At 42.4% G+C, this 68265-nt stretch overlaps 1 protein-coding gene across 2 annotated transcripts; it reads left to right on the top strand.

Annotated features, from left to right (window-relative positions):
• The first annotated feature begins 7592 nt into the window (after window positions 1-7592).
• LOC118787384 (KH domain-containing, RNA-binding, signal transduction-associated protein 1-like) lies at window positions 7593-23516 on the top strand. 2 transcript variants are annotated; one of them, XM_036542928.1, is made up of 9 exons: window positions 7593-7892; window positions 17227-17351; window positions 19680-19796; window positions 19878-20024; window positions 21344-21483; window positions 21615-21897; window positions 22076-22146; window positions 22727-22785; window positions 23331-23516. In XM_036542928.1, exons 1-9 carry the CDS (start codon window positions 7799-7801, stop codon window positions 23432-23434), a joined length of 1140 nt encoding a protein of 379 aa, XP_036398821.1. In that variant the 5' UTR covers window positions 7593-7798; the 3' UTR covers window positions 23435-23516. The 2 variants fall into 2 exon arrangements, with proteins under 2 accessions (XP_036398821.1, XP_036398820.1); XM_036542927.1 differs by having other exon boundaries at window positions 21341-21483.
• The last annotated feature ends 44749 nt before the right edge of the window (window positions 23517-68265 follow it).

Below are 68265 nucleotides of genomic sequence, written 5' to 3'. Positions count from 1 at the left end.
GCTTTTTATTCCTCCTTGGGTCTTCTCTACTCAACCAAGGTCAAACGAGTAGGACTTAGAACATGATCACACAGCTCAAATGCAGCACTTACAGAAACGTCATGCGTTTGTGGAGGCAGAAGACAGAGACCCCTGCTGACTGAACAGGTTTTCTACAGAATATGTAGGTTTGCGGGTTTCCTGTGGAACAGTCAGCTAACCTGCTATGGAGAAGAGTGAAGAGGAAGAGAGGGAACATAGCCAACACAGAGAATTCCCATGTTTGCTATTAAAATGTGTAAGAGGAAAGAGAAAGAGAAAGAGAAAGAGAAAGAGAGAGGGCAAGAGAGAAACAGAAAGAAAGAGAGGCAGTGGGGAAAAGAAGAGAAACAGAGAGAGAAGGAGAGGGAGGTAGACAGAAAGCAGGGAAAGAGGTGTGAGGCACAGAGAGGCAGAGAGAGAAAGAGGTGGAGAAAGAGAGAGAGTGAGAGAGAAAGAGACAGACAGAGAGAGAGAAAGAGAGAGAGAGGCAGTGGGAAAAAAAGGGGGGAGACTTGTGAAACAGCTAGTGAGAGTTGATGTGGATGCTTGTATAACCCAGAGACAGAGACAAACTGAGCCCAATGCAAAAAACCCATCCCTGCAGTCCTGTCCCAGGAGAAGAGGCACACTGAAATTTTTTTCCCAGCAAATTATTTCCTTTCCCTTGTGTCATGGAGCTTGTAAAAACAAACAAAAAAATCTCTCTTAGCAGAATTTTATCTCATGCACTGATTCTTATGAGCGTTCATAAATAAGAATCCGTATGAATTCAAAATGGGTCATGAGGAATCAAGCTCCTGTTTATTAGAGTCCTTTGTGGAATTATTTAAGAACCTCATGATTACATTTGATTAGAAAAGATGATAAAGGACATGCTCCAGAGAGATGTTTCCTTTGTTTTTATTTTCTTTCTCTTTCTAAATTTGTTTTTCTCAAATTCTAATGGCAGAGATCTTCACTTCAGAGTGCATCCTTTACCATTTAACCTTGAGGTATCTATTTGGACTTGCATCCTCCATACATTTTTAGACATTTTCGATCATTTGAGCATTTGTGTTGTATTTTCTGCTGGAATATTTCTGTCATTATTTCAACACTAACTTAATTACAATAAAACAATTGCAAAACTGACTTAAGATAAATTGTGCCATATTTTCGCATTGTAAACAACCTCAAATATCCCTTGGTCTGTAATATGGCACACAAAATATACCCTTCCTCACAAGCCAGGAAGTCAGTGCACATGTCAGGCACACACTGACTGACCCAGGTGATACAACTTCAATTACGAGAGTTTACATGCTGTTCTGTCTGTGTTGAGTTTAACTGTTATCTCACTTCTATAAAATTATGACTTACAGTTATAATACTTAGCACATTCTGTTGAGAGACAGACAGATTATGAAAGCACCTGCTCCAAACACAAAGCAAAAAAAGCCCCAGGTGTGTGTACAGTTTGCATCTGTAATATCAACAAATATTTATCGGCATGATGCTGTATGTTCACAACATAATCAGACACTGGTAAACAGTCACAGCTGGAAGCTCAATGATGGCTCAAAACACATAACCATAAGTACAAACACACTACGGTAAAGTGTTTTCACCCACTTTTCACCCACATTTGGAAATACAGCAAACACACACACACACACAGCCAGAAAAAGCTAAAATAAAACTTGAATAGATGGATACACCTGTAAAGCAACTCGGCAGTTTTTAAAAATGAGATACTAAGGGTTCTCTGTGTTGGCTTTTCTTAATTTTAATTTTCTTAAAGTCCTTTGTCATGACATTTAATTAGCAAACTCTCATTAAAGACAAGCCACACTCCCTCAGTTAGAATGGAACCTGAGACAGGAAACAGCCAGGGAAAACATGAGGACAAGGACGCGCAGCATAGAAATAGAATTACCAGAATGGTTATGCTTATTGAAATTAATGAATCAAGCCAAGCAAGTGCTGGGAAGCAGTAAAAGATGGGGCAAAATGAGGAATGTTTTTCAAATTACATTTTCATAACCACACAAGCTGATGTGTTTCCTGTCATCAGGCGGCTGTACCCACATTTGCACAATGTATTTCCCATAAAAGCAAGGTGCATGCAGGTCAAACAAACTTTGGTCAGTGTAAGTGTCCTATTATATACATGGCATTTAGAACAGCCAACTTGTACATATTCAGTCTGTTTAGTGCACCTTTTGGCCTATGCAAACCACACCGAATGAGGGAGGTTACTGCTCAAACCTAATCTAACCACCAATCCTACACTGAAACTGGTGTAAGAGGTCAGGAACTGCTCATTCATACAGGAAAAAATATGTGATGACCAGGAAATGGTTCATGTTCGTAAAACATGTCTGGAACATTGTTACAGCTCCCCCTGAAAGAAATGTTCTTCACAGTCTGCTTACTCCCTTGTTGAAGATAAATAATTGGTTTCAGATTCCAATGAATCAATTGATTACCCAGTGTCTTCCACATTCTTTATATGTAATTCTTCCAGGGACAGTCTAACTACAGTATATCATCTCTGCCTGGGGGACTGTGTGCCCACACTCTGTAATTACTTATGGGGGCTGCTGCAGTGATCAAAAATTATGTTTGGTTATTATTAGCAGCTGCTTTTTTCCTTATGCATCAGAGGCTGCAAATCCTCTCTTATTATGTCTTGAGCCCCTGCTTTGCAAAATTACATTGAAGCTTGTGCCCTTGAAAAAAAAAATTAGAAAGTGGATCGAAATACTTTGTTTCATCAGAATTCATTTCCTAGGCAGAGGAGAACATTTATAGCTTTGCTCCTGAATCAGTCTGAGAAATATTGGTCTGGGACAGTGGTTATGAGGGGAACAAATTGGCCAGCCAGCTGAATTATTGAAGCTGAAGTTTTGTAACCCCATCTGTAGACTTATTAAAGTTTAGATCCAACCCAGGACTTGGGCTAAATCGCAGAGAAGAGTATAAGTAATTGGTCTTTGGAATCAAAGTGACAGACTACTTCCCTTGAAATGGGATACAATAACTTTTAACCCTCCCCCCTTTTGAGAATTCAAAGTAAAAATAATTAAAAGTATTCTTGGTCCTCAAATGTATTTTTTTTCTCTTACCCAGGCCACAGTCAAAGGCTCTGAACATGAGAAATCTCAGGTGCTCAGCTGGGTACACAGACGATTCTAGAATCCTTTGGAAAGCACTTTTCTGGCACTTTTGACAAGCCTCTGATGGCAGAGTGCCGGATTCACCTTCGGAATGCTCTGTTAATGACCTGAGTGGGAGTGACAGCATTGAAACCTTCCATAAGAAAAAAGGTTTCTCAGGCCCTCTAGCAACTCTCACCTCAGAGACAGCACCTGGTGACATTACCTGCCACTCTAAGAGTCTCATCGTGATACTGCCGTGCAGTTCCACCCCCACAGGCATGGAAAAAGGCACATGGAGGCCGCAGAGACAGAGGTGTCCTCTTTGCCAAGAGGAGGACAACACATGTAGCTTGATTCCCTTCAGTGCCTCAAAATCCACCTTACTATGGTTTTGGTTTGTCTGTTTATGTCAATATCAGATCAGACTTCAGTGTGGATTAGAGGTGACTGTTGAAGTTGCATTGCAATCCGCTGTGACTGTTCCGTGACTCGGTCAGAATCCATAACACCACGCGGTGGGCACAGCACGCCTGGCCACTGCCGGAGAGACCTCGCACTTCAAATGCAGTGGAAGAAACTGAAAGGGTAAATGATCAGAGAGAGGGTAAGACTGTGAGGATAAGAGACTTACTCCTCTGCTTTGCCCCTGAATCCAATTCCCATTTGGACAATGGCTTTCAGTCGCTCTCAGCACCTCCATCGGTTGATAAGTAAAGTCGATCTGTTGTTTTCGAAGCAATGAATTGAATTAGGTCACTGCTTGGAGGATTAACACTGGAGTGCTTTGTGTTCAGCCCTGGGGGGGTGGAGGGGGGCTCAGACGGGCAGACAGAGCCAAGCGAATTACATTGATCACAAGGCTTTTTGAATGCAGCAGGGGAGGGAACACAAAACAATTTGAGTCACATTGTTGGTATTTTTAGATGCACAAATCCTACTTTCTTGGGAATGTCTTGCAATGCTGTCATTGTGCACCCCCCCCAAACCCTCCCCCCTCAAGGGCTAACAACCAGTAACACCACTGCATGGTAATTTTTTGTTTTCAGTATTTAGTACTCTGTACTGTATATCCTGAAAAGGTCCATGGACATTTGTGATCCCTACTCAAAGTGGCCGTATGAATATAAAACAATGTAAGAGCATTTGGCATGTCAGTTACTGATCCAAGACAATTCTTAACAATGTACAACATAAAATATTATTGGCAAACATTTTAAATCAGTGACCCCTCATTGGTGAAACATTTCATTAAACTTAACTTTACTTCTATCCACATAAAACTAAATAGAAATTTAACATTTAAAAATTGTGTGATCCTCCCGATTGCAGAACACAAAGTATAATTAGGAGGTAGCTCACACAGGCTGTTGAACTTCACATGCAGACTCAGCAAGTAAGCATGCAGTAGCCCATATATTCTTACCATTTAAAAATAAGAGAGGTTTAAATAGCAACCCACTGCAGTCTTTCTCCACGTGCCAACTGGTCTCTGTTTAATGGGTCGAGTCCTTGACATTGCCTAAGAATTGTTGAGCTCCCCAAAATGTCATGTGGCAGCCTAGGTGATCATGCTGATCATTATTTGTTGAGGATAATGTGACAACATGTTTAGATGGGTAGGCTAGAGCGCTTCTTCCATTTTGCAGCTGGTTAATTGAATAAGAGATTAAGATGAATGAGATGTTTAAAAAGGCAGCAAGGGTATCGTTTATCAAAGAAACTTGTGACAATTTGTTAAGAAAATTAATCACAAAGCCCCACACAAAATTAAGTGCCAATGACTGCATACATTCATAATATTTTAGGTATTGAGAGTTCTGAAGTGTTGTTTTTTTTCCCTTTAAATTGAATAATTATCCTTTCTAAATGTTTATAGGTGTGTGGCTGAGTTATATTTTATTTTTAATATGTTAGTGAACCCAATTACCCATTTGTTAGTAACTCTGTAATTTATATAGTTCCTCTTTAAATCATAGCATCCTGTTGTTGTTGGGGCGCAATTAAAACTTACACTTTAACGAAAGCACATGTCACGATTACCCAGTAATCCTTCAGTTGCACTAATGCTGAGGTGAAGGTTAGATGTAGTTTTTTTGCTCTCCAATTAAATAATTGGAACTTACTGTTTCTGAGTATTTTGATAGGTTGTCGTTTCTGTATATATGAGTGTTGTAACAATCCTCTTTCAAATGGAGTTAACGTCAAGTTAACTGTCAAGTTAATTAATATGTCTTTTTACAAGTTAGCAATTAGCAGTTGACCACAAAATTAGCTTATTAGCTACGTTGTATTGTTTTAACAGGAAAGGAGAGCAGACTCAACATGCATGTGCAGATGATAAACACGATGCCCCATGTCGTATCAGCTATGCTAGCTGTTTTGGAATTATTATATTGGTTAATTAAAAGTGTGATTTGTCTCATTTGTCTGTACAAATTGTCCGCAATCTATGTTGTAATACGAACACGTCTGATAGTCACTTTGATAGATTCCTTTATTGCCATTGCACAGAGTACAACGAAATTGAGTAGCAATCCTGACGGTGCATTCACACATAACAAACAACAATTAAAAATAGAAAAGAGTTCAAGCTAAACCAATTTGACAAAAATGCTAGCTATATAAATAAAATACAAAATGTATACATTTATTGTAACCTATAGAGCAATAAGATATAAAACAATACGATACGACAACTTTTATTATTAGCAGCTGAGATTGCACTTCAGGATATTGCACATTTGCTGAATTGCAGTGGCCCTATGTACAAGTAGTGCAATTAGGAATATATTCATACAAAGGTGCAGTTGAAATGTAAAAATGTTGCAGTGTTCTATAAATGTAACTGCAAGTATTATAATACAGTGTCAGTGTTTGGCAGTGTTCGGTTCTCGTATGGCTCTGGGGTAGGAGCTGTTCTTAAGTCTGTTTGTCCGTGATATGGACCTGAAGCGTCTACAAGACGGCAGCAGGTCAGACAGATGATGTCCACGGTGGAATGGGTCTTTCAGTATGTTGGCTGCTCTACTGAGTCACGACAGTTCTTTGCAACTGTAAAATGCCTGTATACGATCACGAAATACATTCCATACTTTGCTATAACAAGTGAGATTTATATTGCAAGTTTATAATCTTATATTACTATTATTATAATGAACAGTATTATGAATTATTGCTATGCCGCTATGCTAGGATGTATCGCTATATCGCTAGGCTGAATTATTGCTAAATCCTAGAACATTGCTGTATTAGTGCAGTCGCACTAATGCTGAAGTGGAGGAAATGAGAGCAGATTCATCAAATGCATGTGCAGATGATAAGCATGATGCCCCATGTTGTATAAGATTAAATCTGGCAGATGAGCATCCCGCATGGTGTGAGGTGTTTCTTTACAACACCGCAAGCACAGCTCATCGAGGCATACGAGGTCTGCTACAGGTGCAGGGTAGCGTCTTCCATCAACACGCATGGAATGAAAGCTAGCCTTTGTGCTTTTGTGTGAGAAAGGTGGGAACAGCTCGAAATAGCAGCTCTTGGCTTCTATTCAGAAATATTAAGTAACAGCAACCAGGGCAGATGTGGGGGCTGGCATGGGTGGGATGGGGTTGTAGAGCTTGGCTGCAAAGCTGTAATTTTGACCCTCTTGGCTGACCTCTTCACAACACTACACTGTGAGACTATAGCCTGGCAGAAGAAGAAAGCAAAATACAACTTTCATAAAGGGTTAGCTGACAAGGGGCGAAAATGTTTTGTTGACTCTTTTAAAAAAATAGAATGCATATATATTTTCATAATAATTTCACTTTTATCTTAAAGCAGTTCACAATTTCATCTTTAAAAAATCTGTTATGCAACTCTGCTGTAACACAACATTTTCTTTCCATGCATACTATTTCAACCCAAGAAATGAGAATACTTTTATATTCATTTCAAAATGTACACGCTATGCCATTTAAACATCTTCCCTAACTACTGTAGATTTTACCCTACAACATCCTTCAGGCTGAGTTCATTCGAACCCATCATTTACAGATCCAAGGTCCAGTGCACTAACCAGGCAGGCACGAACATAAACGTCGTCATGTTTGGATAATTATCTACGTAGATAGCGTGAGTAGCGACCTGGCAAATATAATCCTTAAACAGCAGCCTGAAACACAACCACTGACTTTACCTTCGGCGAAGAATATTTTTAAATCAATTACTTACTTCAAATTAGCATAAAAGGCGAACAGACAGTTCAAAATGTTACTGTCTGCTTAATATATCCATGCATCTCCGGGGAATTCTGTCGCTTTAAAAGTTTCAAGGCGTAAAGAAGGCGGGCCTCGAAATATTTTGAATGCATAACTTCGGTGACCTCACTTCCGTTCGGCGAATTCTTTTTCCTTGGTAGCAAACGCTTTTTGTTCTCAATCGGTTTCCATTTCCAGCCTGCAAGGGAGACGGGAGCCATTACAGCAACGGCAGAAGTTGCAAGCTTGCCTGGTCGAATTACAACTTCTTGTGTCGCATGAGAAAACACGCTGGATCCCTTGTAAAGAGGATATCCCTTGTATATATAACCAGACAGAACAAGGCTCCGTTTAATCTGAAAGAAATAACTGAAGAACGCGAAATAGAGCTTAAAACACAACATGGAGAATGAAAGCAAATATCTCCCCGAACTACTGGCAGAAAAGGACAGCCTGGATTCGTCGTTCACTCACGCAATGAAACTTTTGTCTGCAGGTAAATTGCACAGTTACGAAGTAGTGATCTAGCTGGTTGGCTAACTAATTACTTTTGTCACAGAAGGCTTTTTCTGTGTATAAACTGAGTGTAGCTGGGAAGGTGGGCATATGCGTTGGCTAGCTAAACTAGAGCACTAGAGCTATCTAACGTGGCTAGCTTGAATAACGTTATCTGCGCTGTTGAGGAACTATGAGAAAGGTTTCCGCGGGAAGAGCCAACACGGGTCTGTTAGGCAGAACAATCTCGATCAAGGGCTTTGTGGACATGTTTCAAAATGTTTAACAGTGGTTCTGTCACCACAGTTTAAGTTGTACCCAAGTTATTGCATTGCGTTACCGACCGGTGATTAAATTACCGTGACGAACAACTATGCTGCGATTTCAGATGTTTGGAAATGACTAGAGCGAATCACGGAGTTATCTATGAAGAAATCAACTAGCTAGAGAACTTAGCTAGTTCCCAGGAAATAAAGTTGTAGCTAGGGGGGTTATCTTAATTAACGTTGTCCACATGCCGTTGCGATTTTAACGAAACGTTATGGTATGATATAACTAGCCAGCGAAATTTCAATCAAACTGACCGCACCAGCCGAGCTGATTTAGTTAGTTGGCAAGTGCCGAGGTCCAAGTGCTGCGTCCGCTTGCTGGCTATCCACCTAGTCAACCAAGTAAGCCACTTCAAGGCAGCCAGACTTTGCAGGATATGGTTGCAGTATGGTTTTTGAGTTTCCTAAGTTGCACGCCTGCCTGGTGAGCGAACCAAATCATTTGAGTTTTTTTCTGGTCTCTGTACTAACCTCAGTAACCGATAACATTACAGTGTTTTGTAGATCTAGCTAGTTGGCTTTCTGGAGCAGTGGGGTAACCCTAAATATTTAGCCTAACTGTACATTACATTTTTTCAGTCCTGCTAACAAACAGGAGTTGGGCGTTATCACTGGGTTGGTTTACCTTGCTAGCCAGTAGTTTTCGCCGCGACCCAGCCCAGTAGCCAGTTTAGTTAACGGTATCGTTTTTCTTTTCCTCACATACAGATTATCAAAAATGTGTGCCGACAATCTAGTTAGCTATCCCACTTTGTAATCTCGTGGTAGATAAAAAGAATATTTCCAAAAACGACATTGCTGCCCCCTTTGTAGATTGGCATCCCGTGGTGTAACGCGAACGGGCAGGGATACTGTTATTTGAACCGTTACTTTCCACAGTGCGATCGAATGAACTCGCTCATGTAGCTGATATTAGTGTTACAACTAAGTGGCTAGACAATTTCGTGATTGAGCCACAATTATAAAAGTAACGTTATTAAAATTGCCATGACGCATATCCGAGAAGTGAGTTTCGTGGCACCGTTAGCTAACTCAGTTATCCAACTAGCCGTCATATGTTTTGCCAGCTAAATAAGTTAGCATTAGCAATATGATCTCATTACAATAGTTAACGGTAGCTGACGTTAATTCTTCCATCTGACTTTTTTCACTGGTTATTTAGCAATCGTCAGGTAACAAATTTAACAATTAAGTCGAGACAAGTCGAAATGTCTAGAGTAGACTAACAGCGGTGCAGCTGAGTTTGTTGGCTACCTACTACCCCAAGGACGTTTCCATCAAGTTGTGCATTGTGTAATGTTGTCGTTCAGTGTATGAGCTGGCTGGACATTACTTTGTCAGCAGTGGAAAAGCTGTCAGAATGGTTGTAATTTTATTAACCTTAATGAGGCAGTTCGTTACTCTCCCAAGACCGACGTCAACGCTTTTAACCACTTTGGCTAGCTATAACGGACTACCCCTAAAGAGGCAGTAGTGGCTACGTTAGTTCCCCTGTTGTCTGCCAAGCCAAACACTAGTTCATCTGGAGTACTAACAAGTCAGCACTTCGGAAGTCGTTCTGGGTAACAACGTCTGTTAAATCACAAAATGCAAATGTAGCCGATTTACATCAGATTAAACGTTTATCTACGTAGCGACACGTTCTTCATTGGCGTTTTGGAACGTAATTCCTTAACTACCTGCAAGTGGACTTCAAGAAAGTCTGAACAGGGATCGATTAAGCACGGGGAGCCACCGTATAGCAGCAAATATGCATGTTCTTTCAAGGCATCTCATATGAGCATATGTTTGGCAATAAGTATTTGAAAAGTAATGTAATGTTTTTTTTTTTTTTCGGTTATTGCAAACCATGTGTGACTGACATGGGGTTGCGTAAGCTATTTCTGATCCATTTTACTTTTGGCAGTTTTACACAGGGCTCTTTATTACCCAGGCGCGAGTACGTTTGTTGCAAGGACACTTTTATTAGCGTGGTGGTCACTCAGTTACTTTCATTGTAGACACTTTGAAATGCATTGCTCATGTAGAGAGATTTTTCCAAGTATTGTAAACGTGGCACAACTGTATACCTCTGGGGCTCCATAAAGAGCTTGTGTTGCCTGCAGTTGGCTGAGGATTGGAATAAAGACTGGGTGTTCAGCCACATTATCTCAGACAGGAAATCTTTTCATTATGTGTGCTCCTCTTCGCCAAAATGTCATAAATCACAGTCTTTGAGCAGCCAAGTTGAGGAGATGATCAGTACTATATTTCAGGTGCGCCTCCACGCATTCATGCATGGATGCACACACACCCACAACCACCCCTTTGGTTTGAGAGTTTAGCACAAACAGGAAGGTTCACTGTGATATTTTAAGGCTGAGGGCCACATCTTTCCATAGGCTGTACTCTCTGTGGTTGCAGTCCAAAATTGAAGTTGAGTCATGGCCAGCCCCTCATATGGATCCTATTAGATGAACATGGTCTTCATTGTAAAAATGTCAGAGCCGCTTGTAAACTATTCCTGTTGGAGGCAGCAGTTGCATGTGAGTGACGGGCAAAGTCCTAGCCCTGTTATATTTTTCCTCAGTTGTCCACTGCTTGCATGTTTGAATTATTAATGATCCTGTGTAAATGGATCATGTTGACACAAGTCAGTCGATTAGAGCAGCATGGCAGTGTCTTAATTGCTCGTGTCTCATTTAATACATCAATGGCCTTGTTCTGTGAGAGATTCCCGCTTGTCTTGATGCTGGCATTAATAAACACATTCAAATGAGCCATTTACATGGAACATCCAAATGACCAGAATGGCTGGGCAAGAGTCACTCAACTCTCACAGTCATACGTAAACCAGTTTTATCTGACCCCTGTCTTGCCCAGTCCTCATATTTTAAGGCTAAAATGCATCAGCCACATCAGTATATCCCGCACAGCATTTACAGTGCAGTGCAGCACGGGATTTGATTTAAGCAGCAGCTTTCATTTCAGTGTGGTACATTGGAAGCGGTGGCAACATCTTGTGTTAGTTGTTTCAAACATGAAATCTATTAATGGCATTGTTGAGCGCGGGTTCCTAGCGTAGAGTTTGCAGATTAATGAGAATTTGGAATGTCTTAACAGTTGTTTTAACTGCTGTAAGGAAGCGGCGCTGAACAATGCAACAGTGACTCCTGCTGATCGTAAAGTGTGGGTGGCGCTGTCGTAGGCCACGCAGAAGCCAGCGCCGTTTTTTTTCTTCCCAGCTGGGGAAGAACTCAGCCATGTTAATGTTTGTAAACGTTTTCAGGAGGTGCGAGTTGAGAACCATTTAAATAGCTGTTTGAAGTCATTAGGGGAAAAAAAGTCAGTTGGCAAAACGGTTGCTTGCTACAACAAAAAGTGGATAAACATAAATCAAAATAAATAGATTAAATATCAGAGATAAATGGATTCATGACCTTGCCTTCATACAAAAACATGAGTTATGATGAAGTGCTCATGAACTCTTGTAGAAAACTAATACTAATATTTCTGCTAAAACATGTTCAACAGTTCTTAACCATTCACATACCCCTTGAATAGTGCCGGTATGACAGTTATGTCACTAGCAAGCAGATCTGGAACACATTTACCATACTAATTCTGAAATTACTCGCAGTTGTCTCTCTCCTCCTCAATCCAGCCTCCTGTCATAAATCCAGATTTTGTCACTAAACAATGATGCCATTTTAATGAGTGTCTTAAGTGTGTGCCGTCTTAAACCAGATTGTTGTAAAATGTGGACTGCTGGTACAGTGAAGCCACACACATTGATCATCTAATCATATTCTCCTTGGCACAAACATTGTATAATTTTTAGGGTGTTGATGGACATAATTTGCATTCAGTCTGGAAAGCTGCAGTATTGTATTGTTTTGCATTCTGTGTTGCTGTACGTTGCTGCTGTGCCTGCTGCTTTGCATATCTGGGATCACATGGAATCCTGTGGGGGGGATTACTGTAACTGAGGTGGAGGTAATGAACAAGCAGATTTTTGAAGTATGTTTTACTGTCTTTTGAGAGGGTAGGTGCAACATGAGCAGTGAGAGTGAAGGACAGAATCCATTTTATAGTATCCGCGTGTCACACCTAACTCCCACTTTCTGTGACATTAGAAATTATGAACTATTACAGTGGTTTGGACCAACAGTGTTGCATAGATTTTTTTATGGCTCATTTTCTATATTATGAGAAGTAGATTATAAGAGTCTATATTTCACTCTGCAGATTTGATAAAATTCCTGCCTATGATAAAAAGGAAACAAGAAAGTCAATTACGAGAAATCTGTAAAAGGGTAGGTCAGCAAAATTTGAAAGTTTGCTGTCACGCTATGTCCTAGGTTATTGTGAAATTACCAAAAACTGTTCCTGACTTTGTATGCTATTTTGTTTTTTCGCATCTAATGCCAGAATCAAATGAATCTTTGTGAGAGTTAAGGTGTTTTTTTTTGCAGTGTCTTTGGGTCATTTACTTTAGAAATTGGGCCCACTAGTAGGAGAGGGTGTGTTTGTTTGCAGACTGGCTTTGGGAAGAATGAATCCTATGATTCTGTCCTCGTTGGTGAGGAAACACGCTTTTTTTCCCCCACCGCTGTCCTGTTATTTTGGGTTTACTTTTTCCCTAGGTCAAATGGGAGCTGCCTGTGAAACTCTGGCCCCAAAACCCATCTGACAGTGCACTTGGTGATCTGTATGACCAGTCAGTCAGTCACAAAGCTGTAGGCAGGAAGGATGTTGATAGTCGTGGTGGCTTATGTTGCATTATATTTAGCTATCGAAAAACGATGTACTATTTCTGATGTAACAGAATGTTTTTGTGTTTTCTGCTCTTGTGATATAGGTGTGTGCCAATCATAAATGTAATAATTGTGTAACTTGTTTGCTGCAGAAAGCATAGGTCTCTGTGGTTGCATCGCTTCTCAGATTAATAAGATGTAGCCTTTTCCCACAGCTAGGCTAGTAGCTTGTGTGTACTGGAAAAGTGTTGAACTTGGTCTTCCACTTTAATCCACGTAATACAAATATAAATTCCCAGTATGACCTGTCACAATTCCCACAGGGCTCAGCTTGTTGCAGTTCTGTCTGAAAAAGGTGCAAACACAGACTCTGAACACAGCTGACGGAGTGTTAACTTCACAATCATTTAATGTGTGTTGCCTTAATCATTTTGTGTTTAATTTGGTGTGGACAGATGCTTTTAAGTGATTTGGCTGTCAGTGTGTGACAGACTTTTCAGACAGGTTATTTTGGGTCAAGTGTTTTTTTTTGTGTGTGTGTGCGTGTGTGTGTGTGTGTGTGCGTGTGCGTGTGCGTGTGTGTGTGCGTGTGCGTGTGCGTGTGCGCGTGCGCGTGCGCGCGCGCTGTTTTGACGGGCGGAATGGGTGCCCGAGCCCACTTGGGAATGCATATATTTAGTGTCAGCAGATGCTCTTTGTGTTTCAAGTTCAGGGAGAAGCGTTGCTTGTCCTTGGATGATGAGAGGTGGCCTGTATGCTTTGAGGAGCGCGGAGACCGAATCCACTTGGCCTGTTTTGTTATCTGATAAGTGTCAGTTGTATTTATAGATGTGCAGGATCCCAGAAGCTGTGTCTTTATAATTGGAGAGATGCCTTAGGGGGTGTTCGCTGGCGTTAAAAAGCTGGCTTTACCCTCGCTTCACCCTGCACTCCACAGGCTGCTGCTGTCTGAACGGAGGCAAATTGCTGGTGTTTGGCATCTTTCACATTGCACAAGGTGAAACCACCATCGGATACCACCACTAGGGCAGCAGCGTGTTGTAGTGGCAAGGAGCAGGACGTTTTACCGAAAGGTTGCCAGTTCGAATCCCTGCTGGGGCACTGCTGTTGTACCCTTGGGCAATGTACTTAACCCAGAACTGCCTCAGTAAAATATCCAGCTGTATACATCGGGAATATGTGAAAAATTGTAACCAATGTAAATCACTCTGCATAAGTGTGTGCTAAATGTGAATAATATAAAAACATAATATCGATATCTTCTGCGCAGTGTACACGTTTATGTAGTCTTATTTCAAATCTTATATCCTCTCTAGTTTTTTGCCTACATCATTGCTGCCATGTGAAGATATCTGAAGGTTTGCTTTCAGTGTCTGTCCCTTCTTTTTTTGCTAATATGAGCATTTTCCTACCCCGTGATTCAGAGGCAGCTTTAAATCTATGAAAATTACACGTATTCAGTTTGCAAGGCAAAACCAAAATTGGCCACTTTGTGACATTGTCAAGCAAAAGAGGGTAAAATGTAAGAGGATTTCCTTGATGTTTTTACATAACGCGCTGGAGAAGGCTTACTGTAACATTTTGTGTGCAGTGTATCAGCTTGCTACAACACCAAGAGTTGATCATACATTTACATTTACATTTTACATTTATTCATTTGGCAGACGCTTTTATCCAAAAAAAGTGTGCCCAAGGGTACAGCAGCAGTGTCCCAGCGGGGATTGAACCGGCAACCTTTCGGTTACGAGTCCTGCTCCTTAACCACTATGCTACACTGCCGCTCATACATGCTGGAAACGGGTGTTAGAGTTGAGGAGGATTAAGAGGCTCTGTGTTTTTAACCAGACAAACATTAAGTACTGGTAACTGAAGAAGTATGGAGAAGATTTTTAGCTGTGTGATAATTGGATGTGATGGATTATACAAACCTATTCAGCTCTCTTCACCTTGCACTGTTAAGGACTCAGTCAGCAATAAACCCTCTTGGGGGTAGCGTGAAATCTGTTTTCCATATGCTATTTTCTTATTCCCAGGAATAGAAATAGTATGGTAGATGGTAGAAATAGAAATAGCTGGTAATTTACAATATGGGGATTGGTTCAGTGAATTTATTGACACTGAATCAGATAATTATTATATGGAATGTGTATGGAAAATAAATTGAGACTTGTTTTTTTGTTTGCATCTAATGGCATTCTGGTAGAAAATCGGTGGTCTGGTAGAGAAGAATCTAGTTAAAATCTCTTTGCTTTGACTAGTAAAACCTAGTCTATTTAATATCACAAACCCCTTAAAATATTTTTTTTTTCCCAAAGCTGCTTGCCACTCAGCATTGCCTTCAGTAGTGAATGGACTTTTACTCAGAAATCCATTGATAATTGCCTTCAAGAATGGACAGTTTTTTGCTTTTTTGCACTTTAGGTATAGGTGGTGTTGAGGGATATTACCTGTTAAACTAACACTTACAATCTAGCAAAGTTGTCATAACTTCCTTTAACTGAACGGTCAACAGTGCACATCTTTTTATATTAAGGTCGACCTTCAGCCAGCATACACTGGCTTTTCAGGATATCTTGGGTAGGATCAGCTGTTTCAAGTTACCACCAGCTGGATATATGCTGTAGCTAACATTGGGCTACCGCTCTTCCTGCTGCATGGCTTCCTGTGTCAGCAATGGTAGAGTCAAGACTCAAGTCCGAAGGGAAATTCGGTGCGAGAAACTCAGTGCAACCCGGTGTGGTTTGCTTTTAACTCGGAGCTTCAGCTGCTTAAATTCTCCCAAAAGAAGTGTGTTGAATGTGTGCTTATGTGACTGATTCTTTCAGTTGTCTTTAAAAAGTTTTAATGTTGTACCCTAATTGGAAAAGTATTTAGCCACCTACTTGGTTTTATTTGTGCCTTCAGGCCCACCGTAGCCACAGTGTTGCCTCTGTTGTACAATGACAGAGATCTGTTGGTACCTATCTTTGTAATAAACGTACAGTATTGTTGTATATGCTTCTCATTTATTTGACCGATTCGCTAGTTTGAGAAATTGTTTTGATCTGTGGTGTAGTGGCTGACATGTTCTCAAAGTACCATGCTGTATATTAAAAATTGATTATGCAACAGTTCAGAGGGGTAAAAGGATAAAACTAACTAACTTTTTAACTGTAAATCACATGAATAACTCAGTTACAATAGTGACGTATGTTTGCATCTATTTGTGCAAAGAGCAATTTTAAATGGTCATACTATGCTTTGATATGTGCTCTATAAAATTTAATTCTAATTTTAAGTCTTTTTGGACAATTGCTTGAAGAATGAGGAGTATTATGAATGCTTCAGACAGCTTGTTACAACTCAGAACCCATTAATTGAAAGGATCCAGGCAGAATAGAGCTTAGTTATTTAATTGTAGGTTGATTTGAGAAGAATAAGCCACAGGTACAGTATCCCTCTGTGAATAGTTTTATAGGAGGAAGCGGCAAAAATGACAGCCAAAACCTTACACTGAATTTGGCAGTGGTGTGCTTGGGGAAAGTAGCAGGATACTATGTTTCTGTTACCCAGTTTAGAACAAGCCGTGCACTAAATGAGCACGCAAGTAATTTTCCCTGTGGTGAGCAGAAATTGAAAATGCAGTGTTCAAATGGAAAATGTGAACAGTGTATTTAGACTTTATGATGAGGAAACTGTATTTGCCAGTCTAAAAATCAGAGCTGGCATCCATATGAAGTCCATAAAGGTGGACCAATGAGGTGTCTTCAGCTGCCTACGAACAAGCGTTTGTGCTTTGCCATCCAGGGGCCTTTGTCTGGAGAGAGGAGGAAAAGCATGCAGCCGTGCAAAGTAATGCACAGCTTTACATAGTAGTTCCCTTTTCCCCAGAAATAAGCGCTCAGCATCTGTTCCTGAAATGCAGTTTTAATCTGTTTTGAGCTTAGACTGGGATCATTAGGAGGGAGGGCAGTGGGAGTGAACCACGAGAACGCAGTGTAACATCTGCATGGAGTTGAAGGGGCAAGGGATGGTGGTGGTGAGGCTCATTCATTTATGATTAAGGGAAGACTTGCTTAGGGCTGAAGGCTTTCGGCCGGGGTTGCCGTTGAGGCTGTATTATGTTGAGGTCAGTCCAGTGCACCAGATTGGAGCTGAAAGTGTCTGAAACCTTGTCTGACTCGGCTTTAGTGGGAAGATGCCGATTGTCTGCAGGATAGGATACACCTGTCCTACATAAAGGTGTTATGTGCTCAATGCTTTTTTTCTCCCCTGCTTTTCCACTTCTCAGAGATTGAGAGGATTCAGAAAGGAGAGACAAAGAAGGAAGAAGAGGACACCTACCTTGACCTGTTCGCCACCAAGAACATCAAAGTGAAGGAGAGGGTGCTCATTCCTGTCAAGCAGTACCCAAAGGTGAGTGCTGACACAGACAGAGGGGCTGCTACATGCCTTCAGCACCACCTGGCCATTATCTCTGTGTGTTAAAGGAATTTGCATCATCCATAATCTTGATTTCATTCAGACTTTGATTTGCCCCTTTTTTTGCCCAGTGCAGTGTGGTTTCTGTTTACCAGATGAGGAATCCCTCAGTAGCCTACCCTAACAGGACACTGCAACAGATATTCAGACTGGGTTCTTCAAATAAAGCATGTCAAATGCCATATCTCCAGTTTGGAGATTTCATTGAGAATGAGTAGATTTTACTGTGTCAGAACATATGTGGGCATATCTATCAGGTTTATGTGTGCTTGTGATGATTATGAGCGATACAAACAAATCATTATGTAGCTTTGGGGAAAATACATTCCACGCATTAATGGCAGTCTGATATTTAATTGGCAAATGCTCTCACACAAGGCTGACCTGATAAGATGAGTGTAGTGCTGTATAATAACTGCAAGAACATGAACACTGGAACACATCCAGCAAAAATGAGAGCAAGCATCAAACCGATTAGACACAAATGCACGCATTTGGAAATGATCACAAGTAAAGCTTTTGCTAACTTGATAGTTAAAGCCCATTTACGTAGACATTGGCCAACATTGCTTAGCGGGTGCCCTTACCCCAGGCAATTTATATTGTGGCCATTTTGCTGTCAGTCGTATTATTTACTGAAGCAGTTCTGATTAACTACCGTTTAGGTTAATCAGTTCAGGTTTGGTCGGAGTCCCATATGTATATACTATTTGTTGGCAGCAATTGCCTGAACTTGTAACTGTCTTTTAATATTAAGGATTAACCATTAAACACAATCTTTATCTTCCCCTAATTTTAAAAGTAGACAATACACTGATTATTTTTTATTCAGTTTTTGCAAATGGCAAGCATTTGTCTTTAAGCACAACGATGGAAGGCAGTTTAGGCAGCCAAAAAGATTTTTTCCATTTGAGGTCATTTTACAGCTAGCTGCCTAGGAAGAGAATCTGACCAGTGTAGAATTCTGAAGGATACAAATGTGATATTGCCATAGCAACAAGACCCAATTAGGTCATTCAGATCCCATTTTTGTGCAGTCCAGGCAAGTTTTGTAACCTGGGCCGGTCTTGGGACAACAGTACTTTTTTGTTTTCCCAACTGGCCGGCTACGGCGGTGCTTTTGGAAGCCGTTCTCGGCTCAGTGTGAAATGTAATAAAATCAGCGCTGTGATTCACTCTGGCTGCGGGCACCTTGTGAGCACAGCCGGGAGAGGGAGGGAGGTAGGAATCCATCACTGGAAGTTCCCGGGTGCATTGTGACTTTTCCAGGCAGTGCCAGAGTCTCCCCTTGTCCTGAATGTCCACCCCTGTAGGTTTAGAGATTCCTCGTGACCTGCAGCTGATAAACACTTGTAATAGCAGGCGATTAAAGTGCCCAGTTGTCGTCCCTGCTGGGTACTTACCAGGTCCTGAGGTATGGAAGCTTGGGGATCCCAGTCGGTCAGCTCTGCTGCACAGAGCTTTTCCCTGATTGAAGAGAAGGGCGTTAATGTTTTGGTGTGGTGTGTCACGATAAGCAGCTACGGGTGTCGGAGGTGGTTTCGGTGTCACTGGCATCCCTTTGGAACACGTCCTAACCCCCGATAACGAGGAGTTTTAAATAGGAGTGTGAGAGTGCAGCGCCGTGCACTTCTCTGCCCCACGCCAGCCCCTCCAGTGGGATGTCTCATTTATGTGTTGATGGGAACCTCATCTGCACCCTGGCACAGATACGAGAAGGACCCCCGCTGGCGTCCGCCCAGCTGCCTGCTGACGTGGCAGTGTGTGTCTAAGTCTGGGGCAGCAGGTGAGGAGGGAGTGCGCCCGGGGCGCGTGCGGGCTCAGATAGAAGGGCAGAGAAGCGGAATGCAGAGGAAGAGCACGGGGTCGTAGCCGCGGTGACAGCACCGCCAACGCTCAGCCCCCCCCCCCCCTTCTCACTTATCGCCGCCCCGCGGAATGCAGTTTAGTCATGGATTCAATGGGGCTGGCGACAGCTGACACGCCTGACTGAACTCCCCCCGCGCCTCACAAACAGCTGAGGGTGCTGAAATGGCACGTGTTAAATGTCAGTCACGGCGACCCTGTCCAGCCTCTCCAGTTAACACCCCCCTTCATCCCCATTCTGTTGAAGGCAGCGCACTCTGATGCACTGGGAATTTTGAGGTGCTGGGTGTTGGAAAGGGGGAGCGCTGGTGTTTGTGCTAAGCATTACACTGAGATGTTAGTATTATTTGATGGAAAGCATATAAGCTGATTTTATACCCTCCTTCTGTCTCTCAGTTCAACTTTGTGGGAAAAATTCTCGGACCTCAAGGAAACACGATCAAACGGCTACAGGAGGAGACTGGAGCGAAGATCTCAGTCCTGGGGAAAGGGTCGATGAGGGACAAGGCTAAGGTGAGTTTGACTGAAGCATACAGTGGCCCCGATTGCCTGCGTGGTATCTGTTGTGACATACGTTGCCCCTTTTTTCTTAAGGAGGAAGAGCTGCGAAAAGGTGGCGAGCCCAAATATGCCCACCTGTCCATGGAGCTGCACGTCTTCATCGAGGTGTTCGCCCCCGTCCCAGAGGCCTACCTCCGCATGGCTCACGCCATGGAGGAAGTCAAGAAGTTCCTTATTCCTGTGAGTATGCCTGCCTCAACACCCAGAATGCCCTGCTCTGAGGGCCAGACCTAAGCTGTTGAATTACTGGCTCTGCTACAGCCTCCTTTTGTTTGTTTGAGGTCTCGGATAACCTTGTTCGTGTTTTGGTGAATTTTTGATGTGGTGGTTTGATTCCTTGTCATGTAGTTCATTCACTTGTATTTGAACTGTCTAGTTGAAAGAACTGAAAAAAGTGTGTAAAATCAATAGATGTAGAGGGCTATGTGAAATCCATTTTTCACTTTTAGGGTTTTTATTCCAAAAGTTTGGTTTAAAACAATTGTTTGCAAAGTTGAATTGAAATGAGCGCCTTTACCTTTGTCTTCAGTTGCAAATCCAAAACAAAACTGGAATATAAGCCAATTGGATGTCAGAATTGACGATGCATTTTAGTTGGGAACTGTCATTGGTTCACTGAGGTGCCACATGAAAGGCCGCTCAATGAGCCAACGACAGTTTCCCTAATCAGTGACAGTGTCTGGTGGTGTCCACTCCCCATATTTCCAGCCACTCCCTCCCTGTGTCTTTGGAATGCTACAGGATTTTTCCCCATAGCATTTTGAATCAAATCTGCTAACCTCCTGTAGCTGTGCTAAAATTTAAAATTGATGTTCTAGGCAATTAGATGAACAAATCTGTCTGATGTACAGTGGCCAAGAAGCAGCAAATTAGTTTACAGCTTGTGCCATCTTGACAGTGTGTCTTTAATATGTTTCGAATTTGAATCAAAGGAAAGCATATGGTCCTGGTATAATGTGAGGATGGAAGAGACTGGGCTGGAATGACAAGGTGCCTCGCGGTGCACTTTGTGCCTATGTGTTTTCATGTATTAAAATACCAGCAAATGCTTTCGTACCTGACTGCCTTACCAATTTTTGCACTAAGTCTTACCATTAAATTGACAGATGAATAGAAGTGAGAAAAGGTGAAGAGAATAAAGATACTGTTTGGGGATTGGGGGGTGCAGTGGTGGTCAGTAAACATCTGCTTTTGTCTGCTGCCTCCCCTCTGAAACTTCCCCTTGATTTGGATAGCTGCTTTTACATCAGTGGTGTTCATCTTATTCCTTTTGCTCTTCTCTGTCTGCCGTATGTCTTCAGTTCTGTTCTGGCGTGTTCCTGATGGATTTTTGTGTGATGTGCCCCCTCTCAGTTTCATCGTGTTTTGTGATGTAAACTTAATGCAGGAAATAGGAAAATTCACCCCATCCCCTGGAGGCTACAGGTCAGGGAGCAAGAAAAGGGTTATTAGACTGAATTTAATGCCCCCTCCCTGTCTCTGTCCTGACTTCTAAGCAGGACATGATGGATGACATCTGCCAGGAACAGTTCATGGAGATGAGCTACCTGAATGGGGGCCAGGAGGCAGGGGCCAGAGGTAGAGGAGGCCCCCCAGTCCGAGGGCGTGGGGTGCCCCCACCACCTTCTCCGGGAGCCAGGTAAAATGACATTCCAGCATCCTCAGCAATCTCCTAGCGCGGTTGTAAACCACTGTCTGTCAACAGTGTCAGAGTAAATTGTATAAAATCTGCCCCACCAGTGCACTGACGTTCTTTTTCCCTTCCCCCAGGGGCCGAGGAATGCCGCCCCGTGGAGGGGCCCCTCGGGGTGGCCCGGCGAGAGGTGGGGCGACGAGGGGCGGTCCCGCAGGCCGGGGCGGACCGCCCGCCCAGCCCACCAGAGGTGGAGCAGCAACCCGGGCCAGACCGCCTGCGCCTGGGGCACAGAGAATGCTGCCACCCCCAGCCCACTCGCACCAGCACCAGCACCAGCATCAACACCAACACCAACAGCAGCACCAACACCAGCACCATCAACATCACCCCCCTGCACCAGAGCCCTATGAGGAATATGTAAGTGGTGCAGGGCTCAGTACTCCTGCATACTTTAGTTGCCCCTTTGTGACTGCAGTGGCCTAGCTCCACTGTTATTGATGTTGTGCATTTTGTTCTGTGTTGGACTGTATTCATCATGTATGGATCTGAAGTGGCCATAATGTTTCTCGCCTCTGGCTTCACTCCTTCCTCACAGGCCTATGATGAGAGCTATGCAGAGCCAGCATACGAAAGTTACGACAACTATTACAGCCAACCCCCACAAGCGTAAGTCTTGCCATCCGTGTTCACGTATGCCTTTCAGAAACTATTTCGCATTTTGAGCAGTAGGAAGACTCACTATTCACTGAAGAGTAGCGTGACTTAGATCATTAATTTTGCAATTTTGCAGTATGTAAGTCCTTATTTTACATTGGTCTAATTTTCAGTGGATTTAAAACCAGGAATAAAAATAGCTGGTTTATATATGGTCAGAAGATGACACCTATTCCAGGTTTTTTTTTTTTTTTTTTTTTGCAATAAATAGGGGTCTTGTAAATACAGCAAAATGTCATTTAATCTGGCACAGTCATCTGTTCAACAGGACAGCTTATTTATAATAATTGCAGAACAGGTGGAAGGCTTAGTTTGACCTGATGTTTAGTGGTCTAAAATTCTCTATTCGAATGGGGAAATGTTCCATGGAGTTACAGATTAAGGCCTGTTTTGGGCTGTAGACATTTTATTTTCCACCAGTTCACATCATTTTTAATGTTGGATATACATGTATGAAGAATGAAGGCCTTGCCTGGTTGTGGTAGGAACTAATGGTAGTGGGGAACTAATGTGTACTTTTCCTGTTTCTCAGGGAAACGGAATACTATGACTATGGACACGGGGAAGCGCAGGAGGCATATGAGCCTTATGGTAAGCCTGCTTTGATTTACGTTGCCTTCTAGGATAGAGGCACCCAACCAGTTGTTCCCTCCTGAGTGCTTGTGGCAGGTCATGTCAGAGTTCAGGGGGTAAGGAAGTGATGGGAGGGGCTGATGGATAGGACAGTGGAACCGTTTTATAAAAGGGAAATTTTGATGTACATGGTTGGCCACTAAATGTAAAGAATTGTGGCCATTCAAGATGTTTTATTGCATGGGATCAGGTGCTGTGTAGGATCACGTGGGTTTCTGCTTTGCACAAAAGCCTCATTATATTTTTGCAGACCTTTGCTCGAAATGTGCTGGTTCTGACCTAGACCATATGTTCTCATGTGGTTGTCATATGTCTGGCTGGTCTGCTGACCTTAAATTAAAAAGTAGACCTATTTTTTAATATCTAATATTGAGATCATGGAAAATCTTTACTTTTTTGAGCTGTACCTGTACACCAGTAGTGTGCTACAGAACAAACTTTAATGATACTTTGAGCTGTTGACCTTGCCTGGGACTTGTGTGTCCCCTCTCTCCCCCCCGTAGCTCAGGATGACTGGAATGGCACACGGGTGGCCGGCGGTGGGAAGGCTCCCCCAGCCAGGCCAGCTAAGGGACCCTACAGGGAACATCCGTATGGAAGATACTGAAACAAGCGCAAAATGGGCTGTACCATTGAGCTTGTTGCCCTGGCAACTGTCAGTCTCCCACGGCAGCTCTCGCTTTTAACAACCAGACAAAAGTAATTGTCCATTTGTTTTGTGTTTTGTTTGTTTTTCTACTCTGTGGACTTAATTATTTGAAAATTGGCGTTCTGTATGCATTGAGACCATATGATTATAATTATTTCAGCCAATTTAGGCAACACACAATTTGTTTACATGCTTTTTATTTAATTTTTTTTTAATATTTCCTCCCCCTCCGCTTTATCGCACTGTTGACAGTTTGTTAAAACTTTATTTTTAAATGGTTGGTTTAAAATAAAAAACACATCCGGTTTCAAAATGTTGAGAAAAATCCTTGATAGACTGTATAGTTTAACATCCTGTTAGTTTTGAAAGTTAATTTGTGTTGCTTTAAAAAAGAAATGATTCCGTTAAGTGGCAGTTGCAGATTCCCATTTAGGCTACATTTCAAAATTCTGTTCAGTATTTACAAAATTAAAACAATTTTTTAATTAATTTCCTTTATGTAATATAGGCCACAAGACTTAAATATAATGAATGGGGGAAAACATTTTAAAAATTGTCAGCACCTTTCTGTATAAAATTAACTAGTCTTAAAAGTTGTTCATTTTTAAAGTTTTCATAATATTTTTGATTGACTTTAGAGTTTTGAAATATAGCCCAACTAGACACTGTCGAGATTGTCCTTAAAGATCCTTTGGTATCATATTCAGGTTTATTTGGCCTGATTGCACCTTGTTGGCCTGTAGGATTACTGTGGACTTTGTTCACGTCTTTGATGCTTATTTGTGATTAATGAACCATTTATCATCACGCTACAGACACCTGGAAAGGATTGGGACAAAATCTCTACAGGGTCTTTTTGTAAAAAAGGGACGCTGCAGCCAAACCGGTACTTTGTACATACTTAAAAACTTCAAATAACTGTATATTGCCATTTAAAGCTGTACCTTCTCCATAAAAATTGCTAGTGCAACCTGTGTACGCTTGCCTAAATAGGTAACTAAATATCTGTCCAAAAAATGTTTTGCAGCAGTTTGTCAATAAAGCCTAGTTTTTTTCTATCAAACTAAACTTGGTATATGTTTTGTTTCTGTTATCCATTAAAATAATGAAATACTGCCATTTTAAATAACTTTTAAATAACTTTCAAAGTCAGAGGTTCTTCAAGATCTTCAAAGCAGTTAAATCATAATGATTGCATGTAGTTTGAATACTTAAAAAAGTGAATAAAGGAAGATGTTGAGTTTGCTCTGAATCATAAGAGCACAACTTATTCTTTATCTCTCTCTTTTTGATTAAAAAAGGACCTAGAGGTAAGACCTTCTATGTCACCTTTAAAATAAACCTGATAGCTTCCTTTTTTAACCAAGGTAATGGGTTTCCAAATACGTAAAGATTTCAGAATGCCTTAATGCTTTGGTTTGTATTTTGTTCCTTCAAAAATACGTTAAATGATTGTGATCTTATATAATGCAATGTATTGTTAGTCTCTGAAATAACTGAACTTCAACAACCATTCAAGTTAAACTTGCAGGGCTCTTACTTGACATTGTGATGTAAAGTCACGCTGGCTTGTTTTATTAAAGAAAATTATCGCAGTGCAGACGAGAGGATGGTTAAACCTAGAGCACGCCACAAAAAGGTAACACTAACCCTAAATCTGTAATTTAATAGTATTCTATATATAAATTGCTAGTACCTGCGTGTACGTTTTTAAAAGCTTCATAGTCATTAAAAAACGCAGAATTTTAAAATATTATGCAGTAATAAGCTGTTTCCAAAATAAATTAACTGTGTACTAACATTAATATATACCCCAGAACAGAATGTAATGCAACTCTTGCTAAAAAATAGTCTTAAATATCAAATCTAGACCAATATCTATAGACCAGTTAACCTGCTGCTACTTTTCTTTTTACATACTTTTACAGTAAAGTTTAAATGTTTCCCAATGTAATTAAAATACATATTTGTATTTCTCAGTAATCTCAGCAAATAATCTTAAGCTTGAGTTGCATGACTTTTTGCTGTGTAATGTAAGACTTGCATGCCATTGTTTATTTTATATTTTATATTGGGTGAAATTAAGTTAAATCCTGTTTTGCATAGTCAATTGTTTTATTGTATTTTCCCCTTAGGCAGTAAGTCATTAATAGTCTGACAATCTCTGGGACCGGATAAGGAGTCGTGGAGCATAAGTTGAGCAGTGCTTCCTTTTCTCAGGTAAGTTCTCAGGTTCGCAGGACTACAAACTTTACCACAATTCGTAACATGAAAAAGACCTGAAAATGTCTCTGCCATATGCACTGATCTATTTAGCTGTGGGGGTATGATGAGGAGAGAAACATTTGGTATTTTATGAAACTATTTATTAATATGTGCACACAGGCTGCTGCAATAGCTGTCTGATTAAGGGGGAAAAATCCACTGAGTGGATTTGCATGAAGGAGTTGCATAGTGTGTGATGTCTAAGTTCAGGCCCCCCAAGACTTGGAGTCATGCTGGTTGTGAGAGAGTGTTGGATCCTACCCTGCATCTCGTTTGGGGGCTGCTCTGTGCTTTTGCAAGCTGAGCAGCAGGCAGGGGATGTTGTCATGGAAAGGGGGTGAGGGCGCAGGCGAATGAAATGGGAGAGAAAATTTGAAATTTAACATCACATTTGAAATGTGAAAGTAAGCCTTTGATCCCCGAAATATTTAGTTCACTCAGGCAGTTCCTCCAAAGTCAGTACCTATTTTTAAAGGGAACGCTGATACAACAACGAAACACTTCTTGTCTACCAACTAAGAGACCTTGTAGTCCCCATGGACTCTGGGCCCACAAAGCTGTAACAAGCAGAAATTAGCAGACTTGCCTAAATTGATCCTGTCCCCACCAACCCCCTTCCTTCCTCAACCCCCACAGCTGTGGTGGGCACTGTTATGTATAAAGGAAGGATGAGTTGATCACTGCTCGTGCTCTGGAGCGGCTGGGTTCGGACTCTGTTGATTTTTTTCCTCTCAGGTAGAGAAGAGGCCCAGAGAAGCCGCAGGGACCGGTGCGAGGCAGTGAGCAGTGCAGTGGACTGAAGCACACACGGCATGCCAGCGTGTCCCTCAGGCTGGGAGGCAGGGCGTGGCACCCAGAGCCGGCAGCAGCGGAGCGCTGCAGGGAAAAAGCACTGTGTGCCACATGCTGAATGTAAGCCTAACGGTGTATGGGAACCGAAAGTGTGGCACCCACAGGGGTCCTGGCTTGCAGGGATTGTCAGTGAAGGTAGAAACTAACAGGGCAGTGGGTGGAAAGATTTAGTTAACCAGGCAAACTGGCAGCTTCATCTGGTGTGTGATTGGCAAACGATCGCCCCCCTCTTTGGTGCTGCCCTCCACCACTGCCTACCAGAGGGTGGGCCCTCCTGGTCTCGGAGCTGAACTCGTGTTTTTATGGGTCTCCCAGTATGGTACCGAGCACCTTCAGCATGTCTCTACTCCCATTCATTTATCTGTTTATCTGTTTGCGTAATTAAGAGCATTGGCTGTAACACCACAAGTAATAACTCTGTAAGGGTTGCCTGGCCAAACGGGTACAAGGCAGAAAAGCATTGTAGTCGATAATTGCTTCGGTGAGATTCTTGTGTGACAGGGAAGCGGAATCACCTGGGATTGTAACTATCACTACTTCAATGGCTCAGCTGCCTCTAAAGCCAGACTCTGCCCACACCTCTGCATTGTAAAGCTTGGGTCTGTCTATAAGCCTGTCTGTTGGCCTGTGGCCCAAGGAGGGTGTTAGTACAGTGGAGCCACCCTTCCCAAGTTCCTCCATTCTGTGCTTCCTCTGACTCATATATGCAGTGGTCCCTGTCAAAAAATAGTGTTTTTGTGTAGTAAGCACAGATAATGTAATATTGCAACTTTAAATTCTGTCCACGTCCCTTTCCCCTCTTGTTTTCTCGTTTAGTTTTTAAATTAATAGCTGTGGTGATTTTTTTTGTGGAGAGGAAGTGGAAGGGTGGTGATTTGTTTTGGAAGCTCCAAGGTACCTTTTCATTAAACACTGCTGTTTCTCAGCAGCGGATCACAGCGCTCCTGTAAAAATGTGTCACCGTCTGGTTACAGGGCAGTGGAAAAATGGTACATTTATGTTATCAAAACATCTGGCTACTGTGTGTGCGTCTGGCTTTCTGCAGCTGGGATTCACGTGAACCATTCCTGCCAGCTCCTCTCCCCTTTCACCCCAGCCCTCGAGGCAACATCGGTAGTGGTGTCTGGAATGGTACTACACAATTATTATATTCAGTACGATTCATGCATCCATTAGCCGCTGGCCTGAGCTGCGGCTGGCGATTACTAATCAGGCGGTGGGTGTGATCTGGAATAGGTGGAAATGTAACGGGGGTGGAGGGAGGCAGCTCAACACAGGAAATGAGGAAATTCCATTAGAATTTTGTTCTGTTATTAAGGAGATGATTGAGGGGGGTGGTGCTCACTGCCACTGTGACGTCATCAACCATCCTGCAGGGCTGCATAAGTACACTTTATACAGAGGGCCTGATTTTATTTTTAGCTGTGTAAACATGTCATACTGAAGATGCAGTGTTACAGAATGACGCTGCAGAGGGGGTTACGGTAGGCTGCCTCTGGCTTTGCTGGTCACAGCCAGTGGCCTTTGCGCTGCCCTTGTCTCGATAATTGAATGGTGAAAGGGGGTGGCAGTTTCTTACGAGCTCCAGATAAGGCTGAGCTCTAAATCGTCCTGCCCCGTCTGCCACCCGCAGTAGCCCGGAACACGCCGCCTCTTGGCGCTGACGTGGTTGTGTCCATGGAAGGGGGGGGGGGGGGGGTGGCGTTTCAGTTTTCTGTGCTTGGCCGCTGTGAGCTCAGGGGCGCCGCGTTTCAGATGCAGCTCCCTCCAGGATTCCGCAGCACCGCCTCACAGTGCTGTTGCCCGGCGACGGCTTCCGTGGCCGCCCGTGTCTGCGTTCCTGTCCAAACACCGCCGCCCGCAAAGGATGGAGCGCCGTTTCCGGGGATCTGACTGGATGTATTGACTGTTACTGTTTCTTGATGTGGGGGAGGAGAAACACGAATGCGTGGTCACAATCAGATCCACCGTCACTAACATGAATGCCTTTGACTATCACTAGCGCAGATTATGTTGTTTTCTTTCAGACATTTCATACTTTTATAAACATGCCAAATAAAGGTTAATTAATGCAATAATTATGCTGCTTTGCCTTTTGTGTGCTTGAAAATTTCTCTCCATGGCTCTCACTGCAGTGTTCTTTACAGAGCCGGTGTCTAAAAATGTCTGTTGCAGAATGCCGCTGCTGCTGTAGAAGTGAGAGGGTGATGAATAGGAAGTTTAAGGCAAAAGGGCTTACTGGATAATGGAAGATGTGCTAAATGAAGGACTAAGAATAATGTGATTAAAGTCGGCCATCGCTACAACCTTTGCAATAATCCATCTTTGAATCCAGGCTGTACCTCGTGGCGCTCATGCTGAAAATAAAACCGAAGCAGATTGGAGCAATTGTGCAAACTTCAAAGATGCTCACTGATCTCACTGCTGTGCTTTTAAATGGGGATGTGTGCAGTGAGGCCGACATGAATGTGAGGTAAACCATTATGTACTGACAATGACTGATCAGACCAATCAAAATGTGTTTCCTATGCAAAAGCACTTTTGCAGATCGTTGGTTGTACATGGGGCCCAGTGTGTGAACAGGTATGTAGAGTCCCTCATCTCTTGCACCTAACAATGAAATACAGTAATCTTTCTTTGCTTTCCTTTTGACTTCCTTACATTCGAATATGTAGCCAGATATCATTTTTGTATGTACAGTAATTGATATTCTGTACAGGGGTTTGTTTTTGCTCTCTTGGCTGCAGACGGGAATCGATAGCGATGTGTGGACCTGTTTTCCAGTGAATGTATGAGAGCGTGAGATGTGGATGGGATCGGGTTATCAAGGTGAAAGAAATACAAGCCTGCAAGATAATGGTGTTGCTCAACTTTCCACTGTGGACACACTTTTCTTTTGTTAGATTTTAAAACAAAGAACCTTTTGTCACTTTGCTGAAGACACACAAAGGAGAAAAGCTTCTTCTGGTTGTAGCTTTTAGAACAGTTTGCAGTCTGCTGCAGAGTTGCTGGGAGCACATTGTGTATATGCATACGTGTTCCGTAAAAACCATTGCAGGAAGTAATTTGGCCATCGTATGTTCGGTGTGATGCCACTACCTGCAGAACTTGAAAATTTGATCGGTGATAAAAAAAAAAGCATAATCAAAAGCAAGGCAGTGATGAAAACTGTTCACGTGGATTTGAGTGCGTCTTTCATCTGTTATCGCCTGAAGCAGGTTCAGACCTTCAAAGCATTCAATTTGCAAAGGAAAGGCGTCTTTGAAATGGGGATTCCTTTCAAACCTGTTCACTTTAGAAGTCAAACCTTCTAAACAGTGGGAAACCTGTGTGTCACTTGACCCAGAGTGTGGAGAATTTTGGTCAGGGGATGTTGGTATATGGAATTGAAGGGCCGGTGCTTCCAGGAGAAGAGAGAATGTGTCCCCTGTCTGGAGCTGTTCCTGGTGCTTTTTTGCTTTTCTACAGTGCCACGCCCAGTTACATACAATGTACCCCAGTCACAGATTACATACTTTACACAAATTACTTTTCATAATCTGTCAATGGCAAACAAGTACTTATTTCCAGCCATATTGGATTTAAGATGTCTTTCAAATAATCACATTTTTGTTTGATCTAGCAGGGAATTTCAGTGAATTCTTTTCATCAGGGGTGTCTTGCATGGGTAGCAGCTACTATACGACCTTAGGGAGCCTGTTGCTCCTCTGCTGTGTGAAAGTATTGAGCTTGTCTGCATCAGGGGTCTGCAGGTCATGGAGTCCTGGGTTTTTGCAATCCAGCTGCAACTCTAATAATGCTTAATGGTAGTCACTTCAGCATTGAAAGCAACGGTCAAATGAACACATCGGTTATAGACTGTTGGTTCCCTGCCTGTCTCACTGTGAAAATGCCAGATTTATCTAGTAGGTTTAAACTAGATTAATTTGAGTTTCAATGCCTCTGTGGAGTGCTTGTAGGAAATGCTCTTTAACACTCAATTTGCAATGATTGGTTAAAGTGGCTCAGGCAGGGGGAGGAGTTAAGTGCTGCTCGGTCTGGTGGACGGGAAACCCTCACGGGCAGCAGCTCTTCGGGGCTCCGCTTTGGCTGCCTGCTCTAACCCTGTCCCAAGGACACTTAACGGGTTAGCGGTTGCCAAAAGGTAAGCCCAATAAAAGCTGAGACATAAAGGTTGCTCCTCTCTCCCTCTTAGCACGTTAAGATGTCAGCTTCTCGTTAGCGTTACCACTCCAGGCACCTGCTTCCTTGCATGAGTGAGTCCCAGCGCGGTAATTTGAGGCTCTGCGTAAATCAATTTCCATGCTAAGCAGCTGCAGTGGTGTGGGGAGGGGGGATTGGTTCCTTAGCGGCAGACTTCCGCTGGCTCACCTCTCTGACCTGGCCCCTGTGACACAGCACAGCCTGCCGTTAGTTTCGAGGTTCAGGACCCTTCTTGGTGCAGACTCGTCTAGTACAGAATTGGAAAACAGTGGTGCCGGGGAGGTGAGATTACAGCGCAGATGAGGCCACTTTTTGAACAAACTTCTCAGAGTCGATTCATTTCACAACTGAAGCCTAGATGTTCAGACTGGGCTCATGCTATTGTTAATTTGCTTTTAGGCCGAGGACTACAAATTACTACGACCTGCAACAGAATGGTTGTGAAGGTCACAGCCTAAACTTTGTCCGTTCACATGCAAGTAGAGGACTGCCTCACCAATTTGCTTTATTGTTGTTTTATGCATTTCCAGAGCTAATGTGGATTAAGTACAGACATGAGCCTATTGTGCTTTTGTAAAAGTTCAGCCTTTGTTCTGTAGAAAGTATAGATGGGATATTCCCTTCATTTTCAGAAGGGGCTGGTGCTGCTAGCATTATCATTTTGGCTCCGTCCCCTTGAGAATAATTTCAGCCCTGTCACCAGGAGATTTCACGTTAGTCCATTTGAGCCAGTGCAGTGACTGTAAAGTGGTACCCACTGGCAATGTGCTTCACACTCAGGATCGCAGCAATGCACTGGAGTAAAATTAGGGTGAACTGTGACCCCGAGAGCCTCCCAGGCTGAGTGGGCTCGCGTAGCCCAGACGAGTCCGGCTGGAATTGCTGTCGGTGCCTGACTCGGTGCGGTAATCCGGCACAGTCATCCCGCCCCCTCCGTTCGCCCTCGTGGGTCCCGGCTCCACGGGGAGATCTCCGATGAGCATTGTCCTGTCACGCTCGGCCGGATTTCGCTGTCCCTTAATCCGTGTATCTTTTCATTACATCGCGTCTCCTTTTTTTGAGCTTGCGCTTTCCGCTCGGCCTAGGCATTCCCGCAAAAAAAAAAAGTTCCGTTCAGTTGCAGAGCCTGGAATAAACCAATTACGGTAATCAAAACTGCTGGGCCTCTGAGTGTTGAACCCATCCCTATATTTAAAGAGCTTATCTGCACGACACACCCGTAAAAAAGTCGGCGCTGGAATGAGCCTGTGCTGCAACCGTCCAAGTTTCACTTTGCTCCCATGAGCCAAACGGAGCTGGCAGCGTCTATTCAGTAGCTGTGTGTATCTGTATAGCCGAAAGGCTTTGCTTATTTATTTATTTTATTTTATTTAGAATTTGGGGCATGCGGGAAACTCGGCATTTCTAAAGCTTAGCTGCAAAATGGCTTGTACAAAAGAGGGTCTGATGTGAGGGGGGGAAAATTAAAATGTCTCTAAAATAGCACTGTTCCCCTTTGGGAACGTGTAAAGGGATTTATTTTCACATAAAAGGGTTACAAAACCCGATTCTGGTAAAGACGCACAAAATCAAAAGGAAACCCAAATGCAGAGTCGGTGTTATAATAGTGCTCTCATGGCACCACCTGTCTTACGCAAGACTAATGTCTCTCAGTGTCTGAAATTGTAATGTCAGTGCTCCCCCCTCCCATGTTTTTTTTTTTTTTTTTGGTAACTGCTGTTAAAACAAATTTATTCACAGCCTGGTCTCTCTGTCCTCACCTCTTTTGAGGTTGCAGAGACAGCAAATCCCCCAGCTTTTGTTTCAGTCGCTGGCGGGTGCTGTTCGGCAGTGGCCTCTGCATGGCAGGCACACACAAAAACCAGGCAGCAGCCCTACGCTCCCCAGTCTCACACTGTTCCCTCGGCCTACTGCCTGGTTTTTCTGTGTGCCTACCGTGCAGAAACCACTGGGAATGTGAAACAACAGGTTAGCACTTCCCAAAACCAAAAGAAGCTCCTCTGTTCCCTTGTTAGTAGAAGGTGGTAAGGTAAGGGGGGGGTGTAGAGTTGCGAATGACACCAGATGGCCATGTCCATCCAGCCATATCCCATCAACCCTCAGCCACAAGCGGGCGAACGCTAGAGTCGGCCAGGATCCTCCTCTGTCGTTTCATTTTCCTGCTTCAGCTGCTCCGTGATCCAGTATGACAGAAAAATACGTGGGAAGTACCTTCCTGTAAGCTTCAAAGACAAAAGCAAGAAAAAAAGAAATTTACAAATATATCTGTACACCCCAACCACAAAACGGTGGTGTTCAGGGACAGTGTGTGATGCTGCTTTTTCATTTGGCAGATGTTCTGCAGAATGACTCACAAGACCGTCATGACAGGGTACATAGTGCATATCATAAGAGCTGCAAGAACAAAGGCGTAGGTTCATAATCGCAAGTAAGACATCAAGCCAAAAAACAAAACATTAGCAAGGTAATCATATAGCCAGTCTGATACAAGACCTTATGGAGTGCTTTAAAAGGATACGAAGGAACACCATTTCCAATCTCATAGCACACAAAGTACCATAATAAAAAAAATAAAACCGTAAAGCAGCCGTAAGACCAACATGGACGTACATCACACTAGCATGCACATTGTACACCATTTATTAGAGGTACAACATAATTTGTTAGATAATTTCAGTTCTTGTAAGGTAGTTCTTGCTCAGTGATCAACGGTGGTTGTCAAGACTTGATAGATCCTGCCCCTTATTAACCCTTTCCTTTACTGACAGGTAAAGACAATACAGTAATCAGATTCTGGTCCTGAAAGGTGAATAATACTGTTTTATTCAGACACTTTTCGGTGTGGGTTACTGCTCAGCTGACATGTCTTTATTAAACCTTCTTATTTAAATAGCGCCTTAAACTTTTACCGCCTTGAACTAATGTGTGGTTCACATTATCAATGTATAAGTGCAAATCCCTGCTCTGCTCAACTTGAGGGCAAAACCAAGCAGATTTTTTTTTTCTCAAAAGTCGCATAAGAACCCAACGGCAAGGCGAGGGAAGACTGTGGGTGATCCATTCAGTGTTGCCAAGCAACCAAACTGTCACTAAGCCATGATTGGTCGCGTACAGCAAAGCAATGCGGCGGTACGCAAGGCTCTTTTCAACTTTGGCGTCTTCTGTGCACTCCTTCATCGTTGCCGCTGTGACAACGTGCATGGCACTTGACACCTCAAACTTTTCCTCCTCATTTCCTAAAATATCACCCTTCCCTCTTCCTGGGTGTTGTTAGTTTGTTTGAAGGTGATAAACCTGCTGCCCCTTAATCTCTTCCTGAGAGACAGGTTGGGGGGAGATGTAGAAACTCACAAATGGTGAATCTCATTAGGGACTAGACTACCTAGTTGCATTGCATTAATGATGGGCAAATGGGAGCTGATGTAAACCACAGTTAAAAAATTAAAGGTCTTAATGTTAGTAAAGGAATAGCACTGACCACAGATCTGTTTTTCAAAGGCAGGCTGACGCCTCAAGGTTTTCGTAATGATGGGTACCTACAGGATTGATATAGGAAAACCAGAAGAGCCTCAGCTCAGAGAAAAGAATGAAGGGAATGAGTGAAGAGAAGCCTATTTGAGGTGAGTGTCTCCCCCCCTTTTCTCCTGAGTGTGGGCACGTCTCGCAGCTGGCTGGTACGGAGACAGGGCTGCTAGTGTCTACAGCGGAGGTCTGATGGATGAATATGCTAACGTCTTTCCTCCGCGTTCGCACTTGCCAGATGGATGTCACTGTGACAGGCGTGATTTACTGTGGAGGAATCCTTTCATGTGTTTAAGTCTGCAAGGGTGCGCCCTTCACCCGGTTCCGAGCGCAGAGGAGGCGGGTTACCTGCGAACACCGCCGCTGCGTTCTGAGTGTGCCGGCGCACTTGTGCATTCAGAGGTCTTCCTCAAGCACCCTTTGCAGCCCTGTAAGTGCTGCACAGTTAGCACTCGGCAAGGCATGCGGCATACAAGCCCGCATCTCATCAACAAAGAGGAAGGACCATGCCAAGCAGATGAACGCACAGACCATTTAAGCAGCCATCCAAGGGCCATCAATGACAGTACACTTTGTGTTGCATGTCCAACAAATGTGCTCACATAATGCATTATTACAAACATTGTCATAACGGTGCACTGAAGGTGTTAATAGCATGGAGTTCTTTGTCTTCTGTAAACTTTACCAATGTTGTTCCAACTTTTCTGAGGATTTGCCAGGAACCGTTCATTTCTCTGCACATTTAAAAGACAACAAATGAACACCCCTTTATTAATCTTCCTCTTTTCCTTCCTCTGGAAAAAGTCACATATTCATGTATAATTCTGTATCTTAAATGGTAACAATAGGCTGAGCTGTGATCATTTTCCTGAGAATATTTCCTGCTGCCCTTTTAACAGAACATCTTTGTAAAACTGTAAATATTTAATATGGCGTCTCTGGTGTGTGAGCACATGGCTACAACTCTTCTCTCTCTCTCTAAGCATTCTGGTCTCTATCTCCTCTGTTCTCCTTAAATAACATGACACCTCGTGTAACAGGCTCCGACTCCTGAAGACCAGTGTGGACTGCAAATGAAAAAGTCTCTTTTGTTCTACCTCTGGAGTGCAATCTCCTCGAAACAAAGCGCTTCCTTTTCTCTGCCTTTGAAGATGGGGGTTGGTTTGCAGACGAGGAAATGCAAGCCTCCCACCCCCCCCCCCCCCCCACCCCCGGCATTGTTCACCGCTTACAACTACTTGATAGCCTGTGACTCGCCCCTCAGGACTTGACGGAGATAAGAGGCTTAAATGGGAAACTTGGAAATTTTCTCCAATTGGACACACTAATTAAGCTGTGAACGTGATGAATGGCTAAAACTCTCCCTTTTTTGTGAAGCACGGAACTTCATTATACAATATGTTTGGCAGCTTGCAATTGGAGCTGCCAAGGACTGCGAGGAATCCATGGGGTGGGAAGGTGCCATGATCATTGCCTTTGGCAAATTATGTCACAAAGATGTAGCCATGTCCGTGTGACAGCGCGAGTTCTTCTGCTTAGTGCTACTCCTATGCTTTTTAGTGGGGCATTTGCTACAGCGCAATTTGCTGTGCATAAGAGTGGTAGGGACACAAAGGACAATATCCAGATTGATACCAGGTTTTCCTTTAAGACCTCTATCGCTGACGCAGTCTCTCTCATTGTGATGTTCTCTGAGTGACAGTGTACTGGGGTGAACAAACTGGAGATGAGGTTTGGAGTTCTGGGTTGCTGAGGCTAAGATGTCCTCTATGAGAACTGTGCATACAAAGCACAAAAATAAGAGTCTGTATCAGTGGTAGATAGTGGGTCATTATCTTAAATGACATCATCAAGTGCATCAACTTGTAGGCTTCTGTTGGCAAAGACCTGAAGTTATGTGACAGTGTGCTTGGTTAGTACTCTGGTGGAAGATCATACTGGGGCTACGGATGGCATTGTTATGCCACTAGGCCAAACATTCTGGATCAAGGAAGAAACAAACGCCCCAGTCCAGTGCATGGAAACCCTGCTGGCAGAGATGCTGCCTTTTGGATGGGGAGTTAAACCAAGGTGCTGACTCACTCTGGTTATTAAGGATGCCTTGACCCTTGCAAAGAGCAAACCGTTCTCCTGGTGTCCTGGCTGAACCTCCAGTTTGGCTCCATCAGTGTTCATATAATCACCCCCCGTTCCATTGGATAAATGGTTCCTTCCTTTTCCATCTTAGCTCGTCCAGGTAGCTGGTACACATTGGTAGTGTTTGAAATGAGTTACTATATAAATTAAAATATATAAAATATGAAATCATTTCAACTGTCTAAGGGACCTGCTTTCATGTCTGACTATGTCGTCTGACCTCTGACCCTTATAGAAAGGAAAACCAAAAAGTATTGGCAATGGTAGAAGAGGATATTGGTTAAATGTATCTCACAACATGGTTATTTGCAATGATAGCAGAAGGAAAAACATGCAGCATTTCTCCAAGCAGGTAGCGATATTGCATGAATATTCATATAAATGGTGGGCTGAAGGTGTTAATAGCATGCAGTCCTTGGACTTCTCTCCACCCAACAACACTTAATTAATGAGCTGATGTTTTGATTTTCTCCATCCAACATTCCTACAGATTTGCAAGTAAACCATCGCGATAGCATGTTTACATGGTAATTATCAAACATTCTCTTCCCCCCGTCTCCCCCTTCTGCAGTCTTTAGAGATTTTATTAACACAGCATGCATTTTAAATACTTATTTGGTACATGAAGCCCTGTGAAGGGCACGCACAAGGCATAATGCATGTGTTCAGTTATTTTACAGTAATGCTGCTAGTGATCATGTACACCAGCATATTGTAGACTTTGACAAATAGAGGATCAGTATTTGAATGAGGCTTGCACTCAGGATGAGAACACAGGGGCTAATGAAACCAGAGCACACTAGAGATGCTGTGGCAAAATGCTATCTGGACAGGAAGTTCTGTAGTCCACCCTCCTCAGCTAACTCAGTGTCCTGTAATTAGCACTGGCTGCAGGGGCCAGCAGACTCACGCTTACCCACAGATGTGAGAAAGAGTGCATCGGCACTTGCTCATAGGAAATATGTGATTCTCTAAATCCTGCGAGTTGTCTCAAGAGCAGCGAAAGTATAACAGCCGATGTGAAACCAAAGAAATTTCTCTCGCATATCATCAGAGAGGTGACAGATTAGAATTTGAGTACCATTTGTGAATGCCCTCTTAAGAGTTGCCTGTTAAGGTCTGATATACATGCAGAACACTAAGTGACTGCATTTCTTATTCAGATTATGAATTCAATGAGACAGACAAGGTGGAGTGGTAGAATGAAAACTATCCAACCCTGTGGCCCTGAAGGACTGGACTCATCCTTGTCTGCTTTAAATGAGAAACGCTGAAAAAGCAAGACATTTTTTAGCTATTCATACAGCATCTGCAATCTTTCCACTGTGCTCTTTAAAAAAATAAATAAAAAACATTTTTTTCTCCTCCTCTGTGTCTGTCTTGGTGAGTGGCCTGGAGGTGCTGCGAGAGAAAGAGGGACTTAAATTGAATTGATAGTGACAGTTACAATCAGACTGCTGCTGTGAATACTTCATAAACCTCTTTCAACCATTAATATGGGTCGTGGCTTCACTGCTTACAAGTTTCATAGTTACTGGTGTTGCCAGGTCTGTCTGTCTCTCTGCCTGTCAGTCTGTGCATATGTCTGATAGTCAGTGTCTTTGTGTGTGTAGTGTGAAGTGTGCATCAGTCAGGTAATTCATGCTCTCTGTTGTAGTGAGTCAGCCATGTAATCCATGCCCCTTGTGTGTATGTGTGTGTTTATGTGTGAAGAAGGTGTTTCTGGCACCACAGTCCTTAATCCTCATAATCTGCCTAGTGCTGGGAGACAGGTATTTTGGATTCAGTGATCCATGGTGAGAGAAGGGAAGGTTGGCTTTAACTAGGTGATGACCTTGAAGGAATCCAGAAATCCCTCTCCTCCACCACTCAGAGCTAACTCCGTGATGGGGTTATCCCTTTATCAGCACCCCCCAACCCACAAAAAAAGTGGTATTTACAGGAACAGAGTAGAATGTAATTAGTTCTAAGAACTGAGAATGACTGTGAAGGTGCTTTAACTTGATTATTATTTATCTGGATTCTCCTTTTCAGTGGATTTTACAGTGTATACAATATTTTCTCATTGTAAACTAATAGGATTATTTTTGCATCATGGGACTCCACGCTCCCTGGCTTGTGTTGATTGTGTTGTGTGACTCAGGGTATGTTAAGACATTTTGCTTGTCGCAAACTTAAAAACCATTCTGTTATGAGGGATTTACTAACAGCCTGCCATCTGTGACTGCAAATGCTTTTGTTTCACTGGAGAAAGGACTTTCCAGTGGATGCTGTGCTGACATTTTCATGTGTATATTATCACTGCTACCTCAATATGTCACTGCTGTCCACAAGCTGTTCTGAGTTTCACATGAAGGTGCACCATTTCATCAACAGTATTAGTATTAGTACTAATATTTAAAATATTGAATATATTTCCAATATATACAATTACCACGCTGTGAGCACAAACTAAGAATTATATTAAAACCAATTTGCAGTCAAAAGGTATTGAAACAGAGGTGCCATCTTGGTCCAGCCAGTGGATTCAGCACAGATTGAGGCTGGGTGGAAAGCAATGTTCATCAAACCTGTTCCTGGGGACCCTCTGTGTGGGGTGAATTCATTCAGTTTGAGCTCTCAGTAAAGGTTTGACCAAACAGCCCACCAAACATTGATCTGAACATGTAACATCTGTTCTTTCTGACAAATATGGGCTGTTGAAAATGTGTTTATTCTAACAGAAAAATACAAATAGAGGTGTTTAAGTTATTTGTATTCATTTGAAATGAAATATGTGTAGGTATTCAGTTTCATTGAATAAGAATTGTTTAATGGCTACGAGCTCAAGTGATTGAGCAACTATTTCAGATTGACTGAGACAGCTGCACCACGTTGGTTTTAGAGATAGAGATATTCACAAAAACCTGTTAAATATATTTACCATTACCTTTACAATTACACAAATTCACTTCCAAAGGCACATTTTGATAACATATAATATGCAACAAGTTAAGTAAACATCAGTGTTCAGGTTCACACACAGCGTACCCCTGAGGAAACACTTAGCCAACTCAATGAGGCCTCGGGGGGGCCAACAAAGATGGAGACTGCTGTGCCCACTGGGGCAGGTTGCTGCTTCCACCATGAAGGGGAAAAATGAAAAACAAAAGCAAGGGGGAGGAACAGACAGACAGCAGCGGTGGCACACAAGTGTAAGCTGGCCCAGAGGCAGAGTGAACATTCGTAAGGATGGCGGGTTTTAAGGCACAGCATGCCAGTGCCAGGGTTCTGAGGTGGATGAAGACCGCGCATAATTAGGGCGCATTTACATCACATTACATTCAGTCACTTGGCAGATGCTCTCATCCAGAGTGACTGACAAAGCAAAGGTACAAACGTGCATCTAATAAAGTCCCAATGACTGTTGGGCAGGAAAACACCAGACAGCTGGTCATATGTCAAGTTGCTTTAATAACTAATGCCATAAATAAATTTCAGCAACAAGCACAACAATGCTCTACAGTAATGCACAAGGAAAGACTTAAGTTATGATGAAGGAGGGAAGCCAAGATGCAACCTGAAGAGCCAGCTTTCCAGCCCAAATGGCATAAGATATATGAGATAAGTTGAAGTGTTCCTGAAGATGTTCCTGGCTGGAGCAGCCTCTTGGATGTTTTAATGATTAATTGATTGAATTTATTTGATAATCAACACAAAAGGCAGCCTGCCACAGAGTTCCTAATGGGATAAAGGGATCAAAGGTCGGTCAGAGGGAATCTGCAGTGGTTTAAGTGGGACAGCACCTGAGCTTGGGCCTGCATGAGAGGCAGGTAAAAAGTGAGAGTAAAAGAGTAAAGAAGTCAGAATAGTGGAGCTCTGGATGAAAGGATGGGTCCATCCTCTCTGAACGTCTGAAGGTAGTCAGGAAGTGTGTTAGATTAGCCGACAGTCATCATTGCTGTTTTTCCCCCATTGTAGTTCTGCACGTCTTTCGAAACAATCCACACACTTCACTGTGTGCCAATGGAACGTGCATAAAATACTGAAATAAATTTCGGCAGGTCCGTGTGTGTCTGTGTGTGCATATCTGTGTGTGTGTCTCCACAGCTTTGAGATGAACGATGATCACTGAGCAAAACCTAAGTGAGGGGGAAAAAAAATCATGACAGATTTACCATGAAAATGTACTACACAAAGCCATCAGAAAGCAACAAGGCATTTTTAATCCATATCATAATAGGTTATGTCTCCCTCACAACAGACAGAAAAATGGCAAAAACGCAGACGCCACGTAGACAGTGTAATGAGAACTTGGCACAAAGCGACCAGTTACACATGACAAGAAAAAGGCTCACACTGGAATGGAATCCAGTGTGTCTGTGCTTGTGATCTCTCTGGTGCTAAGTGGCTTACATCTATGGCACATGCATTAACCCTGCTTTAAAAAAGAAAGAAGAAAAAGCAGGCAGCCAGGTTTAAACCACCATGCAATCCTTTTTATAAAGATAAATCTTCTTTTGAATTTTACACGCCACGTTGCCTTTATTTTCTCTCAATGTGCAACTCTACCCCAGAGCTTCAGTGCAGAGAGAGCTGGGAGCAAAGCGAGTGGAATTTGGCTCTCTTGATTTTCACACAGGCCTGCATGTGAGGTAAGCTGGTTGTGCTGTTAGTCATCATATACTTGTGAAGTATTTTATCTATTTTATCTATCTATTTGTGTGGTCTTTCATGTGCCATGAGTCATTCCTACAATGACTTCTCTGATAGAAAAAAAGAGTTCTGTATAGTACTATATGATGGACTGTATCAGATTTTTTTATTTCAGTTCATTTAGTTAATTTAGCTGTGTTCTTTCATGGACCTTTATTTATTATTATTTACTGTAAGACTCGTCATGAGTCATGGAAATTTGCCAAAACTTATACTTCTACTAGTAATAATAATAATGATAATCATCATCATCATCATCATAATTGAGTAAATGGAATATCAGTGGAAATGATGGTGATCATTATTAATTAAAATTTATTTTAAATTATTAATCATTGGTTTTTATTTTTTATTATTATCATTATATTGCTTTATTATTTTATTACTTAAACCTTTGATGGTTTACATTAGAAATCCATTGTTGCTTTTTGATAGCTATGTCCTATAAAGTTCTTTTGTGTCTTACTTTGAATTTGCATGGTTGGATGCAGAGAGGAGTGGGCAGCATTCACAGAAATGGACCTCATCTGGATGGGGGCATCCTGGTAGATGTAACGTATAGTCTGTGCTGTTTCAAAAAGGAAAAAAGGGAGGAATAAAGTTGGGAGTGACACTGAATTTCCCCAGGGCCCCCAAGGGTCCCTCTCCATCCCTCCCTCATCTTGACATTCATCCAGAACAAATGTGAAGGCTACAGAAATATCGCATTGTCTTTAGGAGTTTACCATTTTCCCCTATTTTCCTAGAAGTACTGTTTAGAAGATGAGGAGCACCTACCATGCAGGCATTTGATTATAATGGTCATGTTAGAAACATGGACTTGAGGCTTAAACAAAAGCACAATGCAATTGAATGCCACCAGCTAAAAAACAGAACAGAACTGACATAACCACCAGAAACTAGGGGACGGGACAGACCTGGACAGAGCCAAACTATGTAGCATCTCAATTTGAAAAGCGGACAGATCACTCACCTGGTCCATCAAAGTATGCCATATGTATTTTTGAAAAAGCAGTGTGGAAAAACAGACGTTTTTTTTAGAGCAATGATTAACCAGCACTTAACCTGACTGAGTTGATGGTTGAATGTTTGTGCTTGCTTCACAGAAGATTCCATTCTCATCACCCAATTATAAAACCCTGTATTTAACATCATTTCCAAAACGGGTTGCCATTAATGTTTATTCATGATTATGAGTTAATTTTACGAATTTTAATTGATAAAAGTGACACTTTTATCTTTTTCCAAGAATTTTAAAGGAAGAGCACCTCTCTGAAAACAAACCCTCCTGCACAAATTTAATTAACATAACAGAAATCTTTTTTTCTGTAGGTTCCGTACTTAGTATCGAGTGGGTTCGGGGGTCCTGGTTCTTACAAACAGAAAACCTGAAATCTGAAAAAAACATAAATGGGAAAAAGATGAGCAGGGCAACAATCCTGTTCCTTTTCCATCCCCTCGCCCCCCAACCATTTCTTTTCTAAAAAGCCATTTCAGATTTCTAAATGGGGCTTTCAAATGGTTTCTCTGTATAAAGCAGAAGCTCCCCGTGGGCCTCTACGATAATGATTATAAAACATTTACTTCCAGTGGCTTTCAGTGAAAAGAAGTGGTTCGCAGAAGGCTCCCCTTCCCCCACTTTCACTTGGTCCATTTGGTTACTGAAGGGAGTTTCCTGAAAAAAAATTACCGTGTATCATTTCTCACGATACTCCCATGAGCAAAGCAGAGGCACCACCTAAGGAGACTTCACTGGGCGTGGAATCTAACTGTCCAGATGTTCAAACATTAAACAGGAGCAGGATGTGGGAAAAGGACAGACCCAATTTCTTATATTTAATCAGAGTATCATTAAAATCTTGCTGTGAGTGATTTTTGCAAGTCAGCTTTTTATTTTTTATCTTAGAGCTCATAAAAGCAATGGTTTTTGCACTGTTAAGAACTCAAAAGACAATAAAGTCTCTAGTTTCATCACAGTAAAACGGTACATTGCTGTCTGGATTGCTATCTCACAAGACAAGGCACAGGATAAAATAACAGACATGCTCAAATGACAAACATATCTCAATGTGACAGATTCAGCTGAGGATTTGAAAGCTGAGACTATCCACTGGTGCATTCAAGCTTTGACGTGAGGAGTCCTTGTTTGCTGAAACAACCACCATATCACATAGCACTGAAAATATGCCACATGGTCTGACATTTGAAACTGTGGTATAGCCAATCAGCACTTGGTGTGAAGTAGTGACACTGAAGCAGGTGTGTGATAGAAGCTCATATTAACTGAAGACACTAAGAGAGAGAAGCCACAATGAAACCACCTGACAGAGAGAGAGAGAGAGATAGAGAGAAAGGAGGAAAGAAAGAAAGGGAGAGAGAGTTAGAACACTGAAAAAAATGGTCAAGGCTTCAAGGAAATTTGGAATGGAGGATGCTTGTGGGTGTGGGTGGCTGTGAGTGAGAGGGAGAAAGTGAGAATGCGAGAAGGCAGGACAATGATCCAGTGACCACTTCATCATTCGAACTGCACTTTGTTGGGAGTTTATTACCTGCTCTGACATCTCCATCTGGACGGCCTGTCACCTTGACAGAGGCAACGTTAACATGAGCATGACACACGACCAAGGCCCTTGTGTTTGTTTACATTTAAGACTGATTGGTCCCTTGAATGGCCAGGGAATGCAACCTAATTCGTCAGCCCCTTGCCAACTACAGAATAAAAAAAGTGACAGGTATTCCTTTTTGTGTTATGTGCTGCAGCTATTAAAATCACTGTCAGACACAGTGAACAATATTCACATGGTTACTGCAACAGGGAGGAATCGCAGCTGTGAAATAACAGGTACTTGAATGGTTGCCAGCTTACCGAGAGTTTTACCTGCTCTTTGAGATCCAAAGTGCCCAGCTGTGCTGTTGGAGGGCCACAGGCCAGCAGGTTTTCCAGCTGTGTGTAAATGGTCAACAATCACAGGGCAGAGAGAAGTGCTTAAATCGGTTCTGTAAAGGCAGTAAATGGTTTTATTATAGACTTGATTGCTTCAGCTGGAGAAGAAACAATCTTGGCTGTAGCCCATCAGAAGCATGATTGGAGTTGGAGTGAGCCCTGAATGAGTTACTGTACCTGCTCAGGGAGTTCAGTCAGGGCTGCCCTTTTCCCCTAGTATATTAATGTGATGATTAATGATAGTGGCATTCATTGTAACTGCAACAGTACACTACTGAACAGGTACAGTATCTGACAGTATACAGGTGTCTCTTACTATCCAGATAGAGTTTGTTAAACAGGTGTGTCACTGCACAGGAAATGCTCACTAAACATTGACACCTCACTGAGCAGGTTTTGCGTACCAGACAGATAAGTGCCAGCTCCAAAGTCATGGTTCCTGAACAGATATCTCTCCCTGAACTGGGGGCAGTGTGTTGGGGTTACAGCAGACAGTTGCTGTGCATTCACCCAGCCTCCCCTGGGCTAGCGTCTGGGACAATCTGGAGAGAGAAAGAAAAAGAGAGATAGAGTGAGCAAGCAGGAGTTGAGCTGGGAAGCTGATGGCTTCATCGGACATTCAAGGTCTCTGTCATCAGGCAAATATAGGATTATTTCAGGATTAGCGGGAGGTGATGTCTTTTTATTGGAAGGGTTATTCAGATATTGAGGGGAACAGAGGAGGAAAATGTTCACAGGAAGACAAGCTTTATAAGCAGATCTAGGTGTGATTTTTTTGGACTTCATTAATATTCTGTGCATTGGTGTATTCAGACAGTACAGAAGTTACAGGCGACACTGAAGTTTTCTGTTTCATTCTGAGGTATTACATTGAGCTTAGAATCATGACATTCCATGAACATCATAACAATGTTCCACCACTGTTAGGATCTGGCTGTCTTCTTTTTTTTCTACATTCTTCCTATTTCCCCCTCTACAGATCTGCCACACCAGCATGCTGACTCATTGCACAGGAAATGAGGGGAAAGGGTTGTTTTCGGGATGGTAGAAGCAGAGAGCTCACCTTCAGCAGCTGGGCGTTCACTGTTTTAGGAGGTCCGACCCAGTTGGTTGAAGATGCAGCGTAGGGGGTGGTGGGGGGGGGGGGGGGGGGGGATTGATTAGGCTGCAGTGGGGAGTAATTAGGAGTAATTGCTTCAGCTTTGTTTTTGGGATTCAGACTCTGTGAAATTACCAGATGCTCTCTTTTCCATTTCACCTAGCCCTTGCTGGAATGATTTTTCCAATTTACAGACATTCACAAACGGTATTCAGGACTGTGTGCAAACATTTATTTTTCTTCCTGCAATACAGGGCACCCAGTTACAGTTGTAAATTGCCTTCAGTGCAACTGAATTTGCTGAATAACTTGAGAGAGTTAAGAAACACACAAAAGATCACACAAAACCACAGGGGATGACACAGTAAGTTGACAATGTAGTTAAGGAAAGATCATCTGCATGTTATTGTCTGTTTAAAGGTATTGCAAATGAAACCAAAATGTGACCTAACATGAGAAGTCACAATTTAGAAATAACTGACGTTTCTTAATAATCATTAAAGAGTCAGAAGGAAAATGCTGGGTCAGCCTGCCTGGAAGCTGTGCAAGTTATGTTGCTGAAAAGTAAAATATTAAACATAAAAATAAAAGGTAAAATAAAAACATTCATATGTAAGATTATGTGTCATGTTAACCCATTTATCATGGATTATGGTATTATATACCCATAATCATTTCTCTAGCCACTTTTTTGTTAACATACTGTATAATTGTTAGTCTGGGAAAAAATCAACCCAAGTTTGCTGATACAAGATAAAAACAAACTAAACCTCTTATGGAGTGACTGAATTGATCCATTTAGACATCAGCTGCCAAGGAAATTATCACACATGTGCCTAGAGCTGAATGCTACATACTTTCCGTATCTTTCATTCTTCTAACCTGGTAGCTTCAGATGGTATTGAGTTTATAAATTATACAGGACACACTGCAGCCTCACTCCACTGTCATTTCTACTGTTGAAATAGTAACTGCCATTTGTGATGAATTGCAAATGTGTTCAGACGTAGCTCCTGAGAAATGTAACAGCATTGTCTTACCTGAGAGTCAAACCCATCACTTTCTTTCATGTGTATGGAACAGAATAACATCAACCCATAGCAACAGAGTGACAGTTGATTGCCACAGAGCATATGCACTGTAGCCATGGAGCTCCAGTTTCAACCAGAGGGTGGTGAGGCCATTCCTGCTGTATACTCACACTCAAACACTGTATATCAGTATTTTCTTCAAACCTGAATTGATATTATGACTAATATAAACCTGGCATGATTGTTTTTTTAACATGCAGAGAAAGAAATTGCAAAAATGTCAAACTTAATAATCAACCACAGCCACAGTTATAATAATTACAATAAGCAGCTGAGTCTCTGTGCCGTGCATTGGGAGACGGTGCACATTCTCTGCTCCCTACTCTAAACTGGAATGAGATACACAATGAAACTAAACCCTTTGGGAGGCAATCTGCAGGGGTTTGCGGCCAGCCTCACTCTCACTCTGTGTGTGCCCAATGAACAACCAATGTCATTACAATGCTTCAGAGTATTCCCCTCATATAAAGTAACCTGACATTGCACTTTCCCCCCTTACTCCACTTTCAGAAAATACAAATACATGTTTTCTTTATTGGTCATTTATTGTTGTAATGGTTTACCTTCTCATTCAGCAAATCCAGGTGTCACTGAATAAGCCCTCTCATTAATTTGAATTAAAGTTAAATTATTTCCTGTTTGTGGGTGTGTAGAGATTTTAGAGTATTTCCCTAAAAATAAACAGCATTTACATTCAGTTGGGCAAGTCCCTTTCTTCATCCTTTTTCTTTCCTAATGTTAATCTCTTGTTGACCTGAGAGTTTACATTGATAATCTCACTTTTCATTTATTATTCATCTGTCCCTGTTCTTTCTCTGTGTTGTAATTGTTTTTCCCTCTGTTATTTGATGAGTAGCGGGTGCTGTCTTTACCGGTATATTGATTGTGTCCCCAAATCCTCCCTTTCTTTTAGCTGTTTTTGGAAATGGAGATTAGGTAGAATACTGTAGCATGGTAAGAGGTGGATGGCCCTTGAATTATGGAGCTCCTGGACTCTGCCTTTGAAAAATACATGTGCGCAGTAGACCGGAGATGCAATGTTTAATGTGGTGGAACCTCTATAAAAGATGTATTTCATTCAAAGGTGAAAAACAAAGTCTTTGGAGCGGGAAGAGCCACTGAAAAGGGGCTGTCCCCACTGGATGAGTAAGTGCCATAGTTTGTAGTCCACCTGTGATGAGTCAGATCTCACAGGCCTGGATAAAGGTGTAGCAATAGCATAACACTATAGTAATTATCTAAAGAACAAATGTGTAACAATGCATGGTAACTAAGGTGAAACAGAGTTGTGCATTTAAATAAGTGTAATTATGTAAACTAGATGACTGTTACATACTGTGGATACAATATTGTCACAGAGGTGCATCACTTGTGGTCTGCATTCCTTCTTGCTGTCAGTGGCAGCAGAGGTGGCAGTTCTATGGGATGTTTCCTTCATGAATGTATTTAAAAGTTCTCATCTTTGTATACATCACTGTGAACAGATAAAAAACAATCAATGTTAGAATTAGCTGCTTGATTTAGGGGTTGGTGGTGGTGATGGTGGGGGGGGGGTGGCTTGCCATCTATCCATTCATCTGATCATCAGCTGTCCATCAAATGGCCCCATCCCCGGGCTTCGCTGAGCCCTAAGAATTCTTCTGTCTCTTCAGCTTAAACGCTCCCAGGGGGGATTAATGTAGGCCAGTGAAGCCACAGCTCACCAGCGTTTTCTTAACACTACAAAGCCCTGAGGAAATATCACCCCTCATACATTAGTGGGATTTTTCCAAAAACAGCACAGAGATTAGCCCCTCCGGTCACATCTTCCTCAGCACAAAACAAATGTCAGCAGATCTGCAGGGCTGTGTCTGGTCAGGGCTTTGTCTGAAAAAATTTTTAAGGTCTAATGCTGATGTGCTGAAAATGGCATATAATCAAAATGGTTTCAGACCCTTTTTTATGTTTTTTCTTCCAGCTTCTTTATACTTGCGCTCGCTTCCTCATAATCCAACAGAGATTCTAGATTCAATGATTGGAAATCTAGTCAATGCAATTATTTTGATACTTCTAGCACAGATAACTTAGCACACTCACTACATTATTGCATTTCAGTGATATCTCTGGAGCCCTCCAGCTGAACTCTGGGGGTTGTGAGGCCTGACAGGTTCTGGGATGTGCATGCGGTCACATGATGTCCTCTGTCTCGATGAGTTCTCTTCACACTCTGCAAATATGGGGCTTTGGAGTGTGTGTGTGTGTGTTTGTTTGTGTGCATGTGTGCGTGTGTCTGCTATGTATGTGGCTGGGTGTGCTAATGTGTGAGCGCGTCTGCGGGGGCAGGTTTTAGGGAACACCAGCTTTGATTGGATGTGGCTTACTCAGACCCAGAGAGAACAAGGTCATGGGGAGGTGAGCTCTGACAGGCAGGAGGATCGCTCCAGAGAACCTGAAACCCGGCTGTAACCTGCTTCACTCTCTGGCTCGACAGAAGCAGGCAGGAAGCTCCGGGGGCAGGAGAGTGGGACAGAGCAGATGGGGGAGGGTATGCTTTTGTTGGCAGAGGCTTTCAGGGGGCCTAAAAGCAATGGCTGAGTCTCGTCTCTGGCTTTGTTTGCTTTTCATGTTCTCGCTCTCTCTCATTTGCTTTCTTCTCTTTTCTTTGCTCCCACCTCGGTGGATGAAAATCAGTCGTCTCAGCTGCGCAAACTGAAAGGAAAAACATGCTAGCTATCGCCTGGTTTGTCAGGTGACAACAGTGGTAACAGATAATGGGGTGTGATCATTTTTTTTTTGGTGAGGGGGGGCTTATGCATTAAAACCAGTCCCGAGACTAAAGGCGTAACATTACATTTAGAGGACACTCTTATCTGAGCCATTTCAATCCAGCTTTCAAGGGTACAACACTAGTACCCCATGGGAGGATTGAAACATCAAGATTCAGGTTATGGGACCTGCTCCTTACCTCTACACCACGCTGCTGCCCCAGAAAGCTTTTTCTCATTTATTTTGATTAGCGTCACAAATGCTACATGTTAAATTATTGTGACTGCCAATCACTCAAAATAAACAGGTCTGAATGTTTGTCAGTGTGAGCAGTGTAGAGTTTGAGAGCTGTCAGCGCCACAGCTGCTCAGCAGGGACAGAAAGGACCTTGTTTTTTTGTAAATGGTGTTGCTCTGACCTCGGTTTTAATTTCCCAAGGTCTGCTGTCCTCGGCCTCAATATTTTACTGAGGTGTGATCCGGTGCATCTCCGCTGGCCTGGGCACTTCTCACCCAGGTATATCTATGTCTTAAGGATCCAAGAGTCAGCGGCACTGCACATCTCTCAGGAGAGAGGAGGATTCTGGGAGCTCAGATAGAATGAGAAAGAGAAAGAGAAGCCACAACATGTTTCTCATTCTCACCCCTCCATGTGGTGTGGGAATGAGGTGCTGGATGGGAATGTGCTGTGAAAATGCATGTGGTGAGAAGTGTCTGGGGTGTAGGGTGAGCGCATATTGTATTAGACTGGTGCAAAGCCACAAAGTTCTCACAGAAAGTATTTCTTTCCACACCTACTACACACAGACTAAAATGAAATATCAACCAACATGACTTTCCTAATTTTTTGCAGTACTAAACTTGAAATATGTCATTGTTTAGCACTAGTACTTCTACTACTACTACTACTTCTACTGCTGCATTTACCACTATTATTACTAATAGTAATTGATTAAATTCATAAAGCATTATTTGTGAATCTCAATGCCATTTAGAAGGAGGGTGGTGGCACACCTCAACCACTGTAAGTGTAAAGCACTCTCCTGGGTGAAATAGTGCCATGGAGTCTTCATTTACCTTGGTTTCACACCTCATCATAAAGTTTTTTTTTTTCTCTCTAAGACCACAGCCACCAACAGCACATGCCATTTGATAGAGGCAGTGGTTTTCTAATTGCTCCAGAGGGATGTCTGCCCCTACTGGGCCACCAGCATGCCTTCCACTTCAGTTTTCCTAGATGGTCTCCCATCCAAATATTAATCAATCCAAGTTTCACTCAATTTCTGCCACAAGGTGGAACAACCTTAAATAGTGGTGTGTCTCCAAATCGCCAAGCAAGAACAGAATACAACAGGACCTATACAGTGCATGGAGAGCAGGGATAATTCATCCCCACTTTCTCTGTGACACCGCTAGCTGTCTCTCATCTTGCGGTTTGACAGACTGCAGTCATAACATTAACAGTAAAATTTTACCGCCCGCTTAATTGTGTGCAGCTGTGCTGGGTCAGAACCTGGGGAAGGACAGTTGTGGAAGAAGAATCTGGAGCAACAGTCTGGCCTGATAACCCTACCCCCATCCCCAATGTGCACCTACCGCCAACTCAGTCTCTGTCAGCTCCCCCAAATGAGTGATTCATTAACCAATCAAGCCAATTACTGACAATTGGCTGGACAGCTTTCTCCAGCAAATGGGACGTGCGTGGCAACAGCCAGGGGGCTGGAACAACAGCGACCTTTCAGCTAATTGCTCTGCTGTAGACAGTCCAATGCCTGTCCTGCCATCACTGGGGTAACGAACCATCCTGTTTACCAACAATAAAAATGCTCATCTCTCAACAGAGCCTTCAGTGACTTTCTTCTGTTGTGGATGGTGGGAATTTAATATGAAAATGCACATGTAACACAAAGGTAGGCATGCAACACCACCCGTCTATTGCACGCATCAATCTAATACTGTCATACGAAGACAAAAAGTAGTGGGCAATTCCAGTTTTCTGAATATTCCTCACAGAAGTAAACTTACAGCAGGGAGAGGATGGATTTCACCTTAATGCATTCAGAGTTGAAACCAACCATGGCAATGCACTCAAATGGCCAAGGCACTACTCAGATATTTGAAGATTTCAGGGGATTGTCTATGTCAGCCAATATGCTTTGAATGTATTTACCAGCAGTGAATTCGACTTATGTTACCAACCCATAAAAAAGGGAACGAGTACCAGGAACATGAGCAGGACATTTACCCCCCTTCTTTCCTCACATAAAACTCTATTAATAACCCATTTAGCTTCAAGTTTTGGCAGTTAGGCTTGTCATGCTGTTATTCTGCCCTTTAATGATTTTTTTACAGTTATTTAATAAGGGCCACGGGTCATCTTGAGTTTGATATTAATGTATAACTATCACCCGTCTGTGAATCCACACCTTAATCACATGATGATATATCACCAGTGATTTGTTAGGGGCAGTGAATTGTCATGCGGTGATAGAAATATGTGTGATGACGAGGCGATAACTGGTGATCGATGATTAGCGGTTGACATCATTGCTATGGGTGAAATGGGATGGGTCCAGATGGCTGATGAATGGTGCTGAATACGACTGGTGCAAAAGAAAACGGGAGATTTCAGCATTTTTTAAACTGTGGTCTTGAACTGTTTATTACTGATTCACCAAACTGGTAGCATTACTTTAATGCTAATGGGTTGCTGTAGCTGTGATGTTTTAGTGCAGGCAGTTAGGCGTGTAGAAGAAGACAGATAGTGTAGTGGGAGGAGACTGACAATGTGCCAGACAGGTGGCAGACTCTTGTTTTGCTGTCTGAGTACATCTTGCTCTTAATTTGACATGACCGACAAAATTAATTTCTTTACTCCTCCAGTTACTTTCAGCCAACGTTTCTTCATTACTAGCGTGTTCTCTCTCAGTTTTTTTTTCCAGAAAAAGAAAGCAGAGATGAAACTGATGATATTGGACCTGAAATGCCTCTGACAGTGTTGTAGGGTTTTAGACCTGAGGGGTTGCAGGCTTGAGTCCTGCTCTAATTGGGTATGTTATATTCCTGTACTGCCCTCAAGCAGACCATTTATTCTATCTTAATTTCTCTGGTGGAGAGACCATCTGTACAGATTTGGTACAGACGGTGCAACAGGCCTTTCAAGCTGGTTGCAAAGTGAAACCACATATTCTCAGTTCATTCCTGAATTCTCGTTGCAATGACGGAATTATGCCGGCGCATTTTGCATTCCTTAGAAGTGCACTCTCACATAAGAGGACAAAACAGAAGAAAAACAGAAATAGCCTAAAGGAAGTGATGTTGTGATGATAAGAACAGCAAAGGTAGAAAATAGAAAGATGTACTGTTGCATATCTCTAGTGTACAAAGGATGAAAAATATACCTCACACCCTTTATTCTGGCAGTTTTACACTCACTTCAGCTTATTTATTTATTTACCTCAATGGGTAAAAGAAGAACAAATCCAAAGAGTGGCTGATAAATGGGGTTCAAGGCCTGTAAAGATGTCAGAATTTGGCAGCCAGTTGACCCCCACCCCAACTCACACACACACACACACACACACACACACACACACACACACAGAAACACACTGACATGCACATACAGGAAAAAAAACAGACCTACACACGTACACCTTCATCCTCTTCCAAGTGCACCCTTCTTGCACTATCCATGCCTGATTTACAAGCACCCATACAAGTACAATAGCCCAGCCAAGGTTCTGTAGGAAGAGAAAGGCATTGTCTGTAAAACAAAGAGGAAACATAGAGCTGTATGTGTGTGTGTGTGTGTGCGTGTGTGTGCGTGTGTGTGTGTGCGTGTGTGCGCGCGCATGCATCAAATAAGTAATGGCCCTGGGAATCAAGCCTGCCTGAAATGCTTCTCACTGTGGGACTTTATTTTGGGCTGATGCCATACCGCTCCTTTGCTCTGTTATATTATTGTTTAATTTAATTGCATAATTAACAGCCTTATCATGAGGGGAAGGAGGCCGTGTTTCTTATTTTGCATTTGCAATGCTTGGAGAAGGCTTTGTGCTGGCAGCTGATGTTGGCTGCATTTCCTGGGGAAAAGTGCAGATCAGGAAAATTTAATTGAATCAACATTTGCAAACAAATTCAAGTTAGTTTGTTCAGTCCACATGCTGTTACATATGGACCAGAATTCTGTTGTTTTCAGATTGCACCTTTTCAACTGCTCTGTTCTTTTGCTCTTTACCTGCTGCAGATTATATAGGTATGGTACAGTTATGCTAGTGTGATGGATAACACAGGCATCCTAGTTGTGGTCCTCTTGCTTTTCCTGTGTTTCCTTTTGTTGCTATCAATAAACCAGTAGATCCAGATCATGCTGATAGAGTTGCCTATATTTGTGGAAAAAACTGTCATTTTGAAAACAGTATATGACACCCTGGCAATGCAAGCCAACTGAAGCATGAATGACAGCTAGGTGCCCTTGAACATGAACAAATTTAGTTTCATACTGCACACACAATTTAATACATAAATGTACCATGTTCAGGTCTGAGCAATCCTAGACCAGCCCTTTCTTGATTTTTATTGGTGTACTTCAGTTCCTGATGGAATTATGACCCTGTTAGAAGTTTCAAGAGTACCTCCAAATGAACACAACCAAACCAAAGGCTTCTGTTCACAACAGGACTGTGGGCTACAGCTGCACTCTGTGTTCAGAGTAAATACAGACCAAAGACAGGCAAATGGAAAGCAGAGGGTGAAGAGGGTGTAGAGGGTGAACAGTAAATGGCATGATCTTGGGGAATGGGAACGTGAGTCTTGCCACGTTCCCAAGACTCGTGGGCCATTGGGTTTGCACTGGAGAGAAGTGAATAAATGTTCATAAATGTTGCTCTGTTTGGAGTGCATAGACCACACTGACCCGGTAATTCTAGTGCACATTACACACTGTTCATGCAGTCCACTGTCATCTCCTTTAATAGAGTAACAGAGAGGAATAGAGGTCAAACACTGTGCTCATCTCAAGGTGGAAGCAAAGCCCTTTCATTGGTGGCCTTTGAGTGAAAAGCAGAGATGATATTATCGGCCCTGTAGTTTGATTAAAATTATGCTGTTGTCAGGAAAAAAACTGTGGCGGTAGCCTCTGACCTTGCCTGAATGGTGGAACTGCATATCTCGCTGGGGAGAACTTGCTGGTACACTGGAAAAAAAATGGAAAGAGACTTTCAAAATTAAAATCCATTCAGATGTCAGCCTTGATGAGCGCCCTGGTCCTGCACATTCTCTGGGTAGAGGAGAGGAGAGGAGAGAGGACAGAACAGGACAAGAGGAAACATAAACCACATAGTAACAACATGCTGTTAACTCAAGGAAGGTGCCAACTTCCAAGGAATACCGTGCCCGGAGTAGGTCAATATGTCACACAGAGGCTCCACAGATATTTCCAGAAGTCAGGCCCTTGTCTTTGTCAGAGTGTGGTTCACTGACTGTGGGTGACGTTTATTATTATTTATTTATCCATTCATTCATTTATTTATGAAATTAGTGGACACTCTCACACAAAGTGACTTACAAGCCCATACAACAGGAACATACAGTAACAGTCAAAAGTTTGGACACATTTTTCTTACTTCATTTTTTTACTATTTTCCACATAGAAAAGAATAATAGTAAAGACACAAAATCTATGAAATAACACAAATGGAATTATGCTGTGACAAAAAACAAATCTAAATAAATCAAAACTCTTTGATTTGATTCTTCAAAAATAGCCAACAATATTTTAATTTTTTTAAAAAAGAAATTCAAACATAGGTATCAACTTGACAATTTATATTTTTCTAATAAAAAAATCAAGCATTTAAGTATAAGCCTTTAGATCAAAATGTCTTTGACTGCATGTTTCCCATTATCATAATCAGGAGTGTCCAAACTTTTGACTGGCACTATAGGTCTGGAGCTGTGCATCATAGCACAAGTGTTTTTTGTTGTCAGTCCAAATGATGGATGTCTTCTATTCTTTGTCCATTCGTCCAAGCCTCCAGAGTTTGGGAAACGACACAAAATTGTCCATTAAAGGCAACCTTGTGGGAATTGAAGCTGCTGGCCGCTCTGTGAAGGACTAGCCTTGTGGGAGGGTTGTCTGTTGTGGGCTGTGATCTGAGGTATTACATTGTCTTGCTGTGTTATCCTTGTTCTATAATCCTGTATTCACCAACATAATCTCAGAGCCATAAGCCTAAGAGCACCTTGTCCTGATGATTACAGAAACCTTTTGTCATTTATATTTGAGAAAATGCCTACTGGAAGTAGCATCATAACAATGTCATGATCTGTTCATCTCGTCTTTTAAAAGAGTATACTTACTATGTCTGTAGCGGTGTTATTCCTTCTCCATGAGCCCATCAGGTGATAACACCATGTAAACATTTGGTGGATTTTAACGTTTCACTGACAGACTACTGCAAGTTACACCAACACTTATGGTAGCTGGCACATTCATATTCATGGATCAGATTAGTGAACAAAGAACATTTAAAATATGTGCACTCATGTTTTTATTAATTTATTTATTGACATTTTCCTCAATCATCATTCGGATATTGAAAGACCCTAAGGAGCTTTTGTCAAAGAAAAAAGGGGCCACTTTAATCTCACATGAAACAAAATCATAATGGAGAGGAGTTTGAAGGGGGTAAGACTAATTTGCTTTGCAATGGACAGAGTGATATCTTCTTACATCAGGAAGCCCTCTTCTACTCCATCTCAGTCTCAGGAAACACATTGGTTCATTGTTCAAAGCAAGTGTATGACAGGAGTACCAGTAGGTGAGCACACCATAACCTCTTCGCAAGGCTTTTTCTGACTTCTTTTCCACAGGAGCAATGTTCATCTACGCAGTGACCATTATCATAATGACACCCAAAGAACAATAAAGCATTTCAAAAAATAAATCAAAAAACCACAACAGCAATCCCCTTATGAGTGAGGGTTTGTCTGAAGAGGATCCGTGTCAGGGTGGAAACCTAGTGCCTCCTGCTGGGACACCAGATTCAGGCGGGTTATTATGCTGTTTTCCATTTGCATTTTCTGAAGTGCTTTGTTTTTTCTCCCTCTCAGGTCTCTAATTGGCTCTGCCGGGGAGTGTAGGAAAAGGGCAGGTGCCTCTGGTTCAGGCCTCCATGTCACTTCGATGGAACCCCATGAGTGCGAGTGTCCTCAGCTCTGTGTGACATTAATGACATCGGCACTCTGCTGTTTGAGAGTGGAGTGGAGAAGGAGAGAAAAAGTGAGAGAGGGAGGGCTTGCTATTGGCCTGTTACATTCCAGCAAAAGTAACAGCAGAGTACGATCTGAACCCTGGTGCTTTTTTTCCCCTCTGGGCTTCTGTCCAGACGGGCTTCCACAGGGGGCTGGTTGCCACTGTTACTGTTTTGTGGGAGTTTATTTTGGATCAGGTTTCGGGGGTTGTATTATGTGGTTCTGGCAGGGAGAGAGGGAAAGCGTCAGCTGAGGTTGTTTGAAGCTGAACACAGAAGGAGGAGAGAGAAGAGGACAGGAGAAGAGAGGAGAGGAACGGAGAGGAGAGGAAAGGAGGAGAAAGGAAGAAATGGGAGAGCAGAGGACAAGAGAAGAAGAGAGGAGAAGAGAGAAGAGGCAGAGAGGAGGAGAGGAGAGGAGAAGGCAGTGAGTTTTGGCAGGAATCAGACTCGAGGTGACACACTGCATGCGTGGGAGGCTGCTCCTTCCCAGCTCCACGAGGCACAGACACTGGTCTGAGTGTGCTCCCTGCAAGACAGCTCTCTCCCACCACAGACAGGGAGCGTGGAGAGTCTCTGCAGATGGCTGCACTGGGCGTACTGTGAACATACAACCTCACACTGATGCGGTAGGAGTGGCAGCAGGAGTGACTCGAGTGACCTCTCTCCTGAGCACTGCGGCAGTATGGCACGTCCGCACATTAGAGACCAAAAGGAAAACAAATTACACAGGGATCACAATGAGGGCACTGTTATATGCTGCTGATTCACTGATGCCACTAATCACAGTACACAATGCGCTCAAAATATTGCTCTAACCTATTGTCTCTATTGAGAGTTTTGAACCCTCAATTTCACAATTCATAACCTCAGTTTACTTTTCGGAGCACTTAGTTTCATTAGTTAGTTTCAGCGTGTTTATTTTCACCCTATAATTACTAATTCAAACAAGGATTCCAATTTGAATTGATTTTAGGGTTCCAGTTAATAAACTGAGGGTTCAAATTAGTTCAAAATAGTAATCTATGAGTACAAATGATTAATTTTAGGGTACAAACAGTGCTGTGTGGAATGAGAATGCCAGGGATAGAGTGGGGAGGGTTGGAGTGGTAATCCCAAACTATATGTAAGGCCAAAACGTGCCATTTAGCCTCCACTTAATGTAAACACTGTGATAGCAGCTATGGTTGCTTTTATAAAGAATTATTAGGTTGTAAATGCCACTTACTTTCTCTTAAGCTTAACTGTTATGTGCTCTATGTGTGATAAAACTATAACCCCAGTGTGCTTATATTTTAGCTAATCTGATTGTTGCTTGTTTTGTGTCTGAGTTGTTGTTGTTGTATCTTGCCACGGTGGCCTTATAAATCACTTTGGATCAGAGCATTTGTCATATAGATAGACAGAGAGACAGACAGATAGACATATAGATACATCACCCGCTATGTTCAGATCCCCTGCCTCTGAGCTCAGTTGTGTGGTCATGGAGGTGTAGTTCGAGATTGCCTCAGAAACGGCACGGCACTGTAGCGTGGAGAATGTAACTGCATGGGAAAATCTGTCCGCATATCAAGTAACACTCAGCACTCTAGCTGAATGAATTTTTAATGGCAAACGCATCGTCTCATCATGAAAAAACAGTGGTCCCAAACAGGCCTGCCATTATGCCACATGGTGCTCTATTGCTGTATCTGTATGTATACAATGAAGAGAATGCTGGGAAAACACTCCGTGAGAGGTCACTGACCCCCACCTAAAGCGTTCTTATATTAGGTCTCTTACTGTCCTGGTGGGGATTCTGGGCTTTTATTCACATGCTCTTTAACGGGTAGTATTAGAAGAAGCACCGTAGGGACCCCAGTGCATACACTATGAGAGCTCTCCATTCTTACGGATGGCCGTTTTTGTCAGCTCTGCCCGTCTCTCTGCTACTCAGTATGGCTTGGATCTCAACAGGCTTCCTCTGGGAGACATGGGGAGCTGGAATGGATATAGGTTCAGAGTGGTCAAGGAAGGGGGAGGGGATCATCTGGTCTAACTCCTGCAGTCTTGCTTTTTCAAAACTGTTCTGCCCTGACTGCTGCTCCACACTGCTGCTCAGATCACTGCTCCGCACTGCTGCCCTGACCACGGCTCCACACCACAAGCCTTTATCCGAATTTGACAGTAAAACAACAGTGCAGAAATAGCAGCCCTCTCAAATGCGCAGCATGGTATTACGTTTATTCCAAGTATTACTCCAGGATGGGCTTTTGGCCCATTCCGTCCTGTTTTTACCTGGAATGCACCCGTCCATATCTCAGACAGTCTCAAAGCTTTCAGATATGCTGGGTTGTAGCACACTGTCTGAGAGTGAGGCGTGAGTTTAACAGGTAGGATTAGGCAGCATGAGATGATGACACATCCTCCTCTTCTTATCCCATGGTAATATATGCCTCTCCTAGTATCCAATGTGTTTTTATCAACTGTGTTCATGGCAAGAGTAAAGACATCCTTTCCCCTCCCTGCCAGGGATACTTCAGATTTCTGCAGACATATATTTTTTAAAAAGTACACATAAGCCTGTTTTTCTGTTTCTGTTCATTCATTCATCTCAAATGATTTATCTTTTATCTCCTCTTGCTTTCTTGGTAATATTTACACCCCCCTCCCCCAATTCATTTAAATGCAGTGATGTAAGCCATGTAAGACCTGAACGAAACTGTGGCTTGATTGGATTCCAGATCCGGGCTGTGCTGGAATCTCAGCTGGGATTTCCGGTTTGATCCTATGTTCTAACTTTGTGATTTAGACATCAGAGACTGTGCTGACACAGAGAGGTTAAGATGACACAGAGAGCATGAGGAAGAGACTGTTATTTAGATGAGATACTCTGAGGGTCCTGATGTTTACCAGGATCCATTACCAAGGTCATGTAAAATGGCATTCAAAAAAGTACCGTTCATTTCAGTACCCAAAATAAGTTCAGCTGTTGATGTGCTGGGCTGAGGTGTGACAGCCAGGCAACTTGCACCGAAGCCTCTGGCCAGAAAGAGAGAAGGTGGAGGAGGGTGCCTGAAACTGAGAAGAGCCAATCAACAGGAGGACAGTGTTTGAGTGACATATATTCTAAGGAGCTGAGTGTTCCAGAGCTCCCAACTTGTCGGCATCTCCATTTGTCATAAACACATGGTTCGTTTCGCTGACTGGCCATTTCCTAACCCAACTTGCTAAACGATGCCAATAATAGCTGAGTCTGCACAGCCTGTCAGTCTGGTGTCATATTTCCTCCTCAGAGATCTGGAGAAAGGAACCTTACCCATTCTTGGCCATATGTCCACCCTAACTCTTTGCCAGCAGGGGGTGGTGAGGAGTCTGCACCTTGATTTCCCACAGCAATCCTGCCACCCTAGCCTGCACACCTGACATCTCCCTCTCTTTTTCTCTATAGCTATATCTTCCGTCTCTCTTTTTCTTTCTCCTTCTGTATCTCTCTCTCTTCCTTTCAGTTCGCCCCCCTCCCCAAAGACATGATCTATTTTCATTTCTACCAGTGCGATGCTGACAAAGAGCTTATCAGGCCCTTTCTGCATCACAGGGCTAGAGCATACATTAGTCTGGAAGACACACCTGCATTGTTGCAGCCACCAAGTGTAGCAGCAGTTGCTCTGGTTGAAAAAAAAAAAACTTCCCATCTGTGATGCAGATACATTTATTCATCGATTGATTTTGGAATACATGATGACTGTAGAATGATAACCGTTTTTCATGGTTCAGAAAGGTGTCATCCAGAATGAGAACCCGTCTCTGTCTCTGATGCTCATATCAGGGGCCTAGCTGCCCTCTCTGATGAATAATTACTTGTAGGGGTATCTCCTTCATTTCACCTCCTCTCCTGGCTGGAGAGCAGATTAGAAGTCTCATTTTTGGAGTGTGAAAATCTATCTAAATGAGCCACTCGAATAATCTTTGCCAACATTTTCTGATTTTTCACACCCCTCGTTTGTATATTCTTTCTTCTCATTGGTGTCTGAATGCCAGGAAAAGGTTACTTTGTGACAGAGCGTGAATGCTGAAATATAAAGAATCAGTTGGACTGACACACACATACACACATGTGCGTGCACGCACACACAGACACACGCGCACAGACACACACGCAAAAGCGGGATTTATAATGCAAGCAGCTTCCTCTATTATGAATAACACATTTGCATTGTTATCTGCCTCTTTACTTTGAGTTGATGGTGTTGTAACGATGGGTCAGAACAGGGGGAGAGAAAAGGTCGGCAACTCGGCAAAGATTAGCTGCACGTCCAATGCTGAACACACACTCCATTCTGACGCTCATTAAATGTCAGCGGGGAGCGCTACCAAAAAACACAATCCTTCTTTCCCTCGCATTTGAATGTCATGAATTATGCACGGCTCTTTGTGAGTGATTTGCTCGGCTGAAGACGGGGCGAGTGGATGGAAATGGATTAATTTCACATACGGCACCATATTATCTCAAGGTCCCTCGAAGCTGAGACACTGGAAAAGAGCTGGTTCCAAAGAATATGGGATGATCTGAATCTCCAAAGTTCTGCCGCGATATCCATCTGCATGAGAAACAAGTGAAGATACCAACACAGACGGGCATTCAGAATACGATAAATGATTGATTTACTCACATCTGTACGAGCAGGAGGAAAAAAAAAGTTTAATTAAGCTAGGGAAGACAGAAATACAGAGCGATGGAGGGTAATCCATTTAAAAACACAGAATAAAGGAAGAGAGATCGGTATGGCCTCCTCTAAAACATGTTCAAACAGTCTCTCTTTGCTTTGAAGAACTAAAACATGATAAATTATTTGCCACCAAAAAAAAAACCCAGCAGGGACTGGGACAGCAGGATTTGTGGGTTTTTTTGGATCCTCATACTGTGTCACTCACACATGCAGACACATATGAAGGCACACAGACATACACATACACACACACACACACACACACACACACACACACAGATGTGCAGCAGGAGCAGTAGGTTGGATTAGAGAGAGCAGGAAATAGCCAGAGGGCTGATTCTCAGGATATTCTGGAACAGTCCACCTGCCTCTCCCATTATAAGCCCTGCAATGGATGCCCTCCTGCCCTGCTCAGCACTTCCTTTCTGCTTTGCTCTGCTCAGACATGATAATGAGCCTACTCACTCACTCACTGCCACACTGCCCCACTGCACACAGACAAACACACACACACACACACATACACACATCTGATCATGCATGTATCATTTTAAGTTGTTGGCTCTTTAGAGAACCACATTTCTGTTCCCAACAGGATTTATTAAGAGAACAGCAAAATGTATGTTACTGTGCAATAGCAATAATGGCTAATGTGTGCCATATAATCAACCAGTCCCTTACAGCGCAAATTTTAGTGATGATATTTCAGAACCTTAATTCTACATACTCATTTTCTTTGAACAGGTATGAACTTGAAATTACTTAACCTCATCTATATGTAATGGAACAGAATAATTATGGAAATGTTCAGACTGGTTGAATCCCTAAATTAATCCTGGATGTGCAGATGAAAACTAAAAATGTTACATCTCATCATGTACAACATATTATACAATACAATATATATCGCATATTTCCACTTGAAATGGGAAATCTTCATGCTGCAAGGTCAGATTGTTTAGTAGCCTTGTAGTTAAAATACATGTGTCCCCTCCTGAGGAGATGTTTTGTACAAACAACAATGTTGAGCCTCATCATATGACATTAGTATATTACTGATAAGTGCTGAGTGCACTTTCACAGATTTAGAGACCTGTGAGGGAAGTTCCTGCTATTGAGAGATCACTCTGCACATGAGGCAGATTCCACAACAGCTAATTCAAAACCATTTTGCTCTTTTTTGTAGCCATTTCTTTATCCTTACCATTTATGTATTCTGCGTACAAAGAATATACGATTTCTTGCTGAACTGAACTGAATCAAGAGAGGATGGGGTATTGAACTGAGCCTTATTATTCTCTTTTAATGTGCACTGGATTGGAACCCTCTAGCACAAAGGTCAGAGGAAGAGGCAGTACTGCTTACAGAGGTGAGTGAAATCAGTCTAGTGACTCATTCGGTGATTCCACCCACCTCACCCCCATGACCCATTTCTATGACACCCAATCTCCCCCGTAACACCTCAGTGACATCTTCTCTCTCTCTCTCTCTCTCTCTCTCTCTCTCTCTCTCTCTCTTGTTTTTCCTCATATAGGTAAGCCTTTATGTGGAGAAGCATGGCTGGCATCTTTTGTCATTGTCAAGAGCAGATGGCCAAAATGTCAAAGAAACTGTCATCGCTCAAGAACAGCGCAATGCAAATACTGTATAGTGGTGCAAATACAGAGAAGAAGAGAATTGCTTATTCTCAAGGAATGAGTGCTGTACATCCCAGCAGAGTCATATTGAATCAATCAGATTTATTACATATGGTATGTAGAATAACAAGGGAAACACGGAGAGACATGATTAAAGAGTATAAATATCTATACAAATCAGCAGGTAATACCACTGCTGTGCGTGGAATCACAAATGAAAAGTCAATGCCTGTATCTCTTGGCCCTCAGGCGTTAATTGCTCAGGTGGCACACTCGTAATTCCGCACCAATTAACCCCCCGCTCCGTGTCTACGCTGTCACGAACCCTGGCAATTCAACCTCCAATTATGATTTTGAGAGGGTTTTCAATTAGGGAGGCTCTTCAACAGCTCATGCACAGGTGTCACCGCCGCTGGTTCAGCTTTCAGCGCCGCCGTGAGAGACGCCGTGAGAGGGGGATGCCCTAATGCAAGGACCCAACGAGTGGGCTCTCCAATGAGCCTCTCCATCGCGGTGCACCTCCATCCGTGGAGATGCTGTCAGCAAGACCAATGGAAATGGAGCGCACACATGTCCCTTTCATAAAGCCATTACACATCCTGGAGACAGAGATTTTCCTTTCCCCACACTGAGCTGTTGGTCCAAAATGTGACTTCGATACTGAATGTCATTACCACTGGATATGTGGAATGGTGGAAATTGACAGCTCTTATGTGAATTGCGTACTGCATTTTTCTCTCCACTTCACAGTTTTTATGTAACCGAATTCGTGCTGGATTAATGCTAAAGACAGCACCCTGGCAATGCCAACAAGATGAGAAACCGAAGACATGATGTTCAAAGCCTTCTCTCGCCTTCCCTCTTTGCCACCCTCAGCTCCTTGTGAACATAGATTTGCCTTTCAACACATTTTTCTTCATTAAATGGCAGCTTTGATTGTGTGTTACCACCTGGCAGGTGAATGAGATTTCCCGGGGGAATGGCATCGCTGCTTCAGTGAAACACACACTCTGAGTGAAGCGGTGTGAGAGAAGAACTCGGGGTGCATGCAAACATATGGCCAGTTTGCCGTTTTTTAAAATTTTCGCTGTCTCTGCGTTCATAGAATACACAGTAGACGCACAGCATTGGTGACAATTTCCTTGCATTATAGTAAGAGGAAGAAGATGATTTTATTTTAAGTTACCAAAGTGCAAGAGAAACCCAAAGGTACATTGTGCACGGCTAGCAGAAGACACAAATGGTTCTCATGCAAGTCCCTTGAAATCAAAGTTCACATGACTGGACCACTTTTTTGCTTGTTTTAAAGTGTGTAGGTTTGTATTTTGCTGTCAAGTATGGGTATGTACTTACTAGTGCACAGAAATGTAACGGATATGACATCAGTTTGTGTGCATCATTAAGTCTGTGTCACATAATGCATAGGAAGAGTAAATAATAAACAGCGTCTTTGTGTTAGCTGGAGTGTTTGGATTTGCTCCAGTGAAAAGCTCACATACAGGCATCTGCCAAAGACCCCTAAATCCTTGGACTTTCAATACAAAGACATGCCAAGAAGAATAGATTTGAAAGACTTGCATCATTCACCAGACCCCTTTACTTCTTCCCTTATTACTAAAAAGATCTATTTGTTTTGACCAAACACATTGGAACAATTGTGTCAAAAACAAAAAAAATACATTGCAGTTAAACTGTTAAATTATAACTCACCCCAGATGAGGTGCGTCAGTCACACAAATAAGTAATTCAGTGTGTCTTTCGATGCATGTCTGTGTGTATGAGCCAGATCACCCTGTTCACCTCTTGATGGAACACCGGCCAACAGGAAGTGACATTTGTTTAACATTCCAGGTCACAGATTCAAACTGTGGCCTGGTGTCACATTGCCTAGTGGCTCTAAACATTGAAACCCTCCTTCCCTCTGTCGCCTTCAGGAGCAAAGAGGAAAGAGTGCAGTACCACATCACATCTCATCCAAACAGCCTGTCTGGTTTCCTGTAAGACTCAGATGGACTTTCTACTCAAAGTCATGTTACTCATATTCATCCTCCTTCTTAGCCTTCTTTGCATTCTGTTTCCAAGGCACTGTAGACAGTGAGCTCTCAAATTGGTCCCTGTTGACATGCTTTTTGGAGTACCGTATGAGTTCACTGCCGCTGCACACAGACCTTTTTTAGGTAATTGCATTGATGACAACTGCTCTTTTCTTTTCTGAAAAGAATTTTAACTTCAAAAAACTTCTGAAGTTTAAATCTTTGGCTTCTCCAATCGTCTGCATGGTGCTGAGATTAATAGTGTAACCATTTTTCATTTTTTTTTTTGTCACACTTTTTGTCCTCGAATTATCTGTGACACAAATATTCACAGTAATTTACAGGAATGAATGGATCTTTACAACACCTGAGGGACAAGTAATGACTGCAGTGAATAATACAGAACTTGTAACTTACCTTCTATTGATATGTCTTTCTAATTTGTATTTTGCAATGCCAAGCACCCAGGGGTGTTTATGGAGATTAATTGTAGCGGATATCTTTAGTGTAATTAAATTTGGGCTTGAAATATTTAAAGGCATTAAAATATTCATAGACTTCTGAAATTATGTGTACCAGGATATTAATAACACATTTGATGATGATCTTCAATGAATATTCATGCTGATAGTCAGTAGAGAGAGGATAAAGATGAATGCGTTTAGGAAACATGAACAATCGTAGAGGAAGTGCTTTGGTTTAATGCATGTATGATTACCTGGGTCCTCATCATATTTTAGGAGCTGTGCTGAGCAAACTTTTCATTACTGCTGTCCTTGTGTTTCTGTAGTTCCCCTCTCCCCATCCTGCCTGCTCATTCATGCCCTCACGCCAACTCACCTCTCCTCCAGATCCAACCCTTCCATTTTCCTTTTTCTCTTTTCTGCTTGCCGTTCTCCTCGCTCATTCTCTCAGTCCATCCTCCCTATTTGCTATTTTCCACTTTCTCTCCATCCCGCTCACAGCTCACCTCCCTTCAACTCTCCTGTTTTCTGTTCTCCTCTCTTCATCTTTCCTGCTTACTGCTCTTCTTGTTTGCTCTCCTTGGCTTGCAATTCATCTCTCTTTCTCACGCCCACTCAAATTCAAGTTCAATACAGTATCATTCATTGACACAACTGCTCAAAATACTATGTTATCAAAGCAATATATATTATCCAGATTTTAAAATACATTGATTAGGATTAATAATAAAATCTAAATGAAAACTCAAACACATAAATGAAACTTAACCATTGTTCTTCCAGTTGTCCCTTAGGTTATGGCACAGAGTTGGTAGCCAAAATAACACACTGTATTCCCCTAAAGGTTATTTCTTTCTCTGAAATCCCTGGCATCTCTTTACTTTTTGGGGGAGGAATTCTGCTCTTAATTTTGGATACTGAATATTTCAGTCCAATAGGAAATGCAGCTCTGTCTCTACTGCTCTCTGGAGACAGAGTGAGCATAGCCTGTCTTCCCTGAGCAGTCAGGTCTGCCTCTGATGGCCAGAGTCTCTACATTTTATATTTGTGACCATCACAATGGTCAAATAGTCTGCCGCTGTGTACTGTGTGTTTAGGGCCAAACTACGTTGAAGTTTATTTGAGATTTTTTTGTGCTTACTATCCAATAGGTAAAGTACTTTCTTTTTGCTTCTGAGGCTGTATGGGGTTAGTAGAGGTGAGCTCAGTGAGCCTCAGGTCCAGCTGACTGAGGGGACTTCTCTGGATGTTCACCTCTTGAAAATTCAGGGCTTTGTAATGATAGGAGATGGAGTCACTTGATTGTAAATGGTTCCAGAATTTAATATCCCCATTTCAGATGTTAATCAGTCATCGATATTGGCCTAATTCTGCAACGAATGCGTAGCTTGTTTTTTTTCCCCTGTACTCATAGGATACCTTTAGAAAATTCCTTATGCAAAATTTCAGTTGAGTATTTATCTGATTTCACAAGATTTATCAGTGTAATCAGATGACACACTTTGCTGCCATACAGTACAGTTGGCTCTGAGATTGATCTGGATAAATTAAACAACATCCTAATCGGTATGTAAAATTAGGTGGTTCTTTTTATAGCACTAAAGTCCTTCTTGCCTTGCCCCTCAGGTCATTTATGGCCAAGCAAAAGATTGATTGTGGAACTGACCTTTAGTCCTAAATATGTAATGTAAAAGTTGTCACTAGTTTTATGAAAATAGGACTACTGTAAGTGCAAAATGTATGTCTCTTTTCATGACATTGGAACATCGGACATCTGACATTTTCTGGAAAATAATTGTTTTTGCCTTTTGGAGTCTGACTGTCAGAGAGCCCAGGTCTGCGAGCATTGTTGCAGATGGTCTAATTGCTGCTGTAGACGCTCTTTCATTCATGACAGCAACACCAGGTCATCTGTGTTTCTGATTCATGCAGAGTGAGACCGGGTGCTAAAGACTGCTCTAATGTTTTTATCAATTCATTGATATAGATATTAAATAGGAAGGTACTTAGAATGAAGCCCTGTCTCACTCCATGTCCTTATGAGAAATAATGGTGTTTATTCCCAATGTTTATTTTCAGTTTGAAATGTATGTTTGTTGTTTGCATACATTGATCTGATGATACCATATATTTTTCATCCTATACCACTGGCAGGTGGTAGAAAACACCCTCTTGCCAGATTGAGTCAAATGTTTTGAGTGATTTTGATTACATGTATGTGTATGTGTATGTATGTCTATGTTTATAAAGGTTTTGCAAAGTGTAAATGTCAGCTGGTAATGTGGTAAGAATCCAATTTGCTTAGGATGTTGTGCTCACAGAAGAAGTTCAGGAGTCTGCTGATAATACTGTAGAAAGTATTGCTATTGGTTGCTATTGACACAAGAGTCTTGGTAATTGTGGTCTAATATATCTCCATTAAACAACAGTATTGTTAATCCTTGGATCTAAGGTATTCTATGCTATTTCTAGTCCATCTTAAAGACTCATTTATGTTGTGTAGGTTACTTGGCTGTGCTAGTACAAAATTAGTCTCTGCCAGATGTATGGTGATTTTGCTGTAATCTGACAGTGCTGTTTGTGGCTTGACAGTGAATGCTCTGAATGACACTGGGTTGAGATAGGTGATCATATATTGTATAGTTCTGGGACCATGAGGTGAGCTGCAGGTGTATTGTCCAAAAGTGCCCCCACATAACCTACCCCTGACAATGCAGAGACCCAGTGTTTGAGCAGAGGAGTTTGTTTCTGTTTTGTTTTCTCTCTCTTTCTCCATGTTCTCTTGTTTGCTGTCCTCTTCTGTTTAACACTCTCCTCTTCTTCTCTCGGTTGGTCTTTCTCTCTGGTTCTCTCTCCCGTTTGCTGGTCTCCTCTCTCCTTGTTTTTGTTCTCTCCTCTCTCTTTAATGACGTTAAACTCTTTCAGTCAATAGCTCCACTGCCTGAGTCGTGTCAGGCTCAGTTATGAGCCTGCAGCCAATACTTTACACACTGTACACATTGATCAGACAGGCAGTGATTTACACAATCACAACACACACACACACACACGTACACACACACACACACACACACACACACACACACACGCATGCGCACACACACACACACACACACACACACGCACACAAAGCAGTGGG

Source organism: Megalops cyprinoides, chromosome 12 (genome assembly GCF_013368585.1).
Source record: "Megalops cyprinoides isolate fMegCyp1 chromosome 12, fMegCyp1.pri, whole genome shotgun sequence".
Lineage (NCBI taxonomy): Eukaryota > Metazoa > Chordata > Actinopteri > Elopiformes > Megalopidae > Megalops > Megalops cyprinoides.
Note: the sequence above shows the minus strand (reverse complement) of the source record. Positions and strands in the feature narration are given on the sequence as shown.

Bases quoted from the DNA above. Each gene is read 5' to 3' on its own strand.
- LOC118787384 (XM_036542927.1), top strand. From the start codon at position 7,799: ATGGAGAATGAAAGCAAATATCTCCCCGAACTACTGGCAGAAAAGGAC. The intron at 19,797-19,877 runs GTGAGTTTGACT...TTTTTTCTTAAG, and splicing joins CGATGAGGGACAAGGCTAAG to GAGGAAGAGCTGCGAAAAGG. The intron at 22,147-22,726 runs GTAAGTCTTGCC...CCTGTTTCTCAG, and splicing joins TACAGCCAACCCCCACAAGC to GGAAACGGAATACTATGACT.